The sequence below is a fragment of the Balearica regulorum genome, chromosome 19 (assembly GCF_011004875.1).
Source record: "Balearica regulorum gibbericeps isolate bBalReg1 chromosome 19, bBalReg1.pri, whole genome shotgun sequence".
NCBI classification, from domain to species: Eukaryota; Metazoa; Chordata; class Aves; order Gruiformes; family Gruidae; genus Balearica; species Balearica regulorum.
Genome location: NC_046202.1, coordinates 10,256,151 through 10,328,239, shown reverse-complemented (window position 1 = coordinate 10,328,239; position 72,089 = coordinate 10,256,151).

Here is a 72,089-nt window from a genome sequence, read left to right as displayed (position 1 = left end):
ATCACTCGAACTGATCATTAAAATTCAAAAGCAGATAAATAAGCCGAAGCTTTCTGCCTTATTATTCAGCTAAAACATCTTTCTTTTCTTTTCTAAACGGTTCCCTGTCCCCCCCACATGTCACACCCTTTCCTGGGGGTGGCATGTACCCACCGCTCATGTTGCAGGTAGCACCTTCTGGCTGTGTTATCTGGGTTTTCTGCTCTGTGCCAGCAGCAAGGGACACCTTTGGGGGCATGTACTGGCTTTCTCCCAGCCTCGTCTCTCGAGGTCACGAGATTCCTGGTTGGCATTCTCATTCTACACTGATCCATCCTTTTTTCCCCTGACATTGTTATTGACTTTTGTATTATCACAGCATAAACCATTAGCCATTTCATGCAAATCTGTATGTTGAATGAAATCCATGTAAAGTCCATAAAATCAAATTCCAACTTGCTATGCAATGTAAGCATATAGAGCTGCCTTTGTTAGAAACAGCTGGGAGGAAAACCCATTTGATCCAATCCCAACCAAAGTAAACCAATGCAATTTGCTCTTCACCTGATCACATTCCTCCCTGGAGCTCAGAACAAGTCATATCCTGATCTCAGTTGAGTAAGCGAAGAGCTGAAGCAACGCTACTGCTGTCCAGGAAGCTGTCCCAGTATTACATCATTTCATTACAGATTAGTGCTTGTTCCAGCATCAATTATCCATGTGAAGAGAAACAGAGTACTAACGTTAAAGTTACACTTGAACAACACATTGGTAACCTGCACTTCAGCTGGCTTCACTACAAGGTGTTTGAAACCACATCCATAGGATAAACCAAACACTTTCTAATGTATGGTGGTACTCCCATCCCATAGGACAAGGAGCTAAGGTGATGAAGAAAGAGATGTGTCCAGAGTCACAGAAGACTTCTGGCTCAGAGGCCGTACTGCAGTGCCTACTGAAGGGGAAAAGCACACAGGTATTAAAAGGCAGACAAAACTGCAGCTCTTACAAAGCAAAACGTGTATGAATCTAAAACCCCAGGAGATTCTGCAGGTAGATATATTATCAGGGCACTGCAGCAGTCATGTTGTGTTAAATATTATTCCTTTAAATATCAGACCAATAAAAGCCATTGCATTTAAAGTCAGGAAAATTTGTATGTTCCCTGATTGCATCAAGCCATGAAACCAAAGGCCGCTCAGGCTTCGCCTCTCTCTTTAGAGAAGTCTGTGTGCAATATTTTCCCCAGGTTTTTGTAAGTTATGCAATGTCCTTGCCACAGTGCTGGAGATATTTGTGACAATTGTTAAACAAGACATGATTAGCAAATGGAACAGCCATATCTCCTTTTAATTCCAATTCTTTTTTCTTCTTTTGTTCAAAAAATCCTAATATGCCTGGAGTCTCGCATGTCAATGCACTTGTAATGAAACAGATTTGGATCTCAAAGACTATGGCTCCATCTGAGCATCAGATCATGTATCAGGTTTGCCATGGGAAATTCCTTTCCAGTTTCCTGACTAGGCTTAAGTGGTTTCATAATGGCTTAGTCCAACACTTCCCTTGTGTGCTCACTGGTATTTTTTTGTTCCCCAGAGCTAAATCAGACCAACACTGTTCCAAATTGCAGAGTCAACTGAGTCAGCACTCCTTACATCACCTGTGAGAAGAAATTACACTTCTCTCCTTTTTTAATCCATTTTAACTGTAGAACAGTGGAGTTTTGAGAAAGTGTTGAGTTTGATGTGTTTTAAGTCTTGACATTAAGGAGGACAGGTGGTACACTAGCACTTCATTTCTTCCTTGTGCTTTTCTTTGCTTTAGATAAGCTTTGCCTCTTCTCTTCCACAGAAATTGTAACCATCCTGGAGCAGGAGGAGTGTGCTGGTATGGCACCTTGCATGATGAGACTCCACTTCATCACTGCAGACCCAGAAATAAAGATAAGACAAATAGTGAGATGGATTAGCTATGGCACTTCCCCGTATCCGTTAAAGGCAGGCTGCAGAACTGGCTGGCTAGCCCCTTGGAGAAATCACTGAAATCCCTGCATGCACTCCTCATCTCCCAGGACGATGCCTTTCCCAACCAGGAATGCTGCAACCAGCTGTTACCAGAGGAAAAAAGCCCAACTCTTTCTCTTACACACTTATTTTCCCCTTATCTCTTTATAACTTTTTAACTCCAGCTCCGCTTTTTCGGTCTGACCCTTTTTCTATTGTGCTGAGCTTCTCCACAGTGCTGGCAGCTGCTATTCAGAGAGTCTGCAAGGCAGCCGAAGGCTGAAGGTTTCATTATAGCAAAGCCCTCCTAATGTTGTGCATTGTGCATGGTTCAGCAGTGCAGTCATTAATCCTCTCCCACTGCTCCCTGCCACCCCTGGAGGAGGTTCTCCTCCAGGAGGCATATCCCCTTGGCCTGTCATGTTGAGAGCCAGAAGCTCCTGAAATATTTTTTAATTTACTGTCACAGTTGCAGCAACAGAAACATTTGACTTTTCTGTCTAAATCAATACAAGGTTTCTTCCTCTTTTTTTTTTTTTTTTAAAAGGACATATGCCTACACAACTGTTTCACTGCCAAGCTCTTCAAAAGCACAAGCAGAGGAAGAGATGTTGGATCATTCTGGTTGTAATCTCAGCACGTCTTTCAATTGCCCATCTACAAGCGGGTCAGTCTTGTACTGTTTGACCACATTTCCCCTCCATTCCATGTTTGATGTTGACCTACTTTCCCATGCCAGAATTCACTAATATTCCCCTCAGCATCCAGATAATAAAGTGAGAGGAAAAATCCAAATCCAACTTGCACCAAGCAATTATTTTCACGTCCATCTGTATTCGCTGTGTTGGTGCCAGGGTTTTGTTAATGCACAATAGAGGATAATGAGATCACTTTTTAATTCTCCATCTTCTTCCATCTGAAGCTCTGAAAGCACTGGGGAAAGACAAGAGCTGTCATGTTTTACCAGGGTAGTGCTTCAAACAGCAGTGTGCCTCATAGTGATTATGGCCATGTGTTTACAGGAAGGTGCAAAAAATAAGTGGATAAATAAATGAATGAATGAAAATTCCTATGTTAAATGTTTAACATGGTTTCAATAATACCTCAGGCAATTTGTCCCCCTTTACAAATACTGATCCTTTAAACTAAGTCCTCAAGTAACCCTCAGACAAAACCAGAAGCAGAGGTGGGGAGATGAAGCAGGTTAGTTGTGCAAGAGACAGAGAGTTTATTTTGCAAATACCCTGAGCTGTACATATGAAAACATAGCACTGAAAAACATGACGCGATAGATAATCTCTGCCTCAGGACTGTCCCCAGGAGAAGGAAGCATAGATACAAACCCTTGCTGTCACCTAACGTCTGAGCAACACGGTACTATGTCCTCATCAGTGCAAGCTCACCCTTGTATTTACTGCTGAGCTTGGGCTCCACAAAGCTAGCTGTGCAAACACGCTGATTCAGCTGTAAAGCCAGCCCTGGCCTCCCCTTCCTGCGCTGTGCCAAGGCACAGATCGGCTGCCATGCCGAGAGTGGACAGGGATTGATAGGCCCGAGGGCCAGAAGAGACTATGGTGAGCATCCAGACTGACTCCACACACACCATATGCTGTAAACATTTCACAGATGTATTATATACTGCATGGGACTTCTGGAGGCTTGAACCTAAAAGCTCTGTGTATCCTGGGAGTCTGCTGCCTATGAGAGGGTGTATGAATGTTCATTACATGTTCAAGCAAAATAACAAAGCCCTCACTATTTAACAACGATATCTGGAGTATACCACACACAGAGAATGTAGTGTGCTAGTAGTTTTCTTATTTTTCTGCCTTTTAAGGTTGTTACATTCCACAGCTAGCTGTCATACACTCTCCCCAGTGACACACAACGCAATGTCCTCACCATCTGCTGCACGGAAATGTCTCTCCACTCCCCTTTCCAGGAGAAGACGCACACGAGATTTTGCATGCCTGTGCGTGTCATTTGTCATGCACCTGTACCCGCGGCAGTCGTTTCAAGGAAGCACGTTTGGCTGTTGACAGAGAAAGCAGGGGAGTGCTGAGGTCTCATGACGAGACCCAGACTTAGGGGGAAAATGGGTTTGGGTTTCAAATTCCGCATGTTTTTGCAGTAAAGACTAACTAGGACTCCAGTGTGACAAATATAAACAGGCTGAAGGACATACCGGCTACATTAAAATCAAAGGACTTAGGAGTGTACATGACCTCCTCTGTGTCGAGTCATGAACAAGGATTCTGCGAGTAATCTCAGAGTATGCTCTGGCCAATGCTAGAAGCCCTTGACATAGAAGTTGAAGTTTGCCAAGCTGTTCTTTGTTTAGAACATGATAGAGTTTAGCTCATGAAACTGCAGTGCTTTCAGAGAATCCCAAAATATGCATAATGCAAGCCAGAAATAACTAGATGAACTTTCAGATCAGATGTTTTATCATATTCTTGAAATAATACTCTTGATCTACAAAAAAAAATTACTAAAGAAAGCTCTGAGTAAATAGAAGTGAAGCAACTCTGTTGCCCTGAGTAGGACTGGAACATTTGTTTACATCAGGAATAAACTTGGTGCACACACTTTTACTGTTCTCAAAGTTCTGTTTTGATAGAACAACATTTGCATTCCTGAACCTTTATGCCATTGAATCTACCTGTAATTGTAGTCTATGTAAAGGTGGGATTATGGTGCACAGTAGTTTCTGGTGTGTGTCTTCAGGCTCCACTACTGACAGAATTTTGTTCTGACCTCACAGATGCCTCTCAGAGCTTTAGCTGACTGGACTCACTGCTGGATAATGCTACATTATACAGATATTTAAAGTTTTTGGAAAAGTTTGTTTGAGTGCATGAGTAGCTGGTAGGTAACAGCAAGGAAAGAAAAATCAGGAAAGATTTACTAGAGCACAGCAGTGTGATATGCACATAGACATATTTTAAACAGAATCAGTAGCCTCCTCCAGCCACATTTAATGACAAGAGAATAAATTCAGCTCCCAAATTACAGTCCAAGTTCACAGCTAAAGTTGTTGTTTCTTAGCTTTGCAGTTGGCACCCTTTCAGCCACACTTAAATACAGCAAAACCTAACCTCCCAAATGCTGGGATCTGGCTGGGGGATGAGGAGACTCATCCTCAGCTGTGTCCACAACCATGGCTGGACTGAAGTCAACTGAGCTCCATGGCTTTTACCAGCCTTGCTGCGTGGTCATCTGAACCGACCATGTCCCAAGGCTAGCAAATGGCTTGGCAGGGGAAGCTGTGGGCAGTTGGAAGAAACAGCCTTGCCTTCTCCACAGCACGCAATTCTGACACAACACCTCTTGGTCATATCTTGAAAGTAATACAGAGCGCAGCCAGGCAGCCAGCCTGGTGAGAGATGCCCCATGACTAGCTGGAATATTTCAAGAGAGACATTAAAAAGTGACCATAGGAGCCAGAAATCCAAATCTCATTAACTGTGTCCACACTGTACTTGACTTCAATGACTCTGGGGTCTTGGCACTTGACTCCTGTGCCAGCCTCCAGCTGCAGCCTGTGCTCAGCTTGATTTCAGCTTGACTTTTTACTGCCCGTAAATACCTTCTGCCCCGCAGCAAAGACAGAGCCCTCTGGGAAAGTCATTTTTTTCTGTCTCACATGATTGCCTTGAGGGAGATCAAACAGCTAGAGACTGTGCAAGTGATGGGCCATGCTAGTGAAACCTGTTTTCAGGATACTGTAACCAGTGGATGCACCTTGGAAATGAGGTTTTCCCTCAGGAATGTAAACTGCAACCTGCCAGACTAACAGTATATATATAGGAGGTCAAAAAGTAATGAGAGAAATAGGTATAAACTGGAGGCACAGATGATCCACCACCACTAGTATACAGTTGTGCCTCGGCTGTGATACAGTTACGCATCCAAAGACACATGAACTGTAATGCAAATCAAAGCAGTATGGATGCAGGATGAAACTAAGAGAGAGCGTGAGCATTGCCTAGTGTCAGGACAGCCCCCACAGTGTTTTGCACATCTATTTGGAAATAGAAACCTTTATGGAAAGAGCTCAGCTGTAGCTTGAGCCTTGTAACAGCCATCCCAGGCAGGTGCAGATCTGCATTGAATTTCTGAAGCTTCCACTAGGCTGGAAATGGATTAAGCTCAATAAATGCACAAACCTGCACAGGCTGACTGACATGGCAGGAGGTGGAATCAGGAGCTATCAGCTGCTGCTGAGTCACTTAGGCAGATAACCCTCCTCCGAAGTTTTGCGTGTGGCTTCATCGAGCTTATGGCTGCTTTCTCACCTTTCTTCTCAGGAACAACTGAATAGCTCGAGAATATTGTTAACCCTGTGCATAGGAAAATACATCCTGCTTAATGTATGATTTTGCAGACCCAGGATGTTTAACTGTTTCTGTAAATTTGGCAATTTTGCTGTCTGGTCACATTTTCCTCCCTATCAACCCGGACAGTGTTATTTGCTGCCCTAGAAGAAAATCACTATTATGTTAGTAGTACACAGCAGCAACAGTTCGAATATCTGATACAGCTGTGGTAAATTCCTGACCTGACATTTAGAAGAGACTCCTTCTGACTCCAGTGTGCTTTGGAGTAAGCCCTAAAGACCTTGCCCATGCTTTACACAAGTAGCGTTGCTTGTGATCAGCACTTGACTCTTCATCTGCTGTGGCTCCTAGGGTCTTTTTATTCTTTCTGAACATTCAGCTTGCAGACAAATGTCAGCTCCTCAAAAATAAGTGGTTGGCTTGTGGTTAAGGAATGGGAAGAAGGCTTGGTTAATTCCCAGCTTGACCACAGACATCCCAAGTGAGATTGGCCAGATTGCTCAGGGTCTGGTTTATTCCAGAAGCACTAAGCTCCCCTGAACTGAGTTGTTACCTAGTGGAGTTTTTACGTGCTTGGCATACTTGTAAATCAGGCCTTTAACATCTCTGCTAACATCAACAGCTGTAGATTAGGGACAATCCTATTGCCTTTCTTTCACTTTTTGTAAGCTGGAAGTTCATTAATAGATGCTCTTCTCTGAAGTGCTTATACAGCACCGAGCACATGGAGCTCCAGAGGGTTTAACAGAGAAGCAAAAAGAAAGAGCCAAGGAGCAGAGACCCTCCCCATGAGAAGGTCAGCAGAAGCAGGTTCTCCCACAGCCCAAGAAGCTGATCAGAATATGCCATAGGAAAAAAAAAAATTATAATTCTCTCAAACACACTTGGAAGATTACACAGGCTGACTCATGGGCACATTTAATGGGTTTCTGGCGGAATGATTGTACCTCCTCATTTGAACTGCTCAAAATGAAGGCAGAATTTTAGTCACACAGAAATTACATCAAAAGGAAAAGCCAGATGTTTTGTGAATCCCACCACTAATGAGCTACAAGTGCTGTTTTTTCCATTGTACAAGAAAATTATGAATTTTTAAACATATACAAAACAAATTGTTTGTGATTACATTAGACCTTCAAAAGAAAGTGGGAACATAAATTCAGAGATGAATAGCATAATATTGGATGCTTGCCTCACTGCTTGACTTCAATAACTTATCTCAATAAATCCCCCAGCAGAAAGCATCTTATATACTTCAAGCCTGGAGAAGATGAGACATGAATTCTGGAGGAATTACAAGACAGAGGGGCTTCTTGCAACAGTGAACAAGCTGAAAATTACAAGGTAATGGAAACTCAGCGGGAGGCCCCGTACCCTGCCATTAGCTAACTCCTACAATGATTGCTGCAGAAATCACTTAGGTTATGTAAGCACTGTACACTGTTTCTGCACTTTGCATCTCTCTCCACCTAAGCACACAGACAATTTAATTAGGCAAGCGGAGATACCTGAGCAACAGGGACTTTGGCTTGCACATGAAACGGAGCTGCCTCCCCAACCAAACAGCAGCCCTTTGTCCCAACATGACCGTCTGCCTGTCTTGTCTTTGTTGCACTTCGGCACCAGCTGTACAGTTTATGAAAGCATTTACCGTTTTTAAGCCAATATAGCCCCGACCTCCCCAAATCACACTACTACTATGACTGCAGAGCTCAGGAAAATGAAAAATTAACAGCAGGAGAGTATTAGGCTTGAGTTGCTTAAAGGGCAATTAGTGCCTGTCCCTCATGCTTCTTACCATGGTCTCATCCCAGAGAAACATTTGTTATTCCAGTCTTGGAAAACGTCAGCTTCATATAAACGTCCCTGCACTGTGGCTCTTATTTTACCAACCAGGAGGTTAATGAGGGTGAGACACCTTTCCAGTATTAAAAGGGAAGAAGAAAGCCAACCCAGCAGGTGCAATATGGCAGAGTAGAGCGGAAAGTGCACTTACAAGAAAGTGGGCAAGAAGAAAACACTTCTTCCAAGCAGATACGACACAGAAACAGAGGAAATCCTCTGCTGAGAAGTTGAGAACATGAAGGAGATATAGGGGAGATCATGTTAGGCTTTCCCCAGACGCTGAGTAAGGAGAGAGCAGTAGTAATGGCTAATGGAGCATCACTTCGTATTTAGAAAATGACACTAGTGCTGTGAGTGGCCTTACAATGCTGGCATGAGGAGGCACAGTGCCAGGATTGTGGAGCAGGGGCCTTGATCATGGGCTCTGCACACTGCAAAAAGGTCCTCCAAGACAAGGTGCCACCAGCAGAACATTGCTGACCCCAAAATTTTACCTTCTAGTAACTGCTCTCTCCTACCCTCTTTTATGCTATCACATCACAAAGCCATCAGCAATCTGTCCTCAACCCTGGGAGTTAAGGGTTGTTTGGTCTCAGAAAAGCCACGTGAATGAGATGCCCATGCCAGCCTGAATTTCCTATTTCTTGTCCCTTGCTATAAAGTTTAACCCCGCAAGAGACCCTGGGCTCTGTGCCACTGGCCAGGTCTGGCCCTACCTCAATTGAGTTTTAGAGACGGAGAAGACAGCTTCTCCTCCAGGGACCACAACAGCCACAGAGAGACGTTTTACTCACCACAGCAGAGAGGAACCACAAGTTGCAGGAGATCAAACCTGCAGCCTGATTTTTGATCTTTGGTGCTTAAAAGATAGGCATTTAAATCCATATTTAGGTACTTCCATGTCTCAGTGAAGTATTTTGGAGCATGACAGTGGCAAGCTTGAGTCTGAGGAACTTCAAGCTAGATATGATGTGACACTTCTGATGGCTGTGATCTCATATACCTGCGTGGGAGTCTGGCCCAACCTTGCCTGATGCCCATCACAGCATCCTCTGGAGAGAGGTCAGGATCAAGCCCAGACCGGGGCTGGTTTAAAGCATGCCTTAATGGAAATTCTTGTAGTGCATTTGTAATTCTTTGGCTCCGTCTCAGCTCTCAAAGAGAGGGCTGGGAGTTGTTTCTTCCAAGGCAGTGCCCTGCGTGGAAGCCCCTTCCATGCTGTCAGCACGGGTTACAAGCACCAGCAACTCCTTTGATACACGCTGCTTGCATTTAAACTCAACCCTCCTCCAGCATTTTCCAATCAATACTATGCCAGGATTTCTGAGATATCTTGGTATTTTCCAGTAACTATGATTGAAAATGCCAGATGTATTGCAAATGCCACTGAAGCCACTAGATGACATTTATTCCTGTGCCAGGCTTCAAATGCAGTGGGACAGATTGTGTTCTGAGCTGGAGGAGGGATGGATTTCACCCTCTGTCTCTCAGAGATGCTTTCATGGTGGTGACTGTTGCATCCCTGGTATGAAATATACAATTATAAAACCTTGTCTCACTCTATTCTAAAATAATTGTTTCTCTAAAATCAGTAAGATACTCGATATTAACTCTTAAATATTCTTGTCTGTCTTCTGTCCTCCTCCAGACAATAAGAAGTTGAGAAACATTGGTACTCTATGTGTGAAAGTGAATCTCAGATCCCAGAACGTGCCTTGGTTTTTATGGGTTTCATTTCAGGAGTTGGTTGAATTTTTAACTCCAATCAATAAAATGCATGAGTGCATTTACACACTTATCCAGCTTCCTGGACATGTTAGAAGATTACCAAGCTTGCCTTATTCTAATTAAAAACAGACCAGTGGGCAATCAATTTAACTTGCACCAACTTGTAATTACAATGTTTGCTCTACAGCTCTACAAATACAGGTGGCAAGGGAGGAGGGGTTTCGGTGGGATTTTACTCTGAAGAACCTCAACGCAAGTCACTTGTGATAAGTATTTGTGTGAGGACTGCATTGTTTTAAAATCATCTCAATACCACTTTATACAACAATAAAATGAAAGATGTGGGAAGGTAAAAACTGTAATATTCTCTATGAATTGCCACCTAATTCCACTCCTCCCACTGTGTGACCAGGTTACTTACATGATGAACAGTCTTCTCTGTTTTTCAGTCTCGCTGCTCGTTTACCTGTGCTAGTTGCTCCTAGGGGCAGATCTTTCTTTACCGCTGCTTGACCACTCAGTGGTGTAGTTTCATCCTCTTCTGCTTTCCCTCTTTCTCCATCACTATTAATGCTGTAATGAGGACAAGAAACATGATCAAGTTCTTCGGTTCTATAACCGCACTTCCTTTCTGATCTGATTTTTTATTAAAAGGATTCCTGTTGCTGTTCGACCAGCAGCTCAGCTTGCACGGTCTGTACATGATTTAACCCTACAAATGGACTGTTTTCTTCCCCATCTTGGCACTTTGTACAGCAAAGGAGTACTTGGAGCCTCAGCACAACATTATGGCAAGACAATGCTTCCTGTGCAATGGAGGGTAGCTAAAGTGCTTCCCTTTCCCTATCACCATATGATGTTAAATTCCATATCCCAATCCCCAGCAGTAGAAATCCATTGACAATTTCTCCTAATTCAAGCTCTGACAATTAAATGACAGGAAATAAATGACAACTTTAATAGCACTCCATAACTAAAATGACTCTGCAACAATTTTTGCTTTATTGCTCACTTGTGTCATATCAAGTATCACACAATTCTCAAAAATATCCCCAGAAGGAGGAAAAAAAAAAAAGAAATAATGGAGGAAGGAAGCAAAACTAGTGAAAGAAGAGACCAGAATCTGCTTTCTGTTGTTGTTGTTGGGTTTACACGGTTCGTCTCTTCCCAAAGACTGGGCATAGTTCAATGCAACCAATGAGGTGACTGGTAGATGCTTAGAGTGAAGCTGGTCTTTCACAGCAATTCACACTTCCATCTCTTATTTGGAATGCCAAGACACTCAGCTATTGCCAGACACTTAGTCAACACTGGGTTTTCAGAGAAAAAAATACACAGTTCAAACCTGTGATTTAATAATTTGAAGTACTCCATTGCCTCTGCTCCCTTGGAAATATCTGATGCATAGGAAAACCAAATTACTTTCTGTTGGCACTAACTTGTTTCGCTGAGGATTCTTATTTGTTCTGAATGATCTTCAGGCACTGCAGAGTGTTAAATGCATACCACGAACCAAGAAATGCTTGTAATGATAGTTATTTGTCATATATTCTCTCACCCTCACCACTGGATGTCTGCAGGATGGATGTGGGACCAGGCAAGAAACAGAATCACTGAATAATTTAGGTTGGAAGAGATCTTTGGAGGTCTTTGGGCCAACCTCCTGCTCAAAGCTGTTCCACCTACATCAGATTGCTGAGGACCTTGTCTGTGTTAAGTGTTTCACTCGTAGAGATCCCATAACCTCTCTGGTCCTCTGCTCCTGTCTGATCACTCCTATAATGAAATTGTTTTCTTCATATCTGGAAAGGTATATCCAAAAGGTTTATATATCTGGAAATGTTTCCTTATTCCTTTTCCCTTATATCACTGCAATTTTCTGCACTGAACACTGTGTTGCCTCTTCTCCTAATAGAGGTAAAGCTAGAATCAAGCTGTGCGGAAACCTTTGACAGCATCTGTATTTTGCAATATTCTCTAATAACCAAGTCCTGTGCTCATATCCAGAGATGTGTTAACTCTTACCTGGATCTAAGGTCTAACTCTGAAGTTACTAAAGTTAATGAGAGTTTCCCATTAGCAATACCTAACATCCCTTCATGTCAGTGACAATTTGTGAAAGCTCAACAACATTTTTAAATTATTTAATAAGGACTCAAGTGAAATCACTGCTAGCTGGGATTTTGCTGGGCTATTGTATATGCTGCAGTAACTTGCACTGTCAACCAAATTCATGTTTTCACAAAAATAACAGGGTGAAGAAGGATCAGTGAATTTACTAGAACACCCAAAGCATGTCAGCACAAGAGACGTGACAGTAAAAGAATCGCTATCACCAGCTGAAGCATTGAGCTCAGTGGTCTGAAAGCAGCTCTGGCTGGTACTTTCCTTATCATTAAGTAGGAAGTCGTTCGGTTGCTCTCCCAATATTTGCTGCCATAGACCTCAAATATAATTCTTTCTGAACAGGAAAGCACTCCACAGATGAATCAGTTCCATTCACCACAAAGGCAAACTGGTCTGCTTCATAATTAATTTTCCACAGATAACTGATTTAAACTTTTCAAACCCCTCATGATGGTAGGATTAGATCTGAGTCTTTACAGTGCCCTACAGTTTGCAGGGTGAGCTCTGAGCTATGTTTCTCTTTCACAGAGTTCTGCTTAATTGGACGAAGGGGATAGAGTTCAAGGGCAAGCCAACAGAAGGTGTTTTATTTAAACATAGCCTTAAAGTACCTGTAATGAGAAAGCGTGTCTCTCACTCCCATGTATAAATGACAGGAGCGATGTTTCAATTCCATTTACCTCTCTTGGCTAGGTGGTTAACACAGAAACCTGATGTATTTTATCCTATAGCGTTAGTTCAGGGAAATGTGTTTATTATGAGTGCCATTATAATATACTTAGCACAGTCCTTTCAAGTGATGACTTGAGGTTTATTTAAGAACTAATTCAGCACCAACTGCAGTTAAAAAGCAGCTTTCACATGTCAGTGGAAACTGCATTGGATCTTTCCTGGCTGTTATGGTTAAAAATAATCAGTAGTAGAACTGAGGGAAAGCAACTAATTTTTACATGCAGCTTATTGGCATAAACAGCATTACTTCTCCCAGTGCATAATTGTTTCCAATAACTTTTCTTATTAGGACAGGTGGGAAACACCAAACCTCCGTGGCTGGCATGTGAAAATGTTTCCCTCTGACAAAAATTCAGTTTGGCACTCCAGAACCTGGAGTTCCCAACAGCCACTAGAAACATTTCACCCACATTAGGATAGGCAGCAGTAATGAGCCCTCTGCATGTAGGGCCACCTAGCCCAGCCATCCTTATTTTGTGAGGGGATAAAAAGACTAAAGTTTACCTCAGTTTACAGAATATTCTATTTTTCACAATCCAATTCTGCAACCCTCCAGGGGAGGGGAGGTACCATTCCCACAGGCCTGGGTGCTTCCACTGGTGGTATGTACTGGCTGGACCAGAAAGGAGTAACAGCTCACAGCGAAGGCAAAATTGTTTTAGATCAGTTAATAATATCTGGGGTCCTCGAGCTAAGAGAAAAGAAAAAAAAAAAAAAAGACAGAGATTGGGGATTTGGTGCCTGGCAAAGCTGACAATAATGTATAGTAAACATAGACTGTATTTATAAGCTATTACGTTCTGAATACCAGGTACAACTTAAAATGACCAGTATTGGATGAAATTTTCTGCATATAATGAAAATTTCTTGAAAATGGTAATGTAAACTAGCTGGGAAACATTGCTGTGGTAGAAACTGAGGCAGTCAGATCTCTCAGGTAGACCTGCCCAGACCTATGCTACCAGGACACCATGGAAGGGCTTTAACAACACCAGATGAGGTTTCCCTTAGGAATCAGAACTAACAGCTTTTCTTTTTACAATACTCAGGACAGTGTGGATTAAAAAAAAAGGTTCCCACTGTGCTCCTGGGGGACAGATCCTTCCCTTAAAGCTTGCTCTCAGCACGGTGCTCAGTAGCTTGCTGGCATGCAATCAACAGCGTGCAGGTGGTCTGGATATCTACAAAGTCTTTCTGCGTGCCACCGCCAAGGCCTGGCGTTGTCCCTGACCCCATGGTCCCCAGCTGCCTGCTGTGCTCCAGCCCTCCCCGTGCTCAGCTCTCCCCCTCTCCTGGCCCAAAGGTCTCTCACAAACACCCCCAGCACACTCTGAGAAGGAGCAGTCTCCTGTCCCTCCCAAGGGTTGGACCTTGCCCAGCAGCTCCCTTTCTGAAGGCAGATTATTATGGTCAAGGACATACAAACACCATTTACCACAATCACACATTCCTCTTGTCCTACTATCCCTTTTCATTTCTCTGAATAATTCAACCCTCTTCCCCCTAGGTCTTTGCCACAGAAATAGGGCTTGATGTTCAGAGAGGAAAAAAGCAGCAGGGATTTCTACACAGTCCATCTTGCTTTTCCATCTGCAAGCGGAGCCAGAGCTTAGTTTGTGATACTGCAGTATCTCTCTCCAGATAAAGCTGTGATAAATTCACCAACGGTCTTATTTAACCTGTCAGCCCAAGGCCAAGAATGCAACTGGCCCTGTCTGATACGGAGGATGTCCTGTGTGGTGCCACAGGAGGGGTCCCCGCTTTGCAGGTGGAAGCCCCCAGCAGCTCTGCCTGGGTTTCCCACACCCGTTCTTCACCTGAACATCCTGCAATGCTCTGCAAAGGGGTGATCATCTGTGGCCTCACTATGGATGGGGAAAGCAACAAGGAAGTTTTGCCTGTGCTCACCCCAAGGGAAGCTGGGGTATGGGCAGGGTGGGACATTGGCTCCCCTGTCCCTGATGTGGGGCCACAGCACATGGTATTGATTTCCAGGCCCACCAAGGAGCATCTGCCATTGCACAGGCGGCATCACCAGCGCTGGGCAGACAGCTGCTCAGATGGTTTCACAAGTCCAGCGGTGACCCCAAGACGTTAATTCCCACCCGCTGAGGTCACATTCCTCCTTCCTAAAGCACAAACTGCTGCAGCCAAACAGTGTCTGAGCCTGAGACAATCAGCTCACGACAAAGGCAAAGATAATTGCTATTGTCTTTTCTATTGTCATAACTGTGCTGGGAAGAAAGAGGCTCCCACTGCCTCTCCTTGCCGCATAAAATTGGGCTGTTTGTTTTTCTTTGCAGTGACACTATTAAGTTATTCTGAATTAATAGATGAGCCAGTCAATAGGAAGGTTACTGCTTATGGCAGGCATGCGGGACACCCAGCTGACAAGGTGTTTTTCACATTAGAACAGCAAGGTTTTTAATAGAGTGTAAATGTCTTTAATCACCCAGGCAAAACAGCACTAAGCACAAGTTCAAGGTGACTCCAACGGCTCCTATTCAAAATCTGCATTTTCATCTTCCTCAGATTAATTCATATTTTAATTGCTCATATCACTGATTGAAGTGCTAGCGAACGGAGCACTTTCATTCCTTTGATCTCCTGCTTTCACTGCACATGGGCAAGGTTGGACGTTAGGCAAACCTACAAAATTGCTCTGCTTCAGGGGAGAGTGCGTGGCACAAGTGTGGAATGGCTGAAATCACACAGCGTGAGTGGCAGCAAGGCCTGGGGACAAGCTGCCTCATGTTATCCCATACGTTTAATTGCTTACACCACTACCAAGAGAGACTTCATCAGGTTTATCAACATTTGAACCAGGAAGATACTTGGAGAATCCTTTTTTTGCAGTGAACTTGGAAATTCCCACCCCAGAGTCAGAGCTCTGCATACGGTCTGTAACACAACCTGCCCCCCTCGCCCCTTGCAGTGGGTGGCCGTGGCCCTGAGTCTCCCATCCTTCACATGGAGCTAAACCAACTAACAAAATACCTCTTTGTACCCAAAGACCAGACAGCAAGCCACAGCTTCACAAAGGGGACAAACAAGAACAGATGTGATAAATGTAGATAACATCACAAGTAGGTTGGAGACAGGACGATGGGACCTTTTGTTCTTGCCACAGCACACCACTGAGGAGCTTTCAAAGAAGTTGAAAGGAGAAAAATTCAAAGCCAGCAAAAAGAAATATTTTTCTACTGTGATTAGCCTACAGCACTCATTGCCATGGGATGTTCCTGAAGGAAAAGCAAAAAAGATTTGAAAAGGCATTGGAAATACATATGCCTATCATGGCTGTCTAAAGTTGATGGCTGTCAAAATGGGGGAAGGGATCTTAATATTTTCTTTCACTGTGGGCTCCTGTGAGGCGTTTGTTGTCTGTCTGTTGGGGGTTTCAACACTCACTTTCTAAGGTATCCGTTTCTGATGCCTGTCAGAGAGAAGACCCTGAGCTCGAGCTGCTGCTGATGCACCCAGCCTGGATGGTCCTTTACTGCTGATGAGTACTAACATCAGTAACAGCTCGTGCTGCTTAGCATAAGTACCAGCTGAACCAACATGTTAAAAAAACCAAACCAAACAAAAACAAACCCCCAAATATTGCATTCTTCACTCAGACAAGCTAACAACAACTTTTTTTTCCTCCTTTTCTCCGGTTGCCCAGGCAGCATAGCGTCCCCAAAGGGTTCCCACTGAGGACATGAGCACACCCTTTGGCAAGTGAAGCCTGATCATTTCTGAAAAATATGCTCATGGTTCAAACCCCAATGATTCTGTACTAACAGAGGACGTTTTGCACAAAGCACTGAGTGCACTAAGTATTTCTGCACATTTCCAAGCCCCAGTGAAGTTGTGCATACCACCAAGAGCACTCGCTCAGGCTCTAGACATGGGGACTACAGTGGGGCCACAGCCTGTCCCTGAACTGGGGGTGATTCTTCCAGTGAGTTGGTGATGCCCCTTGAATTCCCTGTGCCACCATCCTCCTTTCCACTGGGACGAAGGTCTTTCACACCAGCCTGTCACCTTCCTCCCTGCCAGACCAGTTTGCCCAACTTTAGATTTGCACTTCCTCCTTTAATTTGATTAGTGACAGCTGCTGTTATCTGAGGAAATCTAAATTGCCTCTTCCTGTGCTAATGAATCACTGTACTATGTGTGTGGGGATTAGAGAACAAGATGGATTTATTAATACGCTTCTAATTAAAGGGACAGTTCCACTGTTCCAGTGGCTTTTGGTGAAGGGGTTGTAGCAGGTTTTGGAGGTGGAGAGGAGAGCCACAGGTTGTCACTTCTAATTACAAGCCACACTTGTACCTATATATCTTCTCAGACTGCAACTAGTGAGTGGAGATACTAATTTATGTGCACAGAGCAGGACAGCCGTATCAATGGGGATGTCACATTAAACTCTCTCATCTGTAGGAACCAGTTCAGGTCCAGCATGGCGCTGCTGAGGCTGCACCGCCTGTTCCAGCAGTCAGAATGACTTTAAACCACCGATTGCCAGGAGGTGGGAAGACATACCAGGGAACAGGTCATCCTGAATTGACTTCTCTCCTACACTCCTTCTTCAGCATCCTTTATTATCTGTCAGATAATAAATCATAGCTATCCGTCTGATTAGATTTTGGGTCTGATGGAGGCTAACCTCTCTTATCTAAGATTTTTAAGTTACAATTGCTCACACATCTAACATGAGAGACTTTAATGATTTTGTTTTCAAGATAACTGGGCACTTAAAAAAATCACCAGCCAGTTTGTGAAATGCTAGTGAAGGATTCTGTAAACTAAGCCTAATTACAGCAACAACAGACCTGTTCGCAAGAAGATGCGATCTGAATACTGATGGCCCAAAGAGTTACCTTCATTTAGTCTGATTGGGAGAGTGCAAATTAAAAAAAATGTGCTTGTATATAGTCTTCTTATCTGATACCTAATGCCAGAAACTCAAGAGAGATGGCTCCCAGCCTCCCTTTACAAAATACAATGGAGCAGCGTGTCTCCTGCTGTACAGCAGAGAAATAGGACTGCTCAGGAACGGTGCTGCACTGGCGTCCCAACCACAGCCCAAGCCAGCATCCTGAAACACCACTGACGGGGAAAAAAAGAAAGTCCAAGTCTCAGAAACTCCCATCTCAGCGTCCAAACCAGGCCATGTTTTTGGAGAGGAGAATGTCTGATCTGGTGTGGCCATTCTCACACAATTAATCTTATGTGGGGAATCTTAACTTCCCCATGGGATGAGCCAATAAGGAACTCTAACATAGGGAATTGAGGAAGATCTTTCCTCTTGGACCTATCCTTTATTCTAAATCTTTTGGCCCTGATTTACCTCATTATTGACCTAGTATCAGTAGGATTAAGATAGAACATGTTGTGAATAAAGCACACCAATTAAGACGAGATGCTCAACCATTCCAAGATGCTCAACCATTCCAAGATGCTCACTGCAGCCCTAACTGTTCAGAAGAGCAATATTCACCCTGAAGGCAACCCTGTTTGTGTGGTGGGGCCGCGGTGGCTGAGCAGTGTGATTTTATATACTAGTAATCTTGACCCACTGCAATCACCAGAAGTCTCTTCATGGACTTCATCTCTGGCTTTGGATCAGACCGTGATCCTCAGGAGATGTAAATCCCTGCCTCGCCACTGAAGTCACCACAACTATGCCAGGTTAGGTCAGCTGATGCTCCTGCCCTTTCTTTCCACAGTAATTCAACATGCATAATTACATGCAAAAGCATTCTGCTGACAACAGTTTTCTCAACTGAACTATTTTCACTGCATTCCCAGGTTCTACATCTTCTCTAATAACGTCATACTCTAGGTGGATTATCCATCACCATAAAATCATTCATTCTTTCAGATACAGTTAATTTTAATGAGGCTGGCATGGACTAACAAGCCATTGATTCACATTTATGGATACAGTAAACAACTCTTGATTTCTTTCAATCTCTACACTTGAGCATGCTAAATAGATTTAGCCAATGCTGCATGCTGGACACACGCCCACCTTGTTACTGGGAGATATCCAAACATTTCCTACAAGGTTATCACTGCACTTTGCCACAGAGGAAGAGAAACTAAGAGCATATTGGTATGAACAGACCTGCAGGATAACTTGATTTCCTGTAGTCATTTCAAATAAATGAACAAGATTTGGGTTTCATTTATCACTTTTTAAAGCTCACTCATAGCTCCAGGAAAAGCCTAAAGAAGCAGAAACAGTTTTCATTGTGGATTCTCTCATTCATTGGAGGTTAAAAGATTAGGGGTACCCAGACTGCTGTTACAATGGAGGAAGAGACAGACCCCAGCTTGACCCCTGCTAATTTTGCTGTTGGGGAGCTTACTGCTGTGCTGAGTAGTAGCTCATATTGACGGCGGTAGAGCCAGATGGAGAATCCCAACCCCAAAATTGCTGTTCAAAACATAGAAAGAAAAAAAAAATCCTCAAACACTTCTGAACTACCTGACCCAAACTGCTGTGATCCACGTTCCTTTCATTTAGATGCCTGAATTTAACCTGTATGAATCATGCTATGATAAATCTCTGCCCAGACTTTATATATAAATTATGCATTTTCCAGCATGTGAATAGGGCAAGTCCCAGGATTAGAAACTAACCTGGGACTCAAAGCACAAGTGTTCCAGTCGGCCTTGTATCACAGGGCCAGAAGGGTCTTCTAGACATCATATAATCTATCCCCTTACTTATTTGCCTATATCCCGCTGTTATGTTTCAGAGACACTTGCCCCAGCTGCGGGGCCTCCCAAGGCCGTCTGCTCCAGCCTTCACCACATATTTCATGAAAAGCTTTTCATAGCAGGCAATCTGAATCTCCTTGGCTGCCGTATAAAACCTAAACGGCCTTGTTCTATCTACTGCAGATAACAAGGAAAAATTGCTCTTTTCCCCTTTTAAAATGTTTAAAGATGCCTCCTCTCCCCTCAGCCCTGCTCTGTCATAAGTACGTGTTCTTCCACAGGCTCCTTATGCTTCTGCTCTCCACCACTAATGATGGGAGGACAGCACTGTGACTCCTCTCCTCAGAGGGACAAAGACATTTAGAAGATTATGAGTTTCAGATACTACCGTAGGCAGTGTGAGATTTTTCAAGGTACTTTGAAGTGATGGATAACACTAGCAACTGTAAATTTAGCTCAAGCATTGAAAAACAAGACCATTTCCCTCACAACAAATTTAAGAGGTCTTCTGTATCGCCCCAAAGTCATCACAGAAAGCCACCCTGCGGTATGCTGCTAAGTGACTACTACAGTGTTCCACCATCTTCAGATAAAGCCAGATTATGAAACTAAGAAAGAGGAAACTTCTATGAGAATATGCCACTTGATTGTCCATATTCTAGTGGTGCTTAGCTGCCACATTGAGAGGACTGGGCAGCAGGCATGCCTTAAGTGTGAGGCTCGACTGGGTGCAGAGTGACCACCAGCATGAGAGGGGGCCTGAGGTGGCTCCCACTGCACAGAGAGCACAGCACTCCTGCTGAATCAGTCCCAAAAAACCAAGGGGCTACAGCTCCTGCCTTCTGTCAACGTGCACGCAATTCTGACATGCAATACAAACAACAATTTCTCCTTTGCCTAATTAAGAGATGTTAATTTGAGTGTGGTTTTCAGTGTTTGCTTAAGAAGCACAATTACTTCTGCTTTCACAGCATAAAATAAAAATCTCAAATAAGCTCCAAAGACAAGGCCTTGGGTTTAGGGTCACTAAACAAACAAACTGGCTTTGACTTCCTGGGATTCACAGATCATAAAAACCTACTGCTCGTGATGGTCTTAGACAAATTCTTGAGTTGCAGGGGACCATGTACTAAACAGTGCTTTAGCTCCTGGTCCCATCTCCAGCAGTAAGTGGACCTATGGACAGGTCAGACACAACCGAGTTTTTAGGCATTTAAGCAATTTAGATGTCCATGTTTTCAGAAGGTGCAGAGCAAGAAAATGGATGCTCAGCTTTTTTTAAGCATTTAAGTGAGGCACTTTAAATTAGAGCAACACACTTCCCCATATAACCTAACCTATGCAAGTAAACAGTACTTGCTAAGGTCTGGCCTGTCCTCCTTCTCCCCCAGACTAGAGGTATCTCCTTGGTAGCTACGTTCTTAACTTAACTGCTCCAGTTCTGAGTGGGATAAACCTGGTTGTAATTGTAGCTGAGTCTTGAAACAACCTGCAGGATGTGTCTCTTTCCCCCAAATCCATTCAGTTCCAAGGGAACAGGAATTACTACAAGGACTATTTCTTGCATTCGGCTTGAGCATATGTCTAGGACAGGTGAGCAGCTGTCACACGTGATACACGGGTTTGCAAAACAAGGCTTAAAGAAACATTTGGGAAGCACTTGAAAGGGCACAAGCCCAGAGAATGAGTCTCTAGCCATTGTTCCTTCTTCCTTACTCCTTTATGCTGCAAGGCATGCAGAGAAGAGGAGAAAATAAGGATCCTTTTATGTTCAATAAGGAGTGGAGTCACAAAGTAAATATGGAGTGAGTACTCAACAGAGCTGTCACGAGTGCTATGGATACACATAACCCCCATCACACCTACAGCGTGGCTGTGCCTGGGGCAGTTTGGAGGTGCCCTAAGGACAGCCTGTCCTTATAATACCAATGGGGTGCCCAAGGGTCCCTCCCTGGGGTGTACACAGGAGGGACCTGCCAGGGGAACATCCGGCAGCGTTAAATAAGCTCCTTTATCAGCATTTACCAGAGCAGTACCAACCAAATGAAGGAAAACAGGAGATACACTACTTTACATTCAGGGCGCTAATAAACCAACACTGTAGGATATATCATTATCAGAGGGTGAGGAAAGGGAAAAAGAAGCTAAACCTTGGCGTTACTAAATGCAAAATGTAAAAACATTTAAAATGACACCTTCCTAAAGAGAGCTTTTAAGTTATTCACAGTCAATGCAATACAATCCACAACTAATTACAGTCTATACATGCAAATGAAAGTAATGATAATCATAATTACTTTGCACTTATATACTGTAGCAATTTTCATCTGAAGACCTCAAAGTCGTTATAAACATTAATTAATCCTCCCATCACCAGAGTGTGCTAGGTAACCGTTACCATTTTAGAGACAGGTAAACTGGGGTTCAAAGTGCTGAAGTGATTTGCTCAGTGTTAGGTTTTGGTCCGCAGGATGTCTCCACAGAGGGCAGCTCTTACCCACTGTGGCCTGGCTGCCGGCGTTGGGGCTCAGGGAGGAGAGGGATGTGCTATATTGAGACGGGGCAGGCGAAGGGCAGATTCTTGAGCTGAGGAACAAGAGTTTGACAAAAACTCTTATACTACAAAGACAGCACTTTATTTATAGCACACCACACTGCAGTAGTTCCACTGCTGAGATCCATACATTGACCCTAAAAACGCTGACACTGACTTTGAGGTTTGATTTTGCCTTCTGCAGAGTTGTTTTATTTGTTTTTTGTTTCGTTTCTTCAAAGAAAATTCTATCATAAAACTCTGGCTAGGAGACAGGTTTGCGGAGAAAACAGCAAATACCAGAATCACTGCTGTTACCAGCTTTGGCTTTATCTAATAAAGACCTTTTATTTGGACTTTAATAACACAAAGCGAGAGGTTACAGTGCATTGTTGGGAAACAGGGCTGAACTTACAAAAGTTTTTGGCACATGGGCTCAGATTAAGCAAACCAGGTCAGTCAGGTGCCTTCTGGTTTCTGTACATAGGCTCCAGGCTCTCAAGACAGCTTCACCACCAGGCAATGCTAAGCACAGAAGTTAGGCAATTTGGGAAGGATGTAGCTGGCGAGCAGACACCTATGGGCTTTACGAGTTAGGTATCTATCTCCCGCTGACATCCCATTAAATTTTGAGACTCTGGAGGAAGAAACATTTATACTGTGTTTCTGCAGCACCTGCCGTAGGGCAGCAGTGAGGGAACCTGATAGGTGCTACCACAATAAAAGTAATTGGTCTAATACAACGCGGACCCCCAGGACAGGTCGCTGGTCCTTTCTTGGGCTAATGATCTGAGTGGCAGGATGCAAAAGATGAATAGACTTGAGAAATGCCCTCAGCAGAATATCTGACAGTCCAAAGGACAGCAGAACATAACTTCAAACTCCTCTCACCTGTAATTACTTTTCTGGATTTGCATCCCGTGGCTCAGAAAATACACTCAGATTTTGTCCTTACCCACATTTCTAAAGGCTATTGTGTGTTAATCATTGTCTGGTACCATAAAATGCAACAGCCATCAATATCAAGCCTGCCAACTTAACAGACTCTTGTAATGGGTACATTTCTATAGACCTACACAATAAGACTAATTGCATGGGCTTGCTGTAAAAGCCAGAGGTCGTTTGATTACTAGCTGTTTTGTACCATGGAAGTGCACATTAATTATTTAAAAGATGGACTTATAATTATTGTAAGCTCTAAGTAATTACCTATAATTTTGGCAAGTGTTAGAAAAACTGATAGTCTAGCAAATTCAGGTTTTAGTCATTAGTAAGCTCATAATTACATTTAAATTGCAAAATGAGAATTATGCAATTTATCTCCCCAATAATGCATAAACATTACAGTGATTGTAGGTTTTAATGGACTATATTATTACTATAAAAAGCAGAGCAGTGATGGGCAGTGAGGGGCAATTTGAGTTCATTGCTGTTATTTTACATTATAATTGCTTATCAGTGACTGCACTGTGATGGTTCTTCTCCTTGATTAACAGGGGATAAGTCCATTCCACCCATCAAACTGTACTGAAAAATAAAAAAAACTTACTGAAGAGTCACTAAAAAGAAGTGATTAATCTTATATCAATACAGGACTAATTGCTGTAGGTAAACGATCTAGAAATCACATATTTACTCTTTCTCTATGCCTTAAGAAAAGCAGAATTCCCAAGTCATGCTGGTTTGGGTAGGGTTGCATTTTCATTCAGACTTTTCAGGATCTCTTCCCATACACTCCTCACCCATGCCTGAGGCTACTCAGTGCTACTCCACCACCTATAAAGAACAAGAATGAATAAAAAATGCTACCAAGTAATACAGACACAAGAGGATAATTCAAATGCTGCTATTCCAAAGCAGTCTGTGTCCACCTAACATCCCAGCACATCAATATCAAAATCCATTTCAACACAAGAAAAGCAGTGTAATGACTAGATACAGCTTACCAGACAACAGAACTGATCTGGAACAGTAAATTGTTCAGCATCATTCCAGAAAGAGGAATTTTCTAATAATAATAACTGCAAACCATCAAATCTGATCAAGTAACTATGGAAGTGTATGCTGTGATCTTTACAGATCACCATCTGCCCCTTTTCAGCTGCAGGTGTTCACTAAAGAGTTAATCCCTGCTTAGCGAGGTCCCCAAAGTGGCAGTAGAGAGTGAGTAGGAGAAAAGGAGCAAGACCTGTCTGTGGCTGGGACACATTAAACTGGAGCATGGGACAGTAGTTTCCAAAGCATACAGTGACATCCTAACAGCACTCCCACCAAACTCCGAGGAAATTTTACCATGCATAGTCACAAGGGCAGTAAGTTTGTTGCAATTTAATAATGCCATTGTTCCTTTGGTTTCAGGTAACGGGTGAAGTGATTTCTATGTGCGGACTAAGCACTTCATCTATCAGACAAAGGTGTCACACAAAATCTAGGAGCAATACTGGAGAACAGATTAGGATAGAAATGTAGGATATTTTATCCAGCTGAAAACAACTGCAATTAATCCACGTTAGAAACTAGGTGAGGCAGATGGGTTTATATCCAAAACACAGCATTTTCAGCCAACAGCCCTCCTCTCTACAGCCAAACAGTGATATTGGAGTTCAATACTTCCTGAAAAGAAAAGGCAACACCAACCGCTGTGAATCATTCATGCAATTTCCTTATGGATTTCCACCCTCCCTGTTACACAGACTTTTCAGAAAATTGACCAGAGAGATTCATAAAGGTGAAGACCATGCCATTTACCTTGAAATCAGGACCTGCCCATGCAGTTAATCATTTTATGATTTTAGTATGTCTACAACAGTCCCTCTTGTCCACGGAAAATTTGTCGCCTTATGATTAAGGGGGAATTAAAGGCTGGGACTGTACTTCCAGGCTTGTCTGCAGTGAGACACTTTCACACTGTGTGTACCTTAGAAGCTGGAGTCTTGCCAGCACAACTGGCTTGGTTTGACACCAGGGAAATTTAAGAGCTGCTTTGTATTGTTATTTTACAAGGCCTTATACAGTGTTTGTTTTAAATGATGTGCTGTGTGATTTAGTGGTGTTTGCTGAAATGATGAAAGTGCTTGATGTGCTGTACTGTGTGACTGTTGTCTTCTCCTGGATATGAGATCTCGCTTTTCACTGGAGTTTCCCAAAAGGCAGCAGGAGCTTTAGACTTTGGGGCATCAGATCTGCTCAGAAATTCCAAAAATAAAATCCAAGGGCAATGAATGTGCCTTTAGCCCAGCTCTGCATGCCATTTAGCAGAGCAGCTCTTCTGGATGATGGATGGCAGGCAGGCAGCTGCCCTGTGCAGTGGTCGATGTGGGCAGGGACCCACAGCAGAGCCCACACCTCGGTGACCAGGGCAGTAACACTAGCAGCACTGTAAGAGCTGTTCCAAGAGCACGCCAGGAGCTTGGCCCTGCACCGCTAATGTCAGTGAGGGTTTTGTTACTTGCTTCTGGGAGCACAGGGTCAGGCTTTTATTAGCTATACATTTGGAGGCCATGGTCAGATCATTTCTGGTGTCAATACTCGGCCTGACCTCTACTCCCCTTTCTGTAAGCTGTGGCATGAAGGGTCTTCTGCCTGTACAGCTTTGTTGAATCAGGCAGATGTGGCTGGTGTATATTTGTCTAACGGTGAAAACCAAAGTCTCTGCCCCAGAGGGCAGGCAGGAAAAGAAAGAATTACTTTTTGTCAAATGATAGGCTCCAGCTTCCTTAAAAGCAATACAGGATCATCCCTCGGAACTCAAAAGCTGATGAAATTCCTGCCCCATGTAACTTCCAGGTTGCTACAGGGTGAAAGAGTTGGAAATAACAGGACCCTGGGGACTTCCATGTTACTCAAGACATCTAATCCAAAACCTTCTCTCTGCCAATGCTCAGTATCAGGTGCTTCAGTGAAGATGCACTAACCCTTACAGGAGCTAAACAAGGGATGATGTTACCCCACAACATTTACTCAAGGCTTCAGCCTAATCCTCATTTAGCAGAGTTTCACCTATGCACTTGAGCATGAGAATTTATACCCTTTCCAAGTCTTTTTATTAAGTAGCTTAATTCTTCATGGAAACATTCAATGCCTCTTTGCACCTCCCTAAATTCCAGCCCTTTGTAGGAACTGCCAATTTATACTGCAGACACATCAAGGCTTTGAAAAAACTTCCCTTCTGTAGCAAGCACTCTTTGCCCTCTGGTTCAAAGGTGCATCTGGTCACATGTCAGTGAGTAACCAGAAAGCATCTTAAGAGAAACAACTTTTCAGCCAGTGCACATTTCCTCTGAGATGATGATAACGACACCTAGGATCACTGGGCTGGCAGAGACTGGATGGGTCACTGAGTCCCGTGCCCTGACAGCAGAGGCCACTACATCACAATCTCCTTTATATGTGCTTCAAGCTGCATCTTTAAACAGACAATATTTTTGCTCCTGTTATTCTGACATGAATGCTGCTCTGTTCCAGAATCTTTTTGCTTTAATGGTTAAATGCTGTCTGATTTCCAGCCTAAATTAATGCATGGTTCATGTATATGTTTTGGTCTTAGCCAGTGTGTTCCTCTCTCTCTGCTCTTTACTCCCATATGATATTTTTAGACAGCCAGATCGTCTCTTGGTCTGGGATTTGCTAAACTTAACAAGCCAAACTCTTCAAGTCCCCTCTCTTATGGTATGTTCCACTTCCCTTTAATAATTCAGCTCAAGTTCACCTTTCCTGGATGTGACTCACTGGACTGGTACTGCTTCAGACACCAACAGCTTGCATGGATACTTCCCTTCCCTTCGAAGAAGGCCTTCATCTGATAACCCCCAACATCACATTGCCATTTCCATAGCTGCAGCACACGGGTGCTTCCCACGATCAACTAGTACAAAAGGAAATTTGCCCCATTTGTTTCTAACTGATCTCTGTTAATCTACTATGAAAAATTCTTGCTATTAGTCCAAGCAAACACATGACCTCTCAGTTTGTATTTTTAAATGTTAGCAATTAATGTTGCAAGCTATTTAAGACTGTATTGGTGTGATAAAGCCACTTGTTGGAAGCAACAAAAAAGCGGGGGCAAAAAATTGTTTTGCTACAACTGCTATGAGCCCGCTTGCTCAAATTCTTCCTACAGGTTTGGTTCACACAGCTGCAAGCTGCCAGGACTCTGCCAACCTCTTCACCATTGGTCTCCAAGACCAGCTGTAGAAGAGAACTAGATGTGGAGCCCTGGCTTGGCCCATCTCAAGTGACCTTGTCATTACATGGCCGTCAAGATTCCAGGGAGCATGTAAAATACAGTAACAGAGCTACCAAGCCCATTTTGCATGTGGCTTATGAAGGGAAAGGTCAAACCTTTGTCCTGCCAGAACTGTAGAGCACAACTGTCCATCAGGCAGGTCTGGAAGGTATTGCTGTCCCTGCAGTCACCATCCCTACTTTGCTGAGCAATGAGCTCAGCCAGCCCAATCTTCGCAGGGTTCCTCAGCAGCCTGTGCCACCCCATCACCCTCTGGAGGAGGTGTGTATTGTACAGAAGGCCTAGAGCAAGAGCGTTCACAAGAAGGGACCAAAAGTTTGATAGCCCTAATGCTGGTCTTGGTAGCGCAGTCCTAGAAACTTAATACACAATTACTTTGAACTTACTTCTGTTCTTGCTGATGTCCAGGGAAACATTTTATAAGTAGCATTTGTATCCTCTGAATTAGCACAAAGACTCCTTCCTTGGTTTTACAGGCACAGCAGCAGTAACCATTCACAGTGCTCTGTATATTAGGATGTACTAAAACCAAATGGGTTTTTAGGGACAGAGTCCCTGCCTAAACAGGGCAGTAATGCCCGCTGGGAGCACGTGAGATGTCTGCCTGTGCAAAAGCCACCAGTGACATTGCTGCCAGAGAGGCTGGGCTACCAGGGGACTGGAGGGCACAGCTCTGAAATCCCCATGACCAGGTTTTACAGATCCCTCTCCAGCCTGTCTGGGTCGGAGAAAAGGCAGCTGAGCCTCATTAGTGAATCAGCCAAGCAGGACAGGTAGCCTCAGGTTACACTAACGAGCCAATTAAGAGGACTTATAAAGGAAGCTTGGCTGGGTAACAAGGGAGGAGAAAGCCTGGCAGCACTGGTTGGGGAGGCAGAGCTGTGCAGTTGAAGATGGGCTGCTGCATAATTACCACAGCTTTTTGCATTGTGCCACTGGGGGAAGGGCAGCCTTAAAAGATTAAAGATGGCTGATTTGGGGCTGTGATGTTGTTAATTTGTCTCATCAGAGCATGAAGTAAACCAAAAAGCAGTAAATAATTATATTCTTGCCCTACCTGACAGGGTATCTTAGGCCATTTTGGAGGCCCTGCTTAACCTAATGCCCCTGCAGCCCATATCCCAGGATCCTGCCAACACCCTTGAGGCCTTGTGAGGCAGCTGGGTGGGAAGGTTGCTCAGCATTTTGCTGAGTGGTTTATTGGGGTGGTAGACTTGGCCCCATCCATCAGGCAGGGGATGTTAATTACAAGGTAGTTGCTGTGTTGCACAATCAGTTCAGGTAGATTCTCACTTGTGTGCTGCAACAGACCTTCTGGTCTGCGCATCCAGTGTACGTGACTGGTCTGCCTTATGGCTTGCAAGTCGTTGACAGGACTTGTGTCCGGGGTGGTGGTGAAGTCAGAATTCACTACAGTCAGTTGGTGAGATCAGAATAAATACAATACTATAAAGTGCCTGTTACTTTCTTGCAGGGAAACGCTCTTCAGTCACCTTCAAATTCTAGGATGTTTGCTTTGCGTTGCACAAAAAGGGGAAGTTTCAGCTATTTTAATTGTGTCAGAGAGACACAGCTCACAGGCTGTGGTGTCCTGACAGCCCAGTGGCTCATGGAGACCAATCCCATCGTACAGCAGCTCACAGTCACCAGCGTCCAAATCCAAACACCCCTAGTGTTTTACAGAAAACAAATTCCAAACCAAATCTGGCCAAGTTCTCCTCCAAGAGTAAGATTTAAAATCTTGACTCCAAACAACCTTTTCAATTTAATCCAGTTACGAATCTGTCTAGACCGTAGATCACAGACAACAATTTGGAGGAAGCACAGGGTTGTTAGGCTTTTTGGTTTGGGTGTGAAGTAATTTAATGACTATGCAAACTGACCTCTTTCTTTGTCAACCCATTCGCAACTCCTATCTGAACCTAGTTTTTATATCTTTAACAATCCATTACAAACCAGAAAGCCCAGATCAATCCTCTGGGATTTAATACACTTTGGTTGGTGAATTTCCTACGAGTTTCCTCCAAATCTGTGCAGTGGATCTTTGGCCAAGAGTTAGGGCAAGTTTTATGCATCTAGTCCAATGTTCTGTTTCATCCATTGGCCAATATCCAGTGCTTCTGAGTAATTCTTTCTGCACAAGCACTACTGGAGTCTGGTAAGCAAAAACGGCCCATAAAACCGCATGATCATTTTACAGCCATATGAGAAGAACACAGAGAGCTCTGTTCTGAGTTAAAGTCCCCAGCACACTGCTAACATTAGACAAATAATAATAATAGCTGCTTGCACCAAGGTGCCTCAACTGGAAAGAATCCCAGCTTAATCTGATGGAACAAAGCTGCCTACAGGAAGAACAAACACAAATAGGTCCTGACACCTGACTGAGCATCAAAATGCATATTCCATCCAGATGGCTATCTTCTGAGACCGCAACCTGGAATGGCAAACAGCAAAACCCCTGTTTGTGTTCAGTTCATCTGAATGATTGCATGACAAAGTGAAATCAGATCTACACGGCAGGGTATGGCCAGAGAAACTGAGCAGTTCCACTTTTCAAGTGCAAGACAAGAAAACTGTAAGGTCTCTCTTCATAGTTTTTTCAATAAAGAATACAGATAGTCTTTTCTTATTTAAACAGATGGATACCACTCCAACTTGGGAAAGAACATGCACTGCCCTTTGTAGCTGAATCAAAGTAAAGTTGAACGGATGAAATAAGACCTGCCAAGCACAATTACAGGACAAAGAAAACAAGTGGTAGTTCCGAGAGTCCTGGGTTTGAGTTGAGAAGAGGAGAAAGAGGGGAAGACTAGTTCTTATAGAATTGGTTAGGTTGGAAAACACCTTTAAGATCATCAAATCCAACCATTAACCACCTAACACTGCCAAGCCCACCACTAAACCATGTCCCAAAGCACCACATCCACACATCTTTTAAATACCTCCATGGATGGTGACTCCATCACTTCCTTGGGCAGCCTGTTCCAGTGCTTGATAACCCTCCTGGTAAAGACATTTTTCCTAATATCCAATCTAAACCTCCCCTGGCACAACTTGAGGCTGCTTCCTCTTGTTCTGTTACCTGGGAGAAGAAACCCACCTAGCTACACCGTCCTTTCAGGTAGTTGTAGAAAGCAATCAGTTCTCCCCTCAGCCTCCTTTTCTCCAGGCTAAACAACCCCAGTTCCTTCAGCTACTCCTCATAAGACCTGTGCTCCACACCCTTCACCAGCTGAAACATTTAAAGGACTATCAGTTTGAAGGCTCCTCAATACAGCAAACACAGTGTTTCTAGTACATCCATCTGGCTGTTCAGCATCAAAATCTTCCAAAACACTCACTGAATATACACAGTTGACAGGGGGTTAATGAGTTTATCGTGCAATAAAAGTTGGTATTTGACCAAATGACACTGAAGAATTCTGAAGTTTTACTAGTCTAAGGATTTTACAGAGCTAAAATATAGCTACATATTAGAAAGGATCTATGAAATATTCATTAATATTCCATACTGTCCTTAACTCCTACAAAAAAACATTGTATTAATACGTTGTCCTGCAGATATGCTGATCTTGTCAAAGCTTCCTACAGAAGAGTAGGTGTTGAGATGTCCTAAGTAATTTTTTATAAATAGTGCTTCAAATAATACCAAAAATAAAAACACCAGAAGATGGCCTTGTGGCAACAGCACTGAGATCCAGGCAATCTAGATGCAATTGCTGTCCCTCATACAAACTTCCTGAGTAAACAGCAAGTACACCACAGAATAACTGTGTCCCCAATATCAAATAGGGATGAGTTTTTCTCCATCTATTCTTAATTAAAAACAAAAGAAATGTAATGAGGACTTGGACAGTCTTGGGCCCATGTGAACCGCATGAAGTTCAACAAGGCCAAGCACAAGGTCCTGCACGTGGGTCGGCGCAATCCCAAGCACAACTACAGACTGGGCAAGGAATGGATTGAGAGCAGCCCTGAGGAGAAGGACTTGGGGGTATCAGTTGATGAGAAGCTCAACATGAGCTGGCAGTGTGCGCTTGCAGCCCAGAAAGCCAACTGTGTCCTGGGCTGCATCAAAAGAGGCGTGACCAGCAGGTCAACAGAGGGGATTCTGCCCCTCTACTCGGCTCTTGTGAGACCCCACCTGGAGTACTGCATCCAGCTCTGGGGGCCCCAGTACAAGAGAGACATGGAGCTGTTGGAGCGAGTCCAGAGGAGGCCACGAAGCTGATCAGAGGGATGGAGCACCTCTCCTATGAGGACAGGCTGAGAAAGTTGGGATTGTTCAGCCTGGAGAAAAGGTGGCTCCGGGAAGAACTAATTGCAGCTTACCAGTACCTGAAGGGGCCTACAGGAAAGATGGTGAGGGACTGTTTATCAGGGAGTGTAGTGACAGGACAAGGGGAAATGGGTTTAAGCTGAAGGAGGGTCGATTTAGATTGGATGTTAGAAGGAAATTCTTTACTGTGAGGGTGATGAGGCACTGGAACAGGTTGCCCAGAGAGGTTGTGGATGCTCCATCCCTGGAAGTGCTCAAGGCCAGGTTGGATGAGGCTTTGGGCGACACGGTGTAGTGGAGGGTGTCCCTGCCCATGGCAGGGGGGTTGGAACTAGATGATCTTTAAGGTCCCTTCCAACCCAAACCACTCTACGATTCTACGATTCTATGACAGTGTCTTCTGACGTCAGTATGTAACATTTAATTCCATACCCCAAGGATACTGTTAGGGTTTCCATATATTAATCACAGAGAATTATAATCTGAGACATCACAGGCTGCTTGGCATTATCTTTTGTTAGACGAGCGCAGCAGATGATTCACTGAAAAGGACTACTTCCAAATCCTGCCTCACTTATATCCCAAGATCATCACAGCGATAAGAACATTACTGCTACTAAGAACTACCTTTGCTTGAAACCCTCTTGATAGAATTACAAGTGGAATAAGAAACTTTCAACTGTGTGGATATTGAAATAAACAGAAACAGATTTTAATATGAGATCTTCTATACTTGACAAGGAAAACTCTGAAGACTTTTGAGACCTGTAATACTATTTCTTTGGTCTAATGTAGGTATAAAGGTTTTCCCTTTCACAGAGAGTTTTCGATGATTAAATCTCAGGGAGATCAAAAGAGACTTTGAATTTAACCAAAGAATTTTTTTTCCCCACATGGAAATGTTTTATGAATCTTCTTTTAAACCCAAATCTCTGAGAAAGTGAACAAGGAAAAGATGGTCATCTACACAGGCTTTAAGTAAACCAGAAACATACAGAAACTGATGAAACATTAAGTGAAAATGCCCCTGTCTTTGGCTACTTAATTCCTCGTATCTTGCTCTTTGGAAGCAAAACGTAAAGATAACTGGAATAAATCAAGAGTTTTGAGAAGCTGACACTGAGGCGGCATTTCATGCAGATTGGTTCATCACTAGCCCCTGTTCAGTCATGAAGATCTAATCTCAACATCTCCTGACCCTTTTCCATAGTTCATTACTTTCTAATCACTTACGGCCCTTATCGAAGAACGCTCTGAGCTTCTCGGACTGGAACAAATCCATAAATCAAAGACAATAGCTTTTTTTGCTTTCTTTAGCAGCCTGTCTTTTCTTTACAATCTCATCCATCTGTTGAATTTGAAATTCACTTTGTGTATGTGTATATATACTGCTAAAAAAATAAAGAAACCAGGGAAAATATTTTTAGTACAGAATAAATTGTCCATTGACTTTCTGAGCTAGTGTGAGGCACTAACCCTGGCGCCAGTCCAGGGAACCAAGGATACCCGCTGCAATCTGTTATCTTGCTTGTCTTCAGCGGTGTTCCTTTATTGATATATAGTTTCTTACCCATGGGTAGACAATAGGAAACAGGAAGGCTAACAAAATAATGAACTGACTATTTCGATGGTTGCCTGTAGTTTTCATTGAAAATTTTGCAATGCAAATTAAGAACACGTGCTTATTAACCATCAATCTTTGTGTCAACTTCTGAAAGGATATAACAATCAAATTTGATATTTATTTATTTTCTGGATTCCAAAGAGGGCTTTTTCCTCCTAATACTCCGCAGTAAAATCATCCCTATTGGGCCACATTAGTGACTTACAGAGAGATTTCTGCTCTTTAAAGAAGATTACATGAGTGACATTTGTTCTAGTAATTATATCTCCTAGATCAGTAGAGAGCACTGCATTCAGACCCTTTAAAATGGAGCATCTCCCAGGGTTTAATGGATTTAACAAGGACTGAAACAACACCCAGTCAAAGAGGATGAGAGGGGCTAATGCAAACGAAGATGAGAAGGACTTCCTCTTCATTTCAGCTAGACAAATAGAGACTATATTCTTCCACTTTCAATAACAAACTTGCAAGACTTGTCAATAAAAACAGCAGGAGCTAGAGCAGTGCAAAACGATGAGAAGATCTAATGTGCACTCTGCTCACCTGGGGTCTGGAGATGGGGGGTGGTCGGGTCTTTTTGTACATATCACTGCAAGAAAAAAGTTTAGTTTCAATGTAAATAAGGCTGAACCTGTTTAGTGAAGTAGCTCGGAACCATTTTATAATTTCCCATGTGCAGGACTGAGTGCAAGGTAAGACAGCAGACAGGGAGGGGAAGAAGAATATGCAGAAAAGGACAGAGATGGGCAAATCTGTTTTTAAAAAAACAGTTGCACAGCAGGGAGATATAAAATGGGCTATGTAAACTTTGTCCTGCTCTACTTTTTTGGACATCCTTTCAAGCCTGGGCTGGTGAATGGATAAGCTTCCCAAAGCACGCAGCAGCACGGGCCCAATGCAGCAGAAAATTCCACAGCATCTGCACACACACCTCCTACTTTCTAACTAATAATAACAGCTCTTGTGAGATTGGTAAATCACTCTAATACAGGCATAAACATTTTCAAACTGGCATTTTGCTTCACCCCAGTGTGATTTCGAGCTGGGTATATTACCCTAGATACATGCCTGAAAAGAAACCCAGGCCCCAGTCCTGATTCAGAAGGAGCTGATTTGATATATCCAAGACAAAACATCCATCCAGGGTTGAATTTACAGACTAAAAGCACTGGAAAACAATAGAAATACACAAAAATAAAGATAATACAGTTCTGGAATATAGATAAATATAACATTTATGGATTTAAATTTCCAAGGCAACACAAAACGTACTATACCTCACCTCTGTGTTCCCTTTACCCAGACAACTTATTGGGATTTATTTGGAGCTGTCTAACATTTTGATGACATTCAGACCTCATTTATCTCCCGATGCACAGCCAAAGTCGGCAGTGTTATTTAGGAGCTGAACAACCAAGGGATAAAAGCCAAGTTGCTTCTTAAGATCAAACTCATTTGAAAGTATTTAGGTAATTAACAGATGAGTTTCCTCTTCAGTTTAAGTTCCTCTTTGTTGACAATGAAATTAAGCCTAGTTGTAGTAACAGCAAAATAATTACTACAAAATCTGTTCCATACTCTCAGCACATTTCAGTTGCTGCACCAGCCTAAACACTTGTGTGGTGCAAATTAGTTTGACCGGACAGCTGCTCTGTGCCGCCTCTAGAGAAGCTGCATTCCTCCACTGGGGAAGATAATATACAGCTCAAGTACTTTACAGTTTTGAGACCTCTCTGGACAAACAATGCTATAAAAGATGTGCCATGTCTTGTCCTCAGTAATTCATCTCACTGTCAACTGGTTACCATAAAATAAGACCCCAGAGCAAGAGAAGAATAAGGTAAAGAAACCTGCTTAATAGGGGGATGTTGGTAAAAGTACACCTTGTCATCTCCAGTGCTGGGTTATTTGTAAAAGTTCTGTCCTCTCTAAGGATCTGGAGGTAGAACAGATACATCCTGAAATAAATCAAACTCCTATATCTTCCATCATATCTTCTGACTATCTATATGACTCCGTCATATTTTCTATCTTATCTTTTCTTGTATTTTTCCATGGAAAGTCAATAAAGATGCTTTTCTTTCTTTGCTAGTCAGCTACACTTCTGGAACAGCTAAAAAACCCACAACCCTCTTCAAGATGACTATTTCATAGAATATAACATCATACACAGTTATCTCAGGCACAAAAGCAAGAGACTGTCTTGTCCAACTTCTAAATTGTCTACGAAGGATAACTTCCTTTACATGCTTTGTCTGACTCTCTTTTCCTGCTTTAAAGATGGTTTTCAGGTTTATGTGGGGAAAAAACATTTTCCCCGGCTGGAGGTAAAAAGCAGAAACTATCCTGAACTGTCACCATTGCCCAAAGCTCCCCATCAGAGTGCCAGCCTTAGCACATACTGAAGAGCCACGACATTAGTGCACAGTCTGAATCAAATGAGAGACTCCCATGTCTGGGATGAGAATTTAGATGAGTTAAACAAAAGTACTAAGTAGGAAGAGATCACTTTTTTAAGACTCTTCCCGATGGCTTTCCCAAGCTACATCTCCACAGAGGGACCAAGCAATAACCCAGGGGATCAGCAGTCATGTCCATCTATTTTCTGTCAACCCCAATGCCCAAAGCACCTTCTATTGTTTGAAGATGCTGTGTGTTTGGTGTGTCTGCCTGTGCAAGAGAGAGAAAGAAAAGGAAGGTTATTAAAAAAGCAGTTTGGCTAAATAAGGGAGCTCATTATGTGTGCTATTTTTGTTCCTCAAATGTCTGCCTTCCTCTCTTTCCCTTGAGGATTCTAGAGAAATCTGACAATCAGGGCTGAGGTTTACTGTCAGCTTCCATTAGGCAAATCAACTACACTGGGGATGGGGGAAGGACAAGGGGAAAATTGCCCTAAAAGTAAGCTGATTCAGCACCACTAATGTCTTTGTGCATGTACCCACTACTAAAAATTACTCGACGGAGGTGCTGTCCCATAAATGAGTCCTTTCAGAGCCTCCTGCAGCTCCCCTGTACCACGACGTGAAACACTGTTTTCTGTCAGATCCACAGAGACAGGCACAGCTAACAGCAGCCGCTTTCAATGCTCTGACAAAGCAAATGACCTTCAGTGTGTTCACCTGTCATGGAACTCATTTCCGTGTTGTAATTGATGTGTAAAAGCGATCTTCATTACTTGAACTAAAGACACACGGGCCTGCAAAACAGAAGACTTTGCCAAGAGTAAGAACACACTCCCTGGACATGGAGCATTAGATTTGACATTTCAAAATCTCAGCATAAAGGAAAAAAAAAAAAGGAATTTTCTTGATCTATTTTTCACTTTTCCTTTAGAAAGTACTGGTTTTTCCATCAGTGATTTTATATGCTTTTCATCAGTTTATATATGAAGGAGTGTAAACTGTTCTCCACAGAACAGAGGTCCAGTTTTAAGCAGAAAAGGTTTCCACCTTTTATTTTTTTTAACCACCATGATCACAAAACAGGCCATTATTACAAGGAGAGGCCAATCTCCAAGGCATTGCCATTAGTCCTGATTGCACCTTATACATCTTCCAGGATCAGTCACTACACACAGATTTAGAATAGAAAAGAAAAATTAGAGTCAGCCGTTATAGAAAATACAGAGCTTTCCCTGGTTAGAAATAGTGGGGTTTCACTGCAGAACACAGCTATTTGCAAAACTGCAGCCATCAGGGCAGGAAGGCAGCTTGTACATTATGGTTTCCACAGCAATATCACTAAGAAAAAATATTCTCTTCTCCAGCTGTGAGATGTCTATGAACTGTAATCATGCATGTCTTCTTCGTCATCAAGCAGTTGTGAGGCATCATCAAATCAAACTCACTGTAAACAGGGGATTCAATTAAATTATGTACCTCCTCACAATCACAGAGTCATTTAAATAAGCCTTGACCCACAGAAAACATCACCAGTTTAGCCACACACATAAAATGAGATTTCAGAGCTTCCACAGCACCTGTGGCTTGAGGACTTTATGTGTTATAAATGCCAGTTACCCTGGCAGTACTGTACCTCCTTGGGGTATCACTGTTTCAGGAAATCATTACATCCATCACAGAAATGGAGAGACTTGCCCAAAGTTTTGAACAAACTGGTGGAAACAGGATCTGGATTGCTTGCTGTCCACCCAGCCTCATCTGGCCATGCAGGCAGGCTCCCCTCCCTCTCCTCCAAGCACTGAAGAAACACCAGCAGCAAACCTCTCTCTGGGAAACTTCTGCTCGCTTCTGAAGGCTTCAGGAGCATTTCTCCCCTCCAGTGTACTGAGCGTACATTTCCTTCTCAAACACCAAAGCAAAGACCCAAAGAGCTACCAGTGAAACAGTGGCACAAGGAGGAGAGATGGCATGAACCCTGCGTGCAGGGCACGGACAGATGTCCTCTGCAGGGTGGTGACAGAGCCCCAGACAATTTTTCAGGCTCCCAGACAAGCTCCCGGGCAGGAATGCCACAGGGGAAGAAACTGCTTACAGGAACTCCAGCTTCTCCTCAGCCAGACACCCTTGCACTCCACAGCTTCAGGGCTTGTCTCCACTCCTGTCCTCCTCAGCACCTCTTACCTCCAGGTCCCCAAGTCACCGATGTCTCCTCCTCCTCTCTAAAGCCACAGCTCGTGTGGTGGTAACAGCTGGCTGAGAAGCCCATGCCAAGTCACTTAAGAGTCCGCTGCTAAAAATTAACAGATGCTGTTTCCGATTGCTAAAGACCACTTGAGACTAAGCAGGAGGGACTTAGCAATTTTCTCAAGCTGGATCTATACCGAGAAAAGCCAAAATTTAGAGGATAAAGACTGTGTTAGGCCTCTCAATATGATTTTCTTTCCCACCCAGCCCACTGTATGCACAAGAAGTTTCAGTACTCATGTTTAATCAACTAAAACAAAAAATGGACAAAATTTTGCTAGGATGGTTCATTATGATCCTCTTCCACTTGTGTATTTCTAAATTAATATTTTAAAGTTTAGAATAAAAGCTTTCTAATATATCTAAGTGCTTTGAGCTCGTAAGTCCCAAACCTAAGCATTCCAGTGGAAAAGAAGTAATTTTAAAAATTAGGTTCTTCCCATTAAAGAGTCCAAAATTTCAGTCTACTGGGCCTGGATTTTTTTCTTTTTCAGGAAAAGCACTGCTTCATTTCATGGGTTTGGGAACTGCTGCACAAAACATTAAAGAATATAAAACCTGTAGCATTTGTTTTTCTTTAGCATAGCAATGGAAAAACAACCTTGCCTAAATCTTCATCTATTTCTGAACAGGGTTCCCATATCCTGCAAGTTAATCCCAAGAACAGTCACATCCACCCAAGCGGGTGACCCCACCAGAGGTGCAAGGAGGTCTGACAACCCCAGAAATACCAGGAAAGGCCCACATGGGCCCACACCACAGAAGAAAAAAAAAAAATTTCCCACATGAGAGGACACTCCTGCTGCACACTCTTGGTAGGAGTCCACTTCAGAGCTGAAGCTTACAGGATAAACCATTCAACCTACAAGGAATTGTCAAAAACTGCAGCTAAATGGCAAACACATGTAAGTTCCAGGCATTTCCCTGAGCTCCACTTGTGCTTTTTTTAGCCTCAGGAGAAAAGCACATTCTTCTGCATAATTTATTTCTTCAATAGAATTATGCAGAAAACTGCAACTAAATTGCTTTTCCTGATTAAAACCAGAGTATTTTATATTCTCCCCTCACCCCCATTTCTGGATTATTTGCTTTTTATCCTAGAGCCTCTTCGCCCTAGATGTAACTCTTTAATTTTGCCTAGAAAGAAAGCAAAAACCTCATCCGCTCCTACCTTTCACAGCACATGCCCAGGTGTGGGCAGGGAGACCTCTCTCCTACAGCCCAGCCCCAGCTCTATCAATAAGGGATACGGCAGCCCACCAGCTGATTCTGTTGTGGGTCTTTGGGGTGGGCTTGCTTAGGTGAAGGAAGCTTGTTGATGAAAGGGGGAAGGTATTTATCTCAGACAGTGAAATAGCTTTCTAAAAGGGCTTATGCTCTTGGAATGGTGTTAGGAGGTCTACAGGTAGGTATTTATGGGGCTGAAAAAATAGTTCTGTACCAGGAGCTGAAGAGCACAGGTGCTGGCACAGGCTTAGCCAGGTTCAACCGCTCACAGACCACAGGGCCCAAAACCAGTGTAAGAATGACCTGCTTTCGGAACAAGTTACTTGCTGTTGTTCAGGTTTTGTGCCTATGAGTGTGAGAGACTAGTTTTAGCACTCTTGGAACAGGGTTTGGGGATCAGGGGTTTGTGGGAGAGCAGTTTCACCTCCCTGTGAACTCATTTCCTTGTGCAGTAGTGATGTAGTGCTTCTATTTGCATTTAGCTCCGGATGAACATATTGGCTCAGCTCTTCAAAAACCTTCCTTTAGAGACCAGTTCCAGTCCAGAGGCTGGTTATAAACCTTTGTGTGCCCATTGCCATGCTCTTAGCAGAAATAAAAAATGGATGGATTTTCACTTTCATTTAACGTCTTTGCCTGGTATGAGGAATCTGATGTGATGAGTCAGTGCTGAGCCATGTTTATGGTGCCTGCCTGCATCTAAGAAATTAGGGCTGTGGCAGTTAAATACAGGCACACTCAGTATTATTCGACAGGCTTTATTTTCAGAATGGCGGGGTTGTAGTTTTCTGGGTGTCTGTGCTTCCTTCCACTGTGGGGTGTTTAGCACCAGCAGTGGAAATGAAAATGCAATTGGTGCAGCTCTGTGGGGATCTCTGAGCTTTCATTACAGTAGTATGGCCATCTTCCTCCTCATTCTTGCCTTTATTAATCACGAGTATACTAAGTGGAAACAGGCTCTGGGTCACACTCCCAGATGGAGAAAGCCAGAAGACATGGGATGGGGGGCAGGCAGGGGCTATGGCTTAAACATTAAACCCTCCTTGTCAGCTGATGTAGGTTGTTTGGGTTTGTTTTGGGGTTTTTTTTTATTAGTGGGAAAAGATATCACTACTGGTCTCCTCTACATCTCTCTCCAAGCCCATCCTTTCCTATAAACCAGAAAAAGCAGCCGGTGTAGCTGAGGTGTCTGTATTGTTCACTGGCTTAACCCAGACTTAAGGACCATCCCTCATTTGGGGTTATGCAGTTACAATACACAACAAAATGTCTACAAGAGTGCTGTACCTCCCTTTCCTATAAGGCAACCAGGTGCTGGTAAATGGAAGGCTAGACAGTGAGTTCAGGCAAGTAGCAAACCTTAAACAATCCTTGCTTAAATACAGAAATACACACTGCAACTATTCAACACTCAGTCCAACTTCTCTCAACAAGTCAGACAGGTTTTGAAGCATGTGTTGAACACTTGTTCAAGGCCTTGTTCTGGTAAAGGGATGAAGTTTTACTACCAGGAACCCGCCCTTGCAAAACACACATTCAGGAGTCACTTATTCATATACCAACTCAAATGAAGGAACAGACTTGACCTCTCTCATGTCTCTCTCTGCTCTACAAGTGGGCTAATACCCCTCTACACCAACTTGAACTTATGGGTGTTCCTGGGGCTTATTCCTCTGCCTTGTGCTGATGGAGAGTGACCGAGTCCACGGATAACTGTGCCAGGGGCCAGAATCCATGTGGAATAGCTGGGTCTAACCATTGGAACTGTCTGTCACCATCCGCATACAGCCAGTCACAACTTCACAGACTTCTGTATATTCAGGTTGTGCTAATTTTATCAGTGCTGATTGAACTATGCAGTTGGTATCATTCTGTTTATCATTCATGTCTCTACTAATAGGACACATCAGCTATTATAAACCCATAACTGCAGAGGCTATTGACACATTGAATGTGTCAGAAACATACCTCTTTCCAAGTAAGAGATCGTTAGTGCACTGATGCTGTCTTGCTTGAATCCATTAATTATTGATCTTCAGCTTAAAACTTCCAATGAACTATTTTCTCTAATTTGGCCTATTTTTTCCTCACTATTAACTTTGTTCATGATAGCATTATGTGGTCTTCTAGGGTTGTTAGAAGATGCTGGTAGGAAGGGAATTCCTTTAACAGGAGAAAAGTAGATTATATTAATGGGGCAATTTTTGACTGATATTTTGAATGAACTATAAAAGGAGCAAGAATTCCCAAATTTCTCCAAATTGACCATAGTGACCTTTTTGTTAGTTCCTAAGTTAATACATATGATGGCTCCCCAACAGTAACTAAAACAGTAGCTACAGATAAATAGTATTTAGTGCTTTTATTTGCAAATTAGTCTGTACTATTAGGCCAGCTTTATTTCTAATGATACCTCTGCAAGGTGTTCTCTGAAAACAGGGAACTAAAATCATTTGAGGAGCTTCCACACTGTTCCCTTGGGAAACAGTGGGTTTGTTCCCCACTTTAGACTTGGCATTGCATTATTGCAAGTAATAGCCTTTCGAGAGCAGTGATTAAATGCACAGGTTGAACAAGACTGTACATATTGTGCTTTACATTCCAGCTGATTACATTAAATATTCCAGATTCACAGGGTCCTCTCAGTATACGCAATGCTCCGCTGAGCAGAAGCATCATCAATATTTAAATGTTCTTTCATATCAAGCTGCTAACAGCCCTATTTGATACATAGCAACAGAAATGATATATGAGATTGCAATAGGTTTCACCCTTTCACCAACATCTTCTGTATCTACAGTCCCATCTTCTTTCTCTTCCTGAGCCCACCTCACTAAGGAACCTAGTGCTACAGTCCACACATCTACTCTAATCCCAGAGACCTGCTGTCCTGCTAACAGAAGGCAAATGACCCTTTGGTGTGATGTCAAGAAACCGCACATCTGTTTGGCCCCTTGCCTTAGGGCTTCTCTGCTTCCATCACAACATGCTCTAAAGTTCCTCCGGGGCCACATGCTTCCTGGAGGCTGGAGGAGATGTGAAGCGTTGGATCTCATGTCTCCTAAGCTGTACACTGGCTGATGGGGAATAAGCATTCTGGACTCGCTTTTCCAAGCACATTTTCCAGAATTTTTTAAAAGGAGGGAATGCACAGCCTGTCCTGGCTGGTACATTCAACTGGAGCCCACATGCATCCTTTTCCTGCCCCCCCAGCCAGGCTCCTGTCCCACAGCTTGAATGGAGACAGGGAAGGGAAGGACGCCTCTCCACAGATACTAATAACTAAACTTACAGCAATAATAAAGCATGATATGCTCCGTTAGATCTTTCATTTGAAATAAAATCCTGTGACACAGACATATCATTATCATTTTTATCTTGTCAGAAGTAAATATCATATTCGTGGGTAAATATAATAGATCAAAAAGGATGCTTCTTAGCAAAGGAATCTGTATAAATACAAACAGTGGCGATTAAAGGGCTAACAACAATGGTCTTTGCTGCTGAGGCTCCAGCAGCACCCTGTGTGCATCCCCAGCAATACATTTACAAGGAAGATTTTAAAACTAAATCTATTATATTACTTCTTCTCCCCTGTCAATAATCTGGTAGCCCTAGGCACACATGCCAATGGAAAAGCAGGCTGGAGTTCAAAGATGTGGCACACGAGAAAGTAGCAGGGATAATTTTCACCTGATATCACATCATCAGAAACTGCTACACAAAATTATTGTGAATTATGGGGGCCTGCTGTGCATTTGATTTCCCACAGCTGCTACCACAGCAGTCACTTTCCTGAAAATTAAGTGCATGTTTCATCTGCTCACAGGAAGGAAAGAGGGGGAAAAAGGTAAAGAAAGAAAAAATTATGATGGAATACCCACTGAAAGCTCCTGTGCCATACCGTGAAGCCACAGCCTGTTTCATGACTGTACTCTGGGACAAGTGACAGGGACACGTGGTGCAGTAGCACTGGGCAAGATGGGCCGTGTCAATCAGAAGTGGAGCCAGAACAGAGCTACCAGAGCCGTGTCCAGCAGCTGCAATATGTTCATTCAATTTATATTCCCTGCAACTCACTTCTGTCTCTTATCTCCAGCAAGGGACACTACACAAAGCAGATTATTCCGGTTTCTCTCCTCCAAAGCAGGCTGCAGCATTAAAAGCCCTTGCAATTGCCAGGAGCTGTGCAATAGCATAATTAGAGCCTCCAAGCCTGTCGGACATGAGAGGCCATGGGGGAGCAAGGGGAGGGTGTTTCCTACGTTCCTACATGTGAAACCACAACACAAAGCTCCTTCCTAAGCACTTACTGTGTGATCACCGCGCCTGATTTGAATGCCTCCGCTTGTCGGGTCGGTACCGCTTCCCCGTTGTGAAGCTGACAGGGCATAGCACTAGACTGACAGCCCCGAGCCTGAGCAGAAAGGGACCGGCACAAATGTATTTCCCTCCTCCACCCATTATCATTCTGCTCCAACAAATGTTGACCGGAAAAGCCATGTGGTTATTTCATTTTCTGGCAGATTTTACTAGCGTGGAAACAAAGATACTTCAATCGCACTTTTGTGTCCCAAGATCGCCAAGTGCTTCTTTGAGTGCTAATTAAATTTCACAACCTCCTCAAACAGTAGGTCAATCCAATCTGACATTGCTGTAGCTTTGTTTCCTATGGAAATGAAGCAGAGGTGCCCGTGCTGGCTATCCAAGCGTGCATCTGCATGCTCTCCCCCTAACATGTGCTGGAACCACCAGCCTATTTAAAGAAGCTTTGACCAAGAGGTAGAACCCCCAGAGAAATGAATCTCCCCAAATTTTTTTGGCCCTGACCAACATGACTTCACAGTGCAGAAGAGAAAGGCTGCTGTGTGAGTTCAGCGGGCAATGCAGGCAGGAAACGCCTCAGCCAAGGACAAGCTTCAGCCAGAGCTTGTACTTTCTTGGACAGTGAACTGAGAGATACTCAGAGGAAACTGGACTTGGGACATTCTGGCTTACAAAACAAATCGTTTATAGACCAGAGGAAGATGGACTATGTTAGCAAAGGGCCTTCCACCAGCTCACGCAAACCAAGCCCAGGTCCAGGACCCCAGTCCAGAAGCTCTGACATCTCTGTGGGCAGAGTGATGCCTTGAACCTCATTCCCTGTGATCCTCACAGATATGATCACTACCTTGACTCTTGCACTGCTCCCAGCACCATAGGATCGACTGCATGTAAAATCAGGAGCAATAAAAAGGTCTTCACTGGGCTTCTTTCTGTGTCTGGACATTTTCTTTTAAGAAGCTGATTTTGACCCTAGGCCTTGAATTTTTAGCCTGTTCTTTTGAAAAGGAGATTGGGTTTGGGTCCTTAGAGTAAAAAGTGATAACAGTGTTTCTCTCAAAGAGGACTTTTTATAAAGTTGAATGAATATGGATCCCAAGAAAAAGTGAAGAAAAGCCTCTGCGATTGCTGGGGCAATTTCATCTACACAGACGGCCCTCTTCCCAGGAATTCATCTGAGGTTTTGGGGTCTTCATCTTCATACAGGAGGCCTGAGAGGACAGTGTTCATCTGAGATAAGACAGGAGACTTACAGCTGCCACCTGATTTCCATCAACACTTGTTTTACAAGGAGCCAGGTCCTCCTTCACTATGAAGTTGAGGCAAAGAAGAAATTACTGGAACTCATTTTAATGGTAAATTTACTTTGGTATCAAGCTGGTATTTAAGACAGGTATGAAGTTATTCTGTGGGAGTAAATTGAACAGGCATTGGATCCTTATATAATAAGGAAAAGGATTGAAGTTTGGGGTTAATTAGGAGTATTAAGTACAGTTAGAGAAAAATGGAAAAACAGAAAAGTGCAAACACATGGTAGTACCTCTTCAATATAGTGTGCAGCCAAGTGTGACATTTTTTGCCTGTCTGAAAGAAAAAAAACTAGTTTGAGGCCAGTGGCACACATTTATAGAATCATAGAATCATAGAATGGTTTGGCTTGGAAGGGACCTTAAAGATCATCTAGTTCCAACCCCCCTGCCATGGGCAGGGACACCCTCCACTACACCGTGTCGCCCAAAGCCTCATCCAACCTGGCCTTGAGCACTTCCAGGGATGGGGCATCCACAACCTCTCTGGGCAACCTGTTCCAGTACCTCGCCACCCTCACAGTAAAGAATTTCCTTCTAACATCCAATCTAAATCGACCCTCCTTCAGCTTAAACCCATTCCCCCTTGTCCTGTCACTACACTCCCTGATAAACAGTCCCTCACCATCTTTCCTGTAGGCCCCTTCAGGTACTGGTAAGCTGCAATTAGTTCTTCCCGGAGCCGCCTTTTCTCCAGGCTGAACAATCCCAAGTCTCTCAGCCTGTCCTCATAGGAGAGGTGCTCCAGCCCTCTGATCAGCTTCGTGGCCTCCTCTGGACTCGCTCCAGCAGCTCCATGTCTCTCTTGTACTGGGGCCCCCAGAGCTGGATGCAGTACTGCAGGGGGGTCTCACAAGAGCCGAGTAGAGGGGCAGGATCACCTCCCTCGACCTTTCTGTGATCTGCATTGTGACTGGGGGGAGAGATGGAGTGGTATGAGAAAAGGAAAGGAGTGGGGGTTTGCTTTAATTCAAAGCATCTTGAGCTGTTAAAATTTTGGCCCTGTCTAGATAACAATAATGGAAGAAACACCCCTTGGTGGTAAGTACCTCTTTTCTTTACAAATTTTCATTCGAAAATCCATTCTCTGTCACTAATATGTCTGACCCCTAATAAAAAAAAAATAAATACACCTCAACAGGTTTTGCCACTTGCTTTGTTCCCTGTAACCTGCTGGTTAACTTCCTGTCCCCAGAAGCAGCTGTCATTGCTCATTTGTGCGCAGATGGAGATCTTTGGGCAAGACATGGCCTTCCATCAGCTGGAACCGTTCAGTGGGAACAGCCATATTAGTCCCAGCATTATTTCAAATGCAGCAGAAGCAAACACAGAAATAACACTGAGTAGAAAAGCACAGGATCATTAAGGGAGGAGAAAGGGGGGCTGCGTTTCTCTGGCTTCTAAGACGGTATTGCCAACAATAGAGGAAAAGGGATTATCTTTTTTCTTCCAAGGTTGGGAGTCCTGTTTCAGGTTTCATATAATAAGAATGGTGCAGCACAGACAGCAATAATAACCTGCTCTGAAAGCTGCTCACTGCACAATGGCAAATTGCTCATGGGCAGTGATGGCAAAATTTAATCCCTGCTCTGCTTAGAATGCAACCCGCATAGCCACTCAAGGCAACATAATAGCACTTTTGTAGCTCTCTGCTACAAACATCACTTTGAAAAGGATACAGCTGTGGAGGGGGGTCTCCACATGCGTCATTTCTGGCTGGCTACCAAGCTAGCAGAGCCTCAGACACACTGTGCTCCCTCATACAGCTCTGCCAGCCACTGCATAGTCACGCTTGGGGAAGGGAGAGGAAATGGATGGAGCTGTGTGAGCAGTAAATTCAAGATAAAATTAAGTTGCTTGGCCAAGTGAACAGGTTAGGAATTCATTTGCTGAAGAACTGGTATGAGAAAACTAGGAGACGGCTCCAGTATGGGATTTCATTTACAATCTATAAGGCACTGTATGGACTTACCTAAGTCTCTAAAGCCACAGATGTATCAAGCACCAGCTATTCCTTCAACAAATGCTGACACTACGACATGGCCAGCCATAGAGGATCCCAGACAAGACTGGGGACAGCAGCAGCTATTTCTCTCCCCATCTTCCCTGAGCTACAGTCACACTGTTTCCAGCTGCCAAATAAATAAACCAAGCAACCAAAGGAGGCCAAAGCACACCCAGTTTCCTCTCACCACTGCGCTGGTTCTGCACAGCCGCAGAAGCGCCTGTGTGTCCTGCTCAGCAGTCAGGGCTGTGAGGACAGACACCTGTGGAGAAGAGGATCAGCTCAGAGAACAACGGCCTTTCCAACAGTAGCACTTGTCCAAGGCCTTGGGTGGCCTGAGGCTGTGCTTTGCTTGGCATGCTGCTGCGCTGCTGGGAGATGTCACAGCTCCCATGGGAGCTCCCTGGTCCCCCTCCACTGGTGGTCCTGCCCTTCAAGCCCTGCTAGCAAAACAGGCTATGGCAGCACTGCCTTGCTGATGGCCAGCAGAGCCACCCGGAGCCTGACAGCCAGCAGGGATGGGCTGCCTTTGCCCACAGCAGGCTGGGAAGTGCTGGCACAAGCGCTGCTGGCACAGATGTGTGTGTGGGAGGAGTGGGACTGACATTCTCCAACTGAGGAGGACGTGGGATGAGCAGCTGAGAGCAGTGAAGTATCCAGCTGACCCAACCAGGTTCAGAAGAGTCACTTCCACTCTGGGAGCACAGTTGTTGCTGGAGGGTTGTGGTAGTAAAGGGACAAAGAGCCTGGGTTCTTACGGTCAGGTACGGACCAGAAGGAGCAAGAATCCCCTCCAGAACTGACCAAGGCAGCTTACGCTTTGAATCTCTACCAGCTTGCTGTCGAGTGCAAGTTGGTAGAGATTGGTTTGTCGGTGTCGAAAGCACCGAGAACTATCAGCCAGAATTGGTTAGCGTAATAAATCCAAGAAAACGGTAAGCTTCTTACAGATCACTCAAAGAGAGATAATGTGGTAGTGTTTGACATACAACACCACTTGGGCCTCTGCATGCAAATAATTGTAGAAAGGACTTCCTTAGGATGCTCTGTTTCTCACAGCAAACCTTTGGGGTCTACTGTCCCTTCCTGGCACAAATAAAGATACAGAATTTTGAGGGAATTGCCTAGCAATTCTGTCATGAACTGAATGGCCTTCTCCTTCCTCACCATATTACTGATGGTAACAAGGGAGTTGTTATCAATCAAGGCAAGCTACATTGTGATCTGTACCACTGATATCCATTTCAGATTGGAGGATAAAACGTGATTATATTTACACTTCCTTGACACAATTCAGGCAGCAAAATAACAGCCTTCTAGAGACATTTTTCTTCTTCATATTTAGATTTGTCAGTATTGCAGAGCTATGTGAGAAGTGAGGGAATTATTATAGCAGCTGGGATTCAGTGATATGTTTTAGTTGCCTTACAAATGAAGATGTTTGGCTTATTGTGTTGTCTTCCCATCTTTTTCATCTCCAAGTTCCTTGAATACTGTCCAGAACATCCTCCAGATTGATGAGATTGCATTTCAATCAATACAGCTCTATGTAAATCTATTTTTTGCTTTTGACACATCCCATAAATTATTTCTACTTATAACCTTAATTGGTCTGTATTCATCACAGGAGATGGAATTTCTAACTCATGCAGCTGTTTATAAATTAAATTTGCAATTAATGAAGAAAGTATGAGATTAAGCACTTCATACTTCCCCGAACTGAATTTGAAAAGGGTATAATCATGTTTTATACGGTCAGACTGTGCTTGGACATTTTTATGTTAAAGGTGCAAGCTCCAAAAAAATCCCAGAAATGCAAAAACTGGCTTGACCAACGCAGTCTTAGTCAACCTAAGGTTCAGCTTGACCTGCTGGTGGGAACAAACACTATTCCTCATAACCAAAGTCTCATTTCCAGTAGACGACCAGATGTTCTCTTCTCCTTCCAGTGCCAGGAGTGATTTTGAGCCCATCCATCCTACCCAGAACCCCAAGGAAGCCTCCCCCCCTCACTTTACAATACTGCCTGCCACTGAGTGTCCCAGGCATAGTCAGAAAAATCCCCAAAGCTTTGCTCCAGAGTGAAAAACAACCTACTCTCAGATTTTTACATCTTATTCCTCTTTTTAGGAATTGTATTACAACTTCTAACATATTTCCAGGGTCTCTACAAAGTATTTCAGGGAAGGGTCAGCTCTTGTCATCTCTTCAGATTCAGAGAGACAGTTTTCACATCAGTAGCCATCATGAGAACAATTCAGTATTCTCCTCACAGCCACATGCTACGTAGCAGGAGAGCTGTGAAAAGGTGAGTTAACCAAAAGCATCAATAGCGATTTTTAAGGAACAATCATGTAGAATTACTGTTCAAACTTGATAATATACCATAATACACAGAGTTCGTCTGCAGGATAGCACAGTGAAACTGGGAAAGAATGGAAGCTCTTTCCCTTCTTTTAGAGATGAAATTCAAAACCTCTTCATTGGCCAATTTTCTAATACCTGCAATTTTTATTTTCTCTTATTCAGTGCCTCATTCTTCCTCATCTTCAGCAGACTGCCTTAGGCAAAGCTGTGCTCCTCTCCATTTCAGTTTTCCTCTCTTTTACCTTCACCACTTAAACGGTGAATTTGAAACTACAGAGTGCAATTAGGAACATATCCTTGCCCTGTCATTTAGTACAGACACAGAAAACTCAGGAGAAAACATAAACATACAAAAAAAATCAGTCAAATTCCAATGTAGTCATTGCTCATGGACCCAGGTGATCAAGGCTCCCTAAAGACTTTGCTACAGGTAAGAATCAGGATCTTGAATCTGTGGTATGTTACCTGCTAATGGAAGTTTATAACATTAGTTATTAAAGTGCTGTAAATTGCTCTACGTATCCATCCAGTAAAAAATGAGATATAGTGCCACTAGCTTCCTCAAGTACTTCAGCTAATACAATTCAAGCGTGTCTATGTGGGTTACCTTGCCTTTAAAAAGGGCTCCATGGCTAATAATAGACTGGAAACTAGTTGGACATGGGTCTCAGGAATCACACAAGCAGCTCTAAAAACCTGTCCTTACACAATACCAAAATCTGCCCAACGATCAACTGCTCTTTGCTTTTAGAAAGGAACGGGGTTCTGGTGCAGGAAGAAGAAAGGTTTAATAAAGAGCAGTGATTGCTGAAGGGAATACTGAGGACGAGAAGCTAGGAGTCAGTAAACAAGCAGATGGTTAAAGAGGAGGGTTAAGTGGAGGTTAAATAAAACATTAGAAAGAATGTGAACCAGGGGCTGAATCCTGGAGGAAACAGAAGTGTTAAGCAGTAACAGCGTGTGTACGCACGTGCATGTCTTGAGGGAAGCCTCTCCACTGCATTCTTTCTCCTTTTCTTCCTTTTATATCCACAGAAAGGCCCTGCACACTTCCATGACATCCATGGAAAAGTACTGCAGGCTTTTGCAAATGCACAACAGAGAAAATGCCCGGGCAGGCAATAGGAGAGGTGAAAAGTAGCTCAAAAAAATGTAGAAACTCCTTGTCTTGAAAAGATAGCCTGAAAGGTTTGCTGTGTGAGTATGAGCAGCTTCCTGCTGGATCAGCTCAAGCCAAGGAATCCTTCTGATGGCCTATGGAGGGGAGATGGAGCATCTTCAGCTTATCTACTCCAATCAACCTCCAGAGCAGCTGACCAGCCACACCAATGAGCTGGCACACACAGAAATGCTATAATGACCATTCAGATAAAGTGAATACATGTCACCTCACCCTGCTTGGCCTACAGCCCACGCTAGGCACCTACAGAGCGCCGTGCTGAGCGAGGACCACTGAGCGGGCTGGCCTGGGCTGCTCACCACCTCCCCTTGCTGCCTCCTCCCCAGCAGGGAATCTTTGGTTATCGCCTCCTTTTCAATCTCCGTTATTGACTCATTTTCTAACTTTATCACAACATCTACGAGAGGAACTGCTTTCTCCCCGAGGTCAGTCTTAGAGGTGAGTGTGTTTTGGAAGAGCAGTAACTTTGATAATGAAATACTTTGCAAGCCAGAGCATGCTCACTCCATGCTTTACCACCATATGGTTAAATTTTCCCCTCCATCAGATTTAATAAATAGTGTTTACAAATTCTTAGGCATGCCTCCCTAGCAAAATCCACTAAACCCACAACAAATATACTTATCATGGCATTAATTTGGTTAGAGATTTTCTCAGAGTATTGACAGCCATATCTAATTTCTAAGGATTTATTTTTATTTCAAAATATATTAGATATATTTTTTCTTTACCCACTACAATTCCTTTATAATAGTATTTCCTCTGAAGGCATGGGGCAGCTGCTTTACAATCACACAGTTAGACTACATCCTCTCAAAAATATCCTTCAATAATTAATATTTTATATTTATTCACAAGTAAGAACTTAAACTTTCCAATGCAGATCTGTAAAGCCCTAAGTTAATTCTTCCTACAACTCAGCACTGACATTTCATGGTTCAAACACCACTCCCTGCTGGGAGATTATCTGGTGCCATGGTCTAGATATTAGTATCTGCAGTCTATGAAGTAGCTTTAGTAATCTTAAATATAAATTTTAATATAAATTTTCTCGCTCATACTTGTTCCTTCTTAAAAATGAAACCAAGCAAACACCTAAAAAGCAGGGACTTCTGTTTATATTCAGTACCAGTTCTTGATGCATTTTCTTTCTCAGTCAATCAATTGGTCTCCATTAACAACAAAATATCCAGACTAGCAGTGAACTGTCCTGCTGATAGATTCAGATGCCTGCATTTCTCTTGAAACGTAGATGTTATCTACCATATATGTGTGAGACTCTCTTCCACCCCAGTAGTTTTAGCATATCAGTATAGACGTCATGGCAAATGAATGTTAACACGGCAAGGATCTAACCCACTGCAAGTACCAGCATCCCTCCATGTTCCCTACTTACGTAGAGCCACAGATCCATCCTCACTTTTTGTATGGAGAAATACTGCAGCAAAAGACTGTGATCAGTGAGCAGCTGCTCAGTTCCCCAATAGAAACACCCACATGTCAGCAACAAGCAAAAGATTCCCACCGCACTTACACTGTTAGAGAGCTCTGAGAGCCCAGGGAAGTGGGAAGTGTTTATGACGACGAGTGAACTCAGGAGTGGAGTTTCCTTCTGTTTGTATTTCTCTTAATGGGACTGATTTCCTCAGTTATGACAAACTCCATTCTGAAGATGTGTGAATTGTTACAATTGAGTTAAAATGTGTGCAACAAGTGGGAGAGAAATAACTAACCCAGAAAGCAAGCACCCTCTGACATCTGGTCTTACCCGAGGTGCTCTCAGATTGCATCATGCTTCCTGCATCAGACTCTGTTCTCATCCCATAAAATCCATAAATAAACGTCAGAGGAGAGAGAGAATCTAATTCCCTGATTGCAATGGCAGACTCTATCAGATAGAACAGCACCTGAATTCATCCTCACACACCCTTCACCCTCCTCTAACAACATGACAGTAAACTGAGACTAATAAATCTTCCACTAATAAATCTAACCACCTCTGTGGTAGGAATTTTCCTGAAAAGGAGGACAAAGGTTTTATCTGAGCAAATGAATAGTTCCCGGTCATCTGCTCAGTCCATTAGCAGCCAGACTGTGCTGCATTAGTTAGCTGACCCAGGTGCATGCCTGGAATATTATCAAAATTTGATGTCTATCCAAAGATGATGTCAAGTATTTCTAAGTATGGGGAGGAGTCTCGGCAGAAGAGCGTGAACAAAGAGTTGTTAATTTTTCATATGCTCCTCATGATGAAAACTTCTTTTCTTCGCTTCCGATATTCGGTCATTAAGTTTCCAAGGTCAAATATTCAGGGCCAAAATTGCAACTCACATGAAAGATTATCGCTGTATCGGTTTAGACCACTTCAAAATTATGGCCATAGATTTTTCCAAGTCATGCTGTCTTTCCAGTTGCTTTGGACAAGGGTTTCCCATAGAACCAGTGCCTCCCAGTGACAGGAAATCTTTTTGATGTGGTTAAAAGGCTTGTCACTCCAAGTATGTTATTAACCAAAACACAGTGCAAGATGCAACCTCAAAACAACTGGCACAACCTTTTCTTCTGTGTTTGCACAACGTCGAGCACTGTGGAGGCCTGGTCTGTGCCACAGCCCATGTGATATTCCTGAAATACCAATTAATAACAACAGCTCTGCAAACAACACCAAGAAATGTACAAACAGTGGCACTTTGATTCTGGTGACAACACTGCTCCGAATGGACCCAAACCACAGCACAGCTTCCCCACAGGCTCTGCTCTATAACCCATGCCGTTTCGGTCTGCAAGGGGCCACTGATGGAAGGAATTCAATATTGTTCTATATTTGGCTAATGCAATAATCAGTAAATGTGACGCATCCTTTGCTAATGTGCTCAGTGTTATGTTTGGAAAAGAAGTCAGTGAAACATCCCAGATATAAACATGTGCTATCTTTCCAACCATGGAAATGTATTTTTCCCTTCCCTTATATTCTCTCTGTGGCTTATCTATTTGCATCTGCGAAATACAACATACTCTTGATTCGGTCCACAGCCTCAAAGCTTTTATGTGGCTTCTGCTCCACTCCAGGAATTTTGCAAATAAATTGCTGTACTGGATTTGTTTTAAAGAAAGCATTTGTTTGTTTTCAAATCATATACTTGGCTAAATGAAAAGGATCTAGCTCTGTATTTTCTCCCAGGCTGTTTGGGTTCCAGTAATTGTTTACTGCTGTATGTTTGAAGGAGATTAAGGGGACAAGGGACAGGGCAGAACTGCAGAGCGAGCCCTGCTTCCAGTTGTACATGACCTATGCTGTGTGCATGTCAACATCTCACCCTGGTTCAGCCAAAGGAGAAGTATGTGTGCTCCCAGAGCAGCTGATCTGCCCGGCCTTCAGACACCCACTTTAGAAGAGGAATCGTGCCTTAAAAGTATCCTTTTCTTCTCTGGGCTTCAAAGAGAATTTGAACAGTTAGTTCACGTGAAGATGACACTGTTGTAGTAATTTTAGACTGCTTAATTATTTTCCTAGTATTTTCCTTCATTATTTAGTTTGCAGAAATAACAGGGATCTGATTTGTATCTGGTATATATCTGTATCTGGGCTTCCTGCCCCCATCCAGCCCAGAATCTCCATAACTGGTACTGACCGGAGAGCCGATTAGAAAGGCACTCGGACATTTCAAGTCTCTTAAAAGGTGTCTATACCACAGATGCCCATTAATATCTTAAGCAGGTTTCTTCTTTATACCTCAGTTTACCCAATACAAAATTGGAATAAAGGTACTGAAACCAATATCTGATTTAAAGATTTTGCACTCTGCAAGACCGAGGGGCTATTAGTAGTAGTAATGTAACGGGCACAAGTAGCAGAACGAGATTTGAAATCAATGATTTCAAATGACTGATCAGAAGTAGTTGTTCAGACAGTAGATGAGAAAAAATGAGAGCTTCTAAAATACAAAAGCTCAGACCTCAGGACCTTTGAGGACAAAGATATTGCCTGATACAGGGAAGAAAGTCATGTGAAGAATAACCTTGTAAATAGCACTATCATAATCAAAAAGACGTTTGTGAAAATACACAGAATAAAACCCCTGGAGTCAATGGATACAGGCCACATTTGATGACAGGGGTATTTGCTTCTGTAACCCTGAGTCACGTCAGGGTCAGGAAATAAAGTTCACAGTCTGAGCACACTCTGGTTGTATCATCTTGATCACACACAAGGGAAACTGCTCCAGAAAGGAAGCACAGTTTTGTTTTATGCTATGATAACAGTAACCAGCACATCTCGTAATTTCCCCTGTGCTTCAGCAATGGAACTGGTCCCTCCAGGTGAACAGCACGGCAACAATTATTTTTAGTGGCTAAAAAATTAATCTGATGCTCTCTTCTTCATGTCTTCCCCTCTACCTCAGAGTTTGTCTCCATCAGGGCTACAACTTCTACTTCCCTGGAATATCTTTAGCATAAAGCAATTTCATTCTGACAGAAAGACACTCACCAGTAAGGCCCTTAAAATAGTATTTACTTTTACCATTAGGCTGACAAAATCAAGGTGACAGCCCAAGCTTGGTAGAAAATGATGCTGCTACTTCATACCCACAACATAACACTGCTATAATAGCAATAACGTGTACATTACGGATTATCAATCCTGGAACAGCAGAACTGGCATCTCTCTTAATCAGCTGCTAAATTATTCTTAGCTAGTCCCTAAATTAAATATTTAAACAGACAACCCTATAGAGAATGCTTTAGAAGTGGGTTTATGAGATCTTAAGAGCCTGATGTGCAGTGCTGTGGAGAACCAAGGGTTTCTGTTTGGCTTTGGCTAAGATTGGGCAGCTCAGCACTGCTGGAGGCCAAGCCTCGGCAGTTACCTGATGGGGGCAGCTCCTCGCGCTCCCTGAACGAGGCAGATGCTCCTTGCTGCCATAGGAGAGAGAGCAGGGAAGGGAAGCAACTGCTGATCTGCTGGATGCCACCGGGAAAAACGTGACCCTTTTTGGTCATATGTGTTTAAAGGCAGGGCTGGGAACTAATAAGGATGCCGGTCTGAAGATGTTCACTTAGCCACTTAACTTCATGACCTTGTGCAAATTGCCTGACTAAGCACCATCTATAGCTATAAAAGTGGACGCAAAACACAGCCTGGATGATATATTTGAAAGCATTATGCATGATGGGTGTCTGAAAGCTGCACCTAAGCCATTTCAATACACAAGGAAACCATGCTGTATAAAAACCTGCTAGTGGCAGCCAGAGTAATTCTTTGCACCTAGAAATTTCCAAAGGCACCTAATATTGACCTACAGCACATTGTTCTCCAAAAGAATGAACACACAGCCAAGTAAGAGGAAAAATGCACATATACTGATGTATATAAATCTCCTCTGGAGGATGCACTGTAGTGACCTTTTACTGAACCACACGTGGATTAGCTCTGCTATATTACTCTGATGTCTTGAATGAATCCCCTTCTGGAAGATCACTGCATATAAAACAAATAAAAGTGGAGATATTTAGCTGATGGAATATTGCTTCACCTTTCCCAAAATTATTCTGTGCACACCTACATGTACCAGACTGTATTGAAAAGGTATGAATTGATCTCGCCTTATCCCTTTTTTGTTGCTGTCAAGGTATTTTTAATCACTTGTCTAGTATTATTAGTCTTTGTATTTTCTCTTGTAAGCCCCATTCAAAGTCAAGGCTTCCTTGTGCTCCATGGGTACGAGGGCCAGTTCCCTCCTCAGCCACACCTCAGGTTATCCTCAGTCTGTGCATGGCACGTCCACAGATCACAGTCACTGTGGTCAGCAGGCCCTGGTCGTAATCAGGCTTGCGGGTCTTCCTCTGAAGTCACCAATTTGACTTTCATGCTACATTTTCTGCTCTGCTCCCACCTCTGCTGTCGTGCTACACCTCAGTCTGCTCTCTTCTCCTTTTCTATCGGGCAAAACATTACAAAGTGCATCCGAGGGGTGTACACACCGTTCTGAAGAGTTCAGTGTCTGGCTGACCACTGCAGGCAAAGCCTGAGAGAAAGGGATATGTCAACCACTGTATTAGCAACTGGGAAACTGGGCCAGAGAGAGATGGACTTGGTCTGGGTCAAATAGGAAGACGGAAGGTGAACCCAGATTTGAATCCTACCTGAGACACACAGCCACAGAAATATCCTATCTTACTGCATGTCTCTTAATCTGAATGCCATTGTCTTTATCTTTTTTTTTCTTTCCTTGAAGATAACAGCTGTAATTATTTTACAGCATTAAACAGACTTTGGAAAAAAATATAATAAATTATTAATATATTACCTGTATCCACCCCTCCAGTGCATAGGAATTCCTCATTTCACAGTGATCACAAAAGCACTGCATCTAGTGTCACAGACAATATCAAGTATTGTCAGTAAACACTTTAAAAGCAAAATGTGACTTCATAAAATCTTTTTGCTATTAATTCAGTAAAAGTTTTCCCTTTTTTTTAAAAAAAGACTGACTCAATCCCTCAGTGTTCATGCACCTGTGGAGTGGAAAGTTTTCTGGATTGCTCTTGAGTGCCAAGAGGTTTTTTTACCCACTTATATTTTGGTGCCTTTCATCTCAACTTCTTTCTGAAGTTGATCATCCCTGTGGTGCCTAAATGAGAGATGACAGTGAACCCATGGGGAAAATAAGGCTGATGAAATGCAAAGTAGCGTTATTTATGCTGAGTCTGTGTGCAAAGTGCATTTCAAACTTCCTTGATTTTTCAGTAATAACCAATGTGGGGGGAGGGATGGGACAAGCCAATATTTGCATTTGATATTTCTGAATATCTCATATTTTTCTTTCTCCCTTGGCTCACTGAAGCACAATTATTATTTTTTTTCCATTTGACTTGAAGATCTGAGTGATAACTAAAGCTCCGCAGGAAATGTAACTAGCATCTTTGGGGTCCGCAAATGAGAGAGGAGAATAGGCTGGCAAGGGTCAGTTTGAGCAACCCCTCCTTTCAACGTACAGGAGATGAATGTCAGCTGCTCAGATTTTGAGGCATATTGCTGTGGTTGCTGTGGGAGCCTCACATTGATGCTGTCAGTGTCATATTCCTGTTTCCCATTGAAATGAATTACTTGACTTTGAAGTATTATCATGGTTGCTCCTCTTTAAACAAATATCCTGTCTTCCTGAACAAAAGAGATCAGCTGTAAAGTGCTGCTCCAGGGTTGGCCACCTCCAGGCAGGGCCGGGGAACAGCCAGCAAACCCCTCTGCCATACACCGCGTCCAGCGTGCATTTGGCCAGGATTTGGACAATAAAGAGCCAAACACCAATTCGTCCGGAGCACCTACCATCCCTGGGACTTCACTGGTCTTAACCAGCACTATGTAAAAAATTATCCAAAGGAGGTAGGATCAATAAGATCCAGAGATAAATCACTCAATATTTCACCTTGGAAGTGTGACTGGAGGACCCATCTGACCTATAATGCAAACCCAAACAGATCAAACCCCCTCTACGTCTGTGACATCAGTGAAATGCACTGAGTCAGGCAGGAAAGCACAAGAAAACCCTGTCCTGTTGATACTCTGACATTCTGCCTTTGCTCCTCATATTGCATAAATCAGGAGGAGCAGACTTCCTCCCACTGTTTGCATGAAGGGAGTCCTGCTAATTTTTCACATCTAGCATTACAAACACAGCAGTAAAAGAGAGGGTGAGACAGGCATCAGGCACATACAATAACAGATTTGCAGCTCTCAGGCTCAAGGCTTCCCCACAGCGGTGGCTCCGTGCTTATGAACGCTTGAAGTGCATCCCTAATGATCTCACCCAGCCGTAGCAGACAGCCAGGGGTTTGCTGTTGGTTATCAGGCACGATGGTGGACTAGCTGCCCTGCTGTGCCACTGAGAATTGCCAGAAACTTGTGAATAGAGCCTCTGTTTGGGATTCATTGTTTTCACTGTGATTTTATACCTTTGTAATGAGCAGAAACAAATCCAAAGGACATGTCTACAGCTCCTTTGGTCACAGGAGCAGAGGGGAATCAATCCAGGGTGTCCCTAGTGCTCCCATGGCTCTGTGTCTGCTCCCACTCAAGCTCCTCTATTCTCTGTTTAAGACCCTGCAGATGACAGGGTCCCCAAAATAAGCAGAACTGGCAAAACGAAACAGGCAGTTCCAAATTTAGAAGGTAGCTCTGTCCCCCTGGAGCAATTTTTCCTTGTTCCTAGTGGCACAGTAAAGGCATTTCTTTTTTCTCCCAAGCTAGGCTAAGCAGCTAGTCCTCACTGAGATCTATTTCCGTATTTATTCCGCTGGTGTCACAGCCAGGTGCTGTAAGGATGTCTATACAAGCATGGTAGCTCCAGGGTCCCTGTTGTCTAGGTATCCTCAGAGCCAGGCAAGCTGGATCAGCTGGCCAGGAAACCAGAGCTCAGCAGTGGGAACAGGCCTGAATTCAAGCCTGACACTAGAGGAATTATTGACGTTACACCCCAGGCTGTGTAGTGTAGACAACTACACTCAGATACACCCAACAAAAGTAGCATAGCCATAGCCTGTCATATTTGCATGAAGCTGAAAAAATACGCTACATTAATATCCTGGTGTACTTTGCTAGTCTAAGTCTCATCCAAAATAAGGGCCTTGTTTTCCCTCAAACCATGCAGGCAATTATTTGCTTGCAATATAAACTAAACAGATTCTGCTTTAAGTTTCCAAATTAACAACTCATTGATCATCAACCAGGCATGAGAAGTATCAGCTCAAACTATAAATGCTCACGAAATTTATGATCACAGAATGTTACAGAGAAAACTGTACCGCAGCCTTCCCTTGAGGGTTCATGTAATGCCTGCTGCCTCCAGCAGTGAGCACAGACCTCTGCTCCTCTATTGAAAAGGCAAGCCCGTTCGCTGGCGGGTCGTGTAGGCTGTTTGCTCCCACTGGAACAGGCACCGAAGGGGAACACCACACTTCCTCAGTTTGTTGCACTGACTTCCAAATACATAGCTGTAAAAACAAACTATGGCCCTAAAGTTTTGTGTGAATGAACGTAAATCATTACTTCAAGCATGCAAACTGCAAACCCGCTTATAAGATTTATTATTGTCAAGCTGGGCAATTACAGCATGGAGTCAAGTTTGTGTTTTAATAACTGAAGTACCAAAGCTCTTGTCAAAAAGAGAGGAAAAAAGAATTAAGTCAAACTTAATGTGATCCAGATGGGCTGCACCAGGTTTTACCCAGCATGGCATTGGTTTGGTAAGAGAGACAGGTCTTCCGCCCAAAACCAGGAAAGGCTCCCCCCCTGCCTCAGGAAATGACAAATTTTAGACTCCAACTGCAAGAAGATGCAACGGATTTTTAAATGACACAAATTAAAAATTAATTAGCTCTTTGGTTTTTTTGTTGTGTAGTTGGTTTTGTGCTCAGGCGATTAACTGCCAGCAGGGTGTCAACCAGCAGAAATTAGCTCTCCTGCAGCCCCACAAAATGGCAGGGGTGGGTAACAATACGGAAACAGCTGGTGGCAAGAGGCTCCAGCACAGCTTAAAGAAAGGTGAGAATATCCTCCCTAACTTGCTTCATTTGTAAAAGAAAACCAATGAGACCTTCTACCAAAGTAACTGAACTGTGTGAGAAAAAGATACTATGTTCTGTACTCTTTCTCCCTTCCAAACAAGGGCAAGAGAAATATAGTAAGCACCTTCACCCATCAGACACTGCCCACTGAGGAACACACCTGAGTTGACTTTATTTTCACTGTTGCTCTTCCATGGCCATGTCCTGACAATAAGGCGCTGCTAAATGCTGTTTCAGTCCTTCGCCTGCTCCCACAGATCTGGTATCTCTGCCTGCGACTGTGCTCTGCAGCAGCCTTCCCCCAGGGATCAGGCAGACTGCTGCCATCCAACTGCTCGTGCACCAAACAGCTTGAGACCAGGTCAGAGATCCAACATCCGAGTTACTCAGTTCCTGTGTTTGTTGTGTCTTTTGTTGTAAAAGGATGGTGTGGACTGAACCTGCCAGAAACACAGGTATGGTCCAGCTCTGTCACAGATTAAGTCGCTCTCTTGCACCTCAATGTCTAATGAAGCAGCTCTTACTTTCTCCTCTTCCTTCAGTTCTTCTTACTGAGAATGTTTCTCTTTGGGACAATGAGTACCTTTTCTCATTTTCACACCCTGATCTCACTGCTATAATACTGCTAAAAAGACCAACACAGGAGCTGGGACTCCCACACATTGACAAGGCAAGTCAGCCGCATCGCATTTTGTGCTGGGCCAGAGGATGAGGACAGATGGTACCAAAAACTGGCAATTCTTCGCCCGTTATCACCAATGAAAATCTTTTTTTCTAAGAATCTAACAAATAGGTAAATGATGTCCCTGACTTGGCAACTTCTGCCTGAGTTCTATCATTGCCTTAATTTTTTTCAATTGCCCCATATTCTGCCATCATTTTCTTGCCTTACTACTAGTCTCAGTGTTCAGGGTCACAAGCAAATGAGACACATCTGCTTTCTATTTAAACCAACGAGGAAACATTTATGCTGCAGGAGAACCTGTGGTTTTGCTTGCAGTGTCAGAGGAGGCCATTCAACGTACAGCAGGAGGCTCCAGGGCACCTGCAGATAGCTAACTGTGGCTAGATCAACTTCTTTGTATTTAAGTGGCTGGCAGCAAGCCATTAATTGTGTTTGAGTTTTTGCCTTCAGTAGGTGGTTTCACTCCACTGGAGCCCAGCATCATGGAGGAGAGAGGGAAGGAAAACAGAAAGGCATCACCAGTGTATACCCAGTGTTCTGACATGCTAGTTAAGTTCTAAATTATGTTTTTAATTACTTGGCATGATTTATTGAGACAGTGTCTCAAGGTCATAAAGCACCACAAAGTGACACAACTTGCCTGCCAGCTTGAATCTCTGCCACCGAAGTGCACCTTTCTCTTTGTGCTCCCTGTGCCTCCTCCCACACTATCCAGCACCTCTGTGGTTGGATGGGATCAGACTTAACACTTCAGGTACCTTTGGGGGGTTAATTTGGTAGCTCTGAGCAAGGGTGTAAAACAGGTCTGCCAAAGGAGTAGGTTAAAAAAAACCCAAAACAGCCCCATTGTTGCCCTGGGATAAAGAAACAAGAAATCTAGAAAGTGATCGGGTAGGAGGAAAAACGGGAGAAAATTATGCTGCTGTAATGCCTCTCATGCAGCCAGTTCATGCAGCATGACTGGGAGGATGAGAGAACAGACTTGTAATCCACCAAACTTGTCCTGCACCCATCTAAAAGAAGCAAGTGGATGGTCAAGGCCCTGCCCAGTGCTATTTGGCCCCAAAGAGCTGTAAAGCAAGACTCGCTGATCTTAAGCATACAGTAGGAACTGCCTTGCTTTGCACGGAGTGCATAATGATGTGTTACTGCACTGCCAATTAAAGCTGCTAACACTCTTCGTGCCTCTGGGAAGGAATTTGTGCCCTTCCTGTGGCAAAACAGTGCATGTGGCAAGGAAGAGACTCTGGAATCCAACCCTGATGCATTTTAAAGCTTCTATAAATAATTAAGGGAGCTCATTAATTAATAAAAAGAAAGTGAAGTTGAAAAAGCAGGAGGAGCGGGGCAAAGAATACCCCCTGGGGGATAATAAGTATGTCCTACGCTGCAGCTTACACAGACTGAAATCTTTTAGGGAGAGTTAAAGTGGCTTTGTGGTTTGAGCTAGAGAAACAAATCTTAGCTGGAAGAAAAACCTTCTGGGAATAACAAAGCTACTTCCTAAATCCAAGTTACACTTGGGAAGATTTTTCAAGATTTACACACTCAAGTGAGAACAACATGGAATATATACAGATGTATCTGTGTATTTCTCAAATACATAAGGAAAAAAAAAAAACGGATCTAGCTGGTGCCTGAGGTTGGCTTGCACCAACAAGTCTTTGGGGAAGAGATAAAATACAGCAATGCAGAGAAAAACATCTTTCATTAATTAGATCATTATTAGTCTCCTCTGCCTCAAACATGGGCAGCTTTGAAACCCTAGCTGCTATCAAAGAAAAGATTTACAGAAGTTCCACAAAGACAGAAAGAAACAATAAAGTCTGGTAATATCCCAGTGGGCTAAGAATTGGTAGAGTACACTGACTGCAAGTTACTAATTAAAGCAGCTTTGAAATCAGAAGCTTAAATCTGTGCTAAACAGCAACACAGTGCTTTGGGCCACAGTTTCAAGCGCAGAGAAGAAACGTGCCAAATATACGCACCCGCACAGACAAGTCATTCCAAAAGAAAACCAGGAAATTGTAGGTGCAGCTGAATGCTTGTGAGCGCACAATTACCCAGTGGGTGTTTGCAACTGCATATTTCATACGCGCAATTACCTCTTTGCACCCCTGCCTGCGTATTTTTGTATGTGATTTAAATGCCTGTCTTTAAGATTATGACCTTGGTATTTGAAAATACAAAACTTGCCCAAAGTGCTGATCTGAATGTCTAGTAGGCATCAGGCTTTTAAACAGGTGAAAGGGCTGTTTTATCTCATATTACTGACCCACTGCCTGACGTGAAATTGGTACTTTGCTCCTGATGATTTCTCATCTCCTGAATATTTCCCTTGGAAGTTTTGGCATGCAGCTGGTGAGCCGTGCTGCACAAGTGAAGGGAGAGGAGATGTATGTCTACCCTACAGGAAGGAAATGCAGAGAAAAGGTATTAAATGAGGTTGAAGCCTGCGATCTTGCCAGATCAAGAAAATGAAAGGTAATACAGGTGGCTGTGCTAAAGGGCTATCTTTTGCTGTCAAGCAGCCTGACATTTGCTCTGGTTTCAAATACTTATAATCTGTTGTGAAATATCCTTTGGATTTTACTGTCAGCAGCTCTGCAAAAATGCGGGGTCTGTGGCTGGGCGGGCAGGAGGAGGATGTACAAGTACATTCATCCTCGGCTGCCCGCCCCACAGAGCCTGCCCAGTGTGGTTGCTGGCCATCAGGGTCTGGTACACAGCCCCCACGGGAAAGAACACCCTTATTTTTTCAAATTCTGATAGAAAAGCCTCCATTGTGAAACAAACACAATGTATGTTTGATGCAGCATGTATTTAAGCAGAGGGAAAAGCAGTCAGTAATAAGACAATATCCTAAATAAAACTTTTACTTCCTACTTTATAGCCTGCATGGCTCTACACGATAATAGATGTTTAATAACACCCAGCAAGCTACATGCAAGCAGTAAAGAAGTTTTTCTGAGTGCAGGGCCAGTACAACCCTTACTTCTAAATTTTCCTCCCCCGGCATAAAAGACTCAAAGTTGGAGTGACTTCCAAATCTGCTACACCATCAGGTTTTAGTGCTCTAACCCCACTGTACGAGCATCCCATGCTCACAGAAAATGACACTAATCCTAAAATATGTGTCTGAAGTAACATCTGTAACTAAAATGTTGGGGGAACAGGTTGGGGCTTATTTGCGCTTCCTCACTTGTACTGCCAGCAGTCTGCCGTGCCTTCAAAGACAGAGCAAAAGAAGGGAACAGAACTTGAAGAAACCATGCTAAGGAATGGGTATTAGTTGCAGAAAAGTTACATAGTTATTCAATACTACTCCACAGTAGTTTTAAAAGATATTGCCACCTGGTACGGAAAAAAAATCTCTGTCCAAGGCTGCAATGATTTATTAATGTAAGTAATCAATAGCAATAGGTCCTTATCAGTTTTACATCTAATTTAAACTTTCAGGTCCCAATGTACTCATTAAATAATATAATAGATTTACATATTTTAATTATATTTTATGGATTCTGAACATAATGTAATTAAAAGGGCTTTTCAGCAGAGATGATTAATGAACAGGGCAGCCAGACATTCTGTACAGCCATTGTGTGCAAAGGACTTCAATGTGGTATGAGCTCAACCCCTGATCTGAGCAGCAGTAGATTCACCTACGTGTGTAACCATGTGCACTGAGCAACTGCATGGACTAAAACAAGACAACCAGAAGCCAGAGTGAAGGTGCAAACCCTTTTCGCTTTTAGCTCCTCCCTTCCCCATCAGTTACACCAGGAACAAACCAAGACATGGGCTTAGGAAAGCATAGCCCAGATGACACCACTGATCCTCCAAACCACAGAGCATTAGTCCCAGTGAGCAGGACTGTGTAAAATACAGAAGAGAGATTTCAGGTCTTGTGCCGAGGACCTATCAAGGTGATATTCCTTAGATTAAGCACCGCTCCTACACACATTCAGCTGCGTTATGTGTTTTACAAGCGGGAAACTGAGACCTGGAAGAGGGGGAAGAAACTTGTCCCAGGTCCCAAACCAGGCAGGCGTAGAGCTAGGATAAGGGACAGGGCTCCCTAGTCCACCTTTCTTACCCAGCCATTAGGCTAAAAGAAGTGATACGACAAAAGGCTAGTGTGCCCAAAACTGCTCCTCCAACCACATCAGCCCAGCTAACAAAAGATAATAAATTTTTCTGCAAATGTTGCACCTCTCATATCCTTAAGTGGTTACAACTATAGCACCACTGCTATTCTACATCCAAGTACTACCTATCAGTAACATGCAGCTCCCTGGAACCCAGGTCAAAAGCTACTGAACTACATCCCCAAGAGCTTCAGCAACAAAAGTGACTGCTGAAGACAGGAAGTAAATAAGATTTGAAATGAAAACTGAAATGCAAACAGAGAGGAAAGGAGGTCAGCATTGCTAGCTCTCTTGACTCCTCTGAGTATCTTTTATACTTCATGTTTCCTCTACAGCTTCAGCTATTTGGTTTTGTGAGCAAAGAAATAAAGCTTCTAGTCCTCATGACAATGGAGGAAAAGATGCAACTTCAGGGCAATCAAACAAGATAACCTAGAAGGCAAAGAGAAAGACCCCAAAATTCATACTTAACACAGCCCAAGGACGTTCTGTCTTAGCTGAAGCCTCCTGGTACTACTAAGGTACAAAACACTACTACAGCATGTAACAGCACAGGAGTAAGCAGTCACTTGTCTTGTGATTTGTTGGCCCCTAGCATTTGAAACCCTCTGTATGTTGATTTAGTAATCAATCCTCAATTCCTCTCAAACTTTCTTTTTTCCTTGTATAAAACCATTCTCTAGCATCTATACCAATAATATACCAATAGAGCTCTACAGCAGTCACAAAATCCACGATGTGGGATAATTTGCAGTTTTGAGAGCCCTTCATTGACTTAGGGAAATAATTCATTGTTCTCTTCTCCTTTCTACTTCAGCCAAAACCACTGTGACCTCTGTGCCCTTCGCTGCCGTGAACTGCACCATCTCCCTGCCTCGGTTACACTCTTCCCCACCCAGCAGCACACGCAGGAGCTGGCTTGAGCATGACTGCAAGATCTGGGGAAGGCAAAGATGGCTGCAAGATTTGGGGAGGGCAAAATTTGGGTCACAGGTAGAGTTTGGCTTTTACATTGTGGGGGAGAAACACCAGGTAGCCAAAGCATTTACCTGTCAGCAGTGCTTAGGAGACCTGGTGAGGAGAAGGCAATGCTCTCTCAGCCCCCTTGTCATCCTGATCTCCAGTTACATGTTCAGGAGTTATTCAGAATACTTACTGTTTCTTGTAAGACAGACCCCAGAAATTCCCCTGTTCAGGATGAAACCTGGATCATTTTCAATGGCTTCCTTTTTTTTTTCTCTCCATTGTATTTTTTCCTTACTGTGAACTTTTGAGACTTCTGACATGCAGGTAGGGGACAATTCTGGCCTGGCCTGGCACAGGGGCAGACAGCAGCAGTAAAAACACCCCTGGTGTTTTTCTGTTTTCATTTGAGCCTACTTCAGTGTCTGGAACTTGATTCAGTTTTCTGGTGCAGGCAGATCCAGTGAGACTCTCAATGTATGTTATATCTTAACAACCTACAGACCTTTCCAAGCTGAGGCTCAGTTTAAACAAATCTGAGATGGGCTTCAGACAATCCAACTGGGAAAACTGGGCAAACTGTAAACTATGAATAGCATCTGTTGACTGCTTTGGACTGTTTCATAGCAAATGTTCACATATAGTGAGATGTTTCCTACTATTACTGAAGTTGAATTAGACCTTATTCTGTAGAAAACATCACTACAATAAGCTGTACAACTTGAAGTTGGCAAATTTTGTAAATGTTTCCTTTGATTTTCATGTATTCTCCATTCACTGTACTGTATGCTGGCCTTTTAGTCACGGAATGCTGTTTCGGGAGTAGCAACTAGTGATTTAATTCATCTATGTTATCTTCTACCCTCGTGAATTTTTTCTCTATCACATAACAAGTTTATTTTCATGTTTAAATAATTCCTTGTTATTGGTCCTAATACCACTTCCCCTGAATATGCACACAGATGACATTTCAGTTTCACTGATTTTCTGAAAAAAATGGATTTTAAATTAAGTGTAAAATACAAGTAAACCACAAAAGGGTTAGGAAATCCCCCCAAAAATCAGCCTGTGATGGCTGAAACAGATATCCACTGGAAGATACTCTGAAAGGGGGTACTTCCTAAGAGAACAGCACAAAATCTGTAGAGATATACATGGTGCTTGTGTTCCAGCTCTCTGGTCAAGCAAGCTCACTTTTACTCAATTTCCACTACAAGAGAAAACATTAATGCCTTCCAACACACGTTAGTTAATCAAGGTCAGTCCGAGGGTTATGACTGTATCCACTAGCAGATCAGTTGTACTTAAAGATCCTACTAGTTGAGACCGTGTCAGCTTTGACCTCTAGACAAGGTCTCTTCTCTTCTTGCTCAGCTCTACCTTCAAATCATAAAGCAAGATTCATTATCTTCTCTGAAGAACCCGAATGCATCACTTTCCCATTATTGTCCATGGTGTTACCATCAGAAACTTGTCCCCAGGGTCTCATCTCTCAGATGGCATCCCTGTTCCCTTCAGCCTTAGCTCCAATTCCAGCTCTCACTGATGTTTCTGCATTTGCTCAGTAAACATACTGTGTTCTGTATAATGTAAAACATGAGCATCTCATACACTGATAAAATTACTTCTCTGCTTACACAGCTACTTAATTCCATTTTGCCATTGATTTGTCATTTTAAAGTTAAATAATAAACATGGATTGCAGCCAGGCTGCTTTCTCCCCCTCTAGTTTTTGATTTATGTGTTTATTTACTGATATATTTAAGTACTCCCTATTGCGTTTCACACATAATCTGGCAAATCCTGAGGATTTACTTTCACAATTGATTAGAAAAGTCAATGTTTTACAGATAGGATTAGAATGGAAAATAGAAGCCTTGATGGAATCTACTTACGACAACTACTATCTCAAATAGGCTCTCCAGCCCTTGAAAATCTATGTTGTGTGTTGTCAAACATTGTGAAGATATAACCATTTCCTCCTACAGGTATTACGTCAATTAAAGAAATACACTTGCTCATTTGTCCATTTTGGGAGCACCTTCTAGGCTTTTCATTTAATCAGCACATGGGAAAAGATCATTGTTTTCCATTTGATGGTAGTTTTCTTCTCTTCAAAATTAAATCAGATAGGCTAGTAGGCAATGCTGAGGCAAGCAGTGCATTTTCAATATTGTCACTTCAGTAATCTAAATTTAAAAATTCTAAAAATATCAACATGTGACAATTGGGGGGGGGGGTTTTGGTTGGTTGGTTTTTTTAGCTCCAAACCATGTATTACTTCAGTTTTATTTATTTTTAAATCAGAGTTTAGAATTTTCTTAATGCTTTATGACATGGCAAATTGCTTTTTAGCTTTTTGATTCTCTGTCAAATGGTGAACATGGCTTCCTTTTGATCCACACTCACAACCAAAAATAAATCAGTTATTCACACACAGCTTGCTCCACAGTGGAATAATTTTACAGATCATGAAATTCCAGTGCAGAGTGATAAAAAGATTAGGCTAGTGTCAGAGAGCAGATTACAGGGCAGCCTAGAGAGAAGAATTAAATCTACTCCTAATCCCATTCTCCTGGGGCTTGGGTCCTCTTGCTGGCCTTCACTAGTGCTGCTAGATGGTAAAATTCAATTCTATTGCACAGTACCATCAGTGGTTTGTATTCATGAGAGTTTTGCTGTTCTTAGTTAATTTAATGCCAAAATGGGGGGGGGGGGGGGGGGGAGAAGATTGTGTGCTGGGGCTGAGAAATTCTTAAAGAGAGCAAGGCATCGCTACATTATTAGCTGACCACTGGAATTTGCAGAACAGTCAATATTGATTGACCTTGCCTGTTACTGAAAGGTCAAGTGAGCCAACAGGATAAGGTGAGGGGGAAGCACTGTTTGTGTGTCTTGGTGCTAAAAAGTCATACAAAGCCAGAGACAGACAACGCACAGAGACCCACACAAGTCTAACGCACTGGAAAACACCCCAATTAAGTGAAAATTACCATCCCCATTAAGTGGCAGCCATCATTGCTTAATTGCTACCCAGGGAGGTATCCTGATTAAGAGCAGATGAAGTTTAGCACATCTTATGTAGTGGGTTATTGCTCAGATATGAAGGAAAGGGAAGAAAAGGAAAACAAGAAATACAAGACTAAGGCACTTTGGTCCAAAGCTGGAGGTGTCCATTTTTGCTAGATTAAGCCAGAGCAGGGCTGGGGATCCACTGAATTGGGGTGTCTTTCTCTCCTTGTGTGTAATGTCAGGGTCTTGCAGGGACTGGGGCTGACACGACCCTGTTTTGCCATTTATTTGCTTCCAAGTGGGGAAGGAGCAGGAGGCAAATCCACCTGCTCCAGCCGGACACTTAACGTGGCCCAGGCTGGACTGCTGGCCCGAGCAGTCATGCTCCAGCTCTGCTTTCTCTGCAGAGCTCAGAGCAGCTCAAAAGCACCTTATATTCAGCTAGAATCAGGCCCACTGTTCTCACTCTAAATCCCCTGCCCTCAGCAAAGAGTATGGCTTTGTCAAAATGATGTGACCACTTTTTTTTTTCTCCTTAACCCAGCAATTCCTCTTTCTTTGGAAGAGCTTTGACCTTTAAATGAAGGTGCATGCCAAGAAAAATCCAGAGCTTGTTATCAAGACAATCTGTGGCACAGGCTGTGTGGTAATGTCGTCCCGAGGTGATGAATCAGATCTATCAGTGTCTAGATACTAAGGCCTTTTTTATCCTTGCAAACTCAGGGCTTTCCAAATCTTTAAGCCTGATCAGAGATAGAGCACTACAAGAGCTTACTTAAATCTCAGCAAGCAGAAAAGAGGGTGAGGGGGAGAGAGCTCACATAAAATAAAGAACACCACTTTTTAAAGATAAAACATAACTCTGGGTACAATAAAAGCCTTTAGAGAACAGAAGAGATCTTTGTCAGGAATGTATCTCATTTAGTCCCATTGTTTCACTGCATGCTTTTCAGAAAGCCAGCCATTTATCTTGCCTTTTTTTCCCCAGGTGGTTTTTTTTTTTTTTTTCCCTTCCTTTCCTGATGCCAGTTTCCATTTCATTAGGAAATGAATCACTGATGAGGTGCTAGTCCTGTCTCCCTGCAAGCAGACCTCAAAAATGGGGTAGTTAGCAAAAAGAAAATATACAGCCTTATGGCCTAAAACCTGACTGTTTTTACAAGTACAGTTTTATTTATGTTGTGCTGTGCTATGGATAGCTGTTGTTTAGTATTTAGGGCACACAGGCTAATAATTCTGAGTCAGAGTACCTATGGTTAGATACCTTCAACATGTTTTGAGGCTGCAAAGGAAGAAATTTTTAAAAGAGAAAAGCAAAGGGCAGAAGAATTCCTAAATTTCCACACAATTTCCCTTGTGGGTGTTGTGAGCCGATCCTTCATTGCTGGAACGCTGTACCCATGTCCCTGAAAGCCTCAGAGGGATCTCTCATTTTCACAGTTGGTGTACTGCACACACATTTGTTCGTGGAGTTACAAGACCAGACAAGGAGACAATCACATTTCTGTAGCTTGAGTACCCCTGTGATGAGGCATAATACTGTCATGGTTTTTGCACAGAGAAGCAAACTCCCAGAAAAGCCATGTCAGCTTGAGTTTGACCTTTCGTTCAACAATGATGCAGATCAGGGTCTTTTCTATGCAACATGGCTGCATACTGAGCACACACAAAGTTGTCAGATACCATACAGTCTACGCCCAAACTTCCTTCATCTGATGATCCCCGAAAAGCAAAGTCCTGACCCACATGGCAGTTCATTTTGGCTACCTCAGGTATTCCACAGTGAGAGAGGAAGAGAGGGGACATTGCTTTCCTATCCTCTGCACAAACTCATCCACCACTCAGACTGAATTGTTATGACAACAAACCAAACTGTTGCCAGAAATGCCCATATTGGAGGTTGAAAAATGTGTGTTTTTCCCAGCAACATCAGTCTAATAAAATACACTTCTCCCTACCTTCCTAGTTTCTTTCATATCCTCTGACAATATTCCTACATGACTATCATGATGCTGTGTGAGTCTTCACAGCTTCCAGCTACATTTTTGTTAAATTCCAGTTGGGTAGCCACAAAAGAAAACAAATGCATTTAGCATTTGCAGAATCTTGTCCCTCAGCTTTATAAGGTTAAGATATATAATGCATACATTTATTTTCCACAGCTTCTAAGTGACTAATCTAACATGTCCTGTATTTAGAGAGCATGTAGCATTTTGCAAAAATGTATTGGATTGACCCACTTGTAAGATGTGCATGCGGAGGACACACCACTTTCACTCACGCCATCAAAAAGCTTTGAGAATTGTTGTACCGGGAGGTTGATCAAACTCCTGCACAGCTACAATTCCCACAAGGGCTTCTTATTTTGAATATCCAGATTTACTAACCAACAGCCTGATTTTCAGAACCAACAACAATCCAGCAGCTTTACGAGTCTCCCTTCCCCTTTTTTTCCCCAAAAGCATTGCATATGCTGCTTGACTTCTATTCATTCCTGCATACGTGGAATATGATGTTTAACTCCACCTGTTCCTACAAACTGCTTATAATCTTAACAGAGAATATATAAATAGATCAGGAACAACACCGAGAACCTGGTGACTTGATGGGCATAGCCTAAGCATCTCAGGTGCTTGCACTCAAAGACAAATTCAGGAATGACACTACCAGCAGTCAGGAGCTTGCTTAAGAACATGCAGTCAGAAGAATGAGCAAAGGACAACCACCAGATCCAGAGAGAGAGGGAGGCCATGGTGCAATCCTATCAGGGCACAAAAGAAAACCCACCAAGTCATGCTTAAAACTAAACACCAACCCACCCACCGTCTACTTCTGGAAAGTGCTTTAGCTTTGCAAATTGTGCTGCTTTCTTGCTTGTACTACAGTGAATTGGTTTGTATCTCAAACCTACTTGTAACTAAGTAAACCTATGATACTGATTTTAATGTTGCATTGTTTCTTTGCACTGTCTCTCTCCATCTTCCTGCTGGTCCTTGTTTTCTGTTCTTATTAAAGCATTTTCCAGGTCAGAGACTGTCCTTTTTATATTCTTTGTTGCATTGGGTTTTTCCCCCTCTGATTTTCCGTATCTCTGCATTTGTATAACTTGTAGTGCAGAGAGTTTTCAGTAATGAGTTTGAATGTTTTTTCCTCGTGGCCAGTTTTGTTTCCTCTGTTTCTGTTTTCTCTCCTCTATGCTGGAGCAAAGGAGGAAACCTCACATGAGCTGTGCATCAGCCCATTGATTAAGTGGAGTACCTTTCCATGAAGTAATTACCATTGCCTAAGCTATACCCAAGCACAGCAAATCATTTTTATTTCTGTATGCTCTGCAACTCGGAGAAAGAAGCCCTAGTCATAGACAGACAGCATATGAATTGCCAGAAAAATCCCAGGCTGTGTACAGATCATTTATAACCTAGCCAGCCCAGTGTATGCAGAGGTTTTTGCCCACTAAACATCTCATAAATCATTGACTTTCTTTAAAAAGATAACAATAAT